Source organism: Aulonocara sp. 'chitande type north' Nkhata Bay, linkage group LG23, assembly GCF_057382095.1.
Source record: "Aulonocara sp. 'chitande type north' Nkhata Bay isolate Kocher_YH1m ecotype deep benthic linkage group LG23, A_spYH_male_GT1.1, whole genome shotgun sequence".
Classification (NCBI taxonomy): Eukaryota; Metazoa; Chordata; class Actinopteri; order Cichliformes; family Cichlidae; genus Aulonocara; species Aulonocara sp. 'chitande type north' Nkhata Bay.
The window spans coordinates 52,802,135-52,854,870 of NC_141365.1; the positions used below are offsets into that span (position 1 = coordinate 52,802,135).

Consider the following 52,736-nt stretch of genomic DNA (forward strand, 5'->3'; position numbering starts at 1 on the left):
TTTGAATTCATCTATACAGCCTCTCTGGATTTCCGGTTCGTGAACAGACTACACCCTCTCAAACTAGGCCACACACTGTGTTGCCATCAGGTGTTCGATTTTAATCTGAATATAACTGATGCCTGCTTATCAGACAGCTTCCCTGTCATTTGTATGCACTGCTCCATGTTTCCTGTACCTAACACTGAATTGGACACATTACGCTGATCAGGTTGTATTAATTCCTCTACTGCTAAGAATTTTGGTGAGGCCTTTGAAAGCACCTGCCTCCAGCTCCCTCGCCTTATCAACTTATTTAGCACCACTTGCGCCACAGTTATCGAAACCATTGCGCCGTATAAACTGAGTAAACCCAGGCCTAAAAAGTCACCCTGGATCAGTGACACTGCTGGAGCTCTCAGGACAGATTGTATAAAACCAGAGAGACAGTGAAGGAGGAGCAAGTTTCAAGCTCTGTTTTTAATTTTGTAAAATAACCCAGAAGAAATCTGTAAATCTGCTGTTGTAAATATTTCTTTTACAAAATCACAAAAACCTCCAATAATCCCATTATGAGGATTTTGTTCTCCACCACCAACTCTGTTATCTCCTCCAGTGCCTTTTTAGGATGCCTCTGCTAGTAAAGTTCAGAATATTAGGAGTAGTATTACTACCTCCCCTCACATTTTAACTGATTCTTTCTTCTGATCTGTTTTCAAACCACACTATCCCATCCTTCTTTCATTAAATCCACAACCCATCCACTAGACGCTGGTCCAAGCATTCTCTCAATCATCAACAGTTCTGTCTTTCAGTACTGGTTCAGCTCTCTTCAAGCAGGCAGTTGGACCTCTGATGAAGAACAATAACCTAGAACCCACCTTACCAAAAAACTACTGACCAACCTACAAACTTCCAATCCTCTCAAAAGTCTCAAAAGGTGAGTTTCGGATAGTGACGGCCAAATGACACTTTCTGAAGCACTGAAGCTTGTATTGAAAAAGGTTCATTGATCAAAGCTTTTCAATACAGTCTTTGGTGACATCTGGTGGCCAGAAATATGAAGAGCAGCTTGAATCTACAAATTAAAAGGAACTGCTTCATTATGATTGCCCACTCTACCAAGTTTCTGCCCACCAGCTTCAGTTTAACATCATGTGACATATCCATGCTGTGTTCTTCCTTTTCTTGTCACTTCTTTTTATGACACATGAAGCTTCAACTTCAAACAGACCATCATTAGTATCAAGGCAACCTGCAGCATAGAATAGAAACCACAACGGCCTTGTACAACGCCTGCACTTCAGTGCTGGTGTCAGCGGCACAGCACTACACTGGCTCACCTCATACCTCAACAACAGATTCGTCTCTGTCAGCAGTGCAAACTATTCTTCTTCGATAGCGGCACTGCCACCGTCACACTGCCACCACCATATTTTAATGTTGTTGTTGTTGGTGCTCAGTCTCTTTCTCATGAACACTGACCTTAATTGGCACAGATGAGGCCTGCGGTTCTTGGGATGTTGTTCTGGGGTCTTTTGTGACCTCTTGGAGGACTCGTCACTGCGGTCTTGGGGTAATTAGTCGGCCTGCCACTCCTGAGAAGGTTCACTAGTTCATGAATTACACGACTGTAATTCATTATTATCAGGAAGTCCTACAAACTCCCTGAAAGCCTTCAGCTAATCCAAAATGCTGCAGCAAGAGTCCTGACAGGGACTAGAACGAGAGAGCAGATTTCTCCTGTTTTGGCTTCCTGTTAAATCCAGAATTCAAAATCCTGCTCCTCACATACAAGGTCTTAAATAATCAGGCCCCATCTTATCTTAATGACCTTGTAGTACCATATCACCCTATTAGAGCACTTTGCTCTCACACTGCAGGCCTACTTGTTGTTCCTAGAGTATTTAAAAGTAGAATGGGAGGCAGAGCCTTCAGTTTCCAGGCCCCTCTTCTGTGGAACCAGCTTCCAGCTAAGATTCAGGCTCAATCAGGTGACGCTGAATCCCTGAGGCTGTTGGGGATTCCCATGATGCACTGGGTGTTTCTTCTTCACTCACGATGTGTTAATAGACCTCTCTGAATTGAATCATACCTGTTATTAACCTCTGTCTCTCTTCCACAGCATGTCTTTATCCTGTCTTCCTTCTCTCACACCAGCCAATCACAGCAGATGGCCCCGCCCCTCCCTGAGCCTGGTTCTGCTGGAGGTTTCTTCCTGTTAAAAGGGAGTTTTTCCTTCCCACTGTCACCAAAGTGCTGCTCATAGGGGGTCATATGATTGTTGGGTTTTTCTCTGTATGTATTATTGTAGGGTCGACCTTACAGTATAAAGCACCTTGAGGCGACTGTTGTTGTGATTTGGCATTTTATAAATAAAATTGAATTGAAAAGAACCAAATAGGGGCTGTGGCCCCCCCACACTCCCTAGCAGATCGTTACATGGAGAAACCTTTGGAATACAAGCGCGCTGATCCACACAGGTATGCACACGGGTGTTCACTGCTCGTAGACCCAAATTACACCTTTCTTGGCTGCTACTTCGAAGCACATCTGTCCTGCGTGCTGCACAACAACATTGAATATTTAGTATTTACTGCTGTTTACACTTAGCTAGATTAATGCGATGGTGTTGTGTTTAGTATGTTGCTTTGTTTTTTTTCTGCTTGTTTTCTATTCTTCTCTCAACAGGTGATCCAGGAGATTTTTATTTTTTTTCTCCCCCCCTTTCTCACTGTCCCTCTCCCCTTCTGTTTTTCCTTTCCTTCCTCTTTCTTTCTCCCTTTCCTATCTCTCACTCATGTCTGTCCCGTCTGTAACATCTGAAAATAAAATATAATAAACAATAAAAACAAAGATCGACCAAATGGAACAATATGGCAATGCCACGATGATCCATTTGGCAAAGTAAATCCATTGGGTATCCTTGTTGGTCTTCAGACAACAATTCTGATGGCTAAAGAACCAAATGGGACAGGCGAGAAAAAAAAAAAAAGAAAAAAAAAGAAAAAGAAAAAAGAACCAAATAGATGCCACTCATAAGAATGATTCCATTAGCATTTGTCACAAAAACGTTTCATCTATGGCGCTGTTCTACTGTACCTGAGCACTCACAGTGCTTTATACAACATTCCTCATTCACCCGTTCACACAAGCACTTTTAAAAAAATGCTTTTTCTATCTAACATTCACACACATTCATACTCTGATGTATGAATTGGGATTAGTATCTCGCACAAGGATATTTGAGATGCAGAATGGAGCATCCACAGATCGAAGCAATGACCTGCATTTGGTGAACTTTTGTCTGTTTTGTTTTAAATGCCTTTGTATTTTTGTGCGAAGACCTTTGTGATGTTTGTCTTGAAAGGTGCTATATAAATAAAATTTTAGTAATGTTACTGATCTACCACCTGAGCTAAAAAAGCCAAAGAGTTGATTCTGTTCATGTGGAAGTTTTCAGTGGGAGAAACGTTTCGTCACTCATCCAAGTGACGTCTTCAGTCTGAAGAAGTAAATAAGGGGAGACAGCTGGATCAAAGAAAGGCCTTTTAAAGGAATGGTTTAATAACGTCGAACGCATGCGGTGTCTGTTAGTAAAGAAAGCATTAATCAAAGCTAAAATGTCTTTGAGAAGTGTTGAACGAATGGAGTCTAGAAGGCTCATTAATGGTTTAGAGGAAGAGATCACTGAAGTTAACACAACAGAGTGAGGACACTTCTTTTTGTGATTCTAGTCTGTGGAAGGCTTTCGAACTGTGTTTATTTACACTGTCAAAACGTCCAGCCCACTGTGACCAAAATATTACAAAATTCACATACAGGAAAAACACAAACCTCATTCAAATGACTTCAACCAGGAGTCCTTAAAACAGTTCAGAAATATACTCAAACTTATGTGTGTAATACAGACATATACTCTTATATAGGACAATGACACAGATGGAATTAGATGGTGAAATATTTATTCACGGTAACTTATTACTTATTTCAAAAATAATAAAATTCTAGTAAAAAAGTAGCCAAACCACCACACTGTCCAATTGTGTCTAAATGAAAGGGAAACAAAATACCCGGACTAAAGGTGCAGTTACAGCCCGTTAAGATGCTCGACTGGCAAAGACAGACACGTTTTCATTTTTAGATTCTTTCAGTATCACAAAGTGTCACGTGGCCCTAAAGTTCCATTTACAGGTTGAAACAAACAAATGTGTTGTGATTCCATTTATACAGAGTTAAACTGGGATATATAGCATCAGTCCAGTTCTGAAATGTTCATGTAGAGGTGACAGTCCTGTGTTATGCATTAGCTACACAGATTTGAGACACAGCGTTCGAACATCTGCAGCTGAGCACTATATAGCAGAAAAAGCTAAGCTAGTCTTATAAAAACTTCAGAAAAGCAGACATATTAAAGATAGCCAGTGCTGCACCTCAGCCTCATAGTAGATACACTTATGGTATCAATGTGAAACAAGCCATCTTCGTTCAGTCAGTCAATACTTCGTTGTCCCCAACGTCTGCCAGCCCATACTGGCAGGGTGACAATGACGCCGCGTTCACGGCTGCAACATTTTGGAAATCAAACAACAATTAGTTGGAAATTGCTGTAATCCTACTGATGCAACAGCAACACAGCAGTTAGTACATCTTTGAAAGCACACAGTCAAACATGCACACAACAGGGCCCTGTACTACGAAGCAAGTCCAGTATATCCCATCCTTTATTCTCTTACTGGAATATCTGAAATCAGGATAAAACCTCCCATCGCTGGTCAACCCGGGATTTCTCTGCACTATCACATGAAAGGGATGGTGTTGCCTGGTCAAACATGGTACGTAAACAGCCAGCAGAGCAGCAGATTTTACAGTGCTACCCCTCAGCCTCCTATGGTATTAATTTCAAAAACCTATGTCGCCTCATTCTTGAGTTATCGCTTCACAAACTTGGGCCTGTCGGCAGGGTGACCACAGTCCCCATCAGTCTGATACGGCTGAGAGTTAAGAAGGAAGATAAAAATATGAGAAGTTAAACACATGCAGTAACAGAGGTGCTGTACACTGCTTTAGTATTAAAATTATATGAAGTTTAGCCGATTTGAAACCAGGAAGGAAAGCTGCCAAAACTGCTGACTGTGTAACTTATCAAACTTCTCAATATCACAACTCTATCATTAAGACATCAGAGGATCTGATGGACTATAATGTAATGAAATGTCTGTTTGAAAGAGTTTTTATTGTATCAGCTGCAGCCTGACAGTGAATAAATACAAGAGCAGAATTCATTTGATACAAACTGAGCAAGTACAACAAGGAGCTCTGTTTTGGGACCATACACTAATCCTCACAGAACTGAAACGGTTTAATTGCAGCGAACATGTAGACTTCACACACTAAAAATTATTTAGACCCTCCCAGTATCCACACACAGAGGTCTGAGGGACCGCACAGACTGGTACGTAGGTGGTGATCTGCGATCTCTATCATAACCTCTTTTTATAAGAGGTTAGTTACCATGGGTACATGAGTGATATATACCACGTCTTACTGCACCATCTAAGTAAAGAAAATCCAGGGTTAACCCTGAGATGACCTGGATAAGACCATTTTTATCTTGACCATCCTGCTTCATAGTAGAAGCCATAGGACATGAGCTGGATGTGCCACAAGTACAAAACAGGCCCCAAAATAACCGGCAGCGTGTTTGGGGCTTGAGTCACTGGTTGAACAGCAGCGCTCGCACACATTGGCAGAAAGACATTTTTCAGAACACTATTTAACCCCCACATGGCAGAAAGTGTCATCTGTTTTTTTAAAGCACGGCATGGTCAGGGACACGAACAGGTAAGTGTGGCGTTCTAAAGTAACAGATAAACATTGGTTGGACTTTAAGCCAAAGAGTAAACGGCCGTCCACGCAGGATGTGATCACGGTGTATCGCTGTGTTGTTGAGAGTCAGCGGCCTGCAGACATTCAGGTTCTCGAGGGTTAACTCCAAACTTCATGCCACCAGCAGCCATCTTGATAGTTGTTGCCTGAAGGTCTCCGTCACTACAAATCACTTCCTATGTGGGTGCCTTTAATAACAGCTGTTTGCTATGAGACAACCAAAACACACACAGAATGCAGCAAACTTCAAACACTACTTTGAAGAGAATTCCAGGAAAACTGCTTTTTTTGGGAAACTGAGTCGCAGCAAAGACAGCAGGAGGCCAGCTTTGTTTAGGCCAAGCAGATACATCAGACAACAGTGCAGAGCAATGGACACTGTCATGACTTCATGCTAGTGAGCACACAAGCCACTAAAATGTGAAAAAGCTGAAGCGGGTTGCTTCACACCTTAATAACAGACAAATGGAGCACCAGAGCAGATATCAACAGTCGTACACAGTAAGTCAATTTAAACCCTTTCCCGCTTCGGTCTGTCGAACACGACACAAATGCAGCATGCAATTCTAGTCATTTGCTTCAGCTGGATATTGCAGCACCCACAGACGCCTTCTCACAGTTTTATCCAAATCTCTGCGAGCGTGTTCAGCTGCTGATCGACGCTGACACAGTACAGATTCCCCTGTCAGCACCGCTCACTGCTCAACTCTAGGTGTGTAGTCAGGCCGTCGAGTCTGAATGATCTTTGGTCGTGGTGGGCGGGGCTTGTCATCCTGGTCGCTGTCATCGGGTGCGGAGCTGTCACCGCGTTCGTCGTCGCACACATGGACGACCACGCTGGGAGTGGTTGGTGTTGCTGTGTGAAGCTCGTACTTCCCCCCTAAGAATAAAACAAAAAAAGGTCAAATTGGAGGACGTTTCCCACAGGGCGTGCTACAATGTACCAAGTCACTGTGCAGCGATGAGGTTTCCCTCTTCAGCGATAGAGATAATGCAAAATGGAGAACAAAGCTGTCACGATCCTGACGACCTGATGATCTCAGTTTTAGATGTCAATGAGGTCTGACATTAGCTGGCAATTTCAAATGTATCAAAGAAACTATTTTAATCATTCAATTTTAGGAAACATTGCTTTTATACATCTGGAGGCAGAATCTAGATGCTTTAGCCACATCAGCCGACACCAACTCCTAACCCATACTACCTTTACTTCTTCTAACTTTGACATTGGTGGTGTGAACATAGCATCAGCATGTGGAGCTGCAACAGGTCTAAATAGTTTTAACAGTCAAATAGTCAAATTTAAAGTAATAGGGAACAGCTTTACTAAGTGACAAACGTGTTTCGGGGTGTGGCCTTCATCGGGGTCATTGAAGGCCACACGCCAAAGCGTGTTGGTCACTTAGTAAAGCCGCCCCTATCCAGTCTTTAAGTCTGACGTCATTAGCCGTTCCCGGGCCTAAACTCTGCTGCAGGTCCCAAAGTCACATGATCACTGCGGCATTACTGAGAGTTAAAAACTGTCTAAATTCTTTCATCTTTAATAAAATCATCAGCGTTGCTGCTTTACCAGGTGTAACAATTAAGTTTAACATCCAGGCATCCATGAAAACAGGATTTATTACATTTAACAGAGTTAGAAGTTAACAGGAAGTTAGCTCGCTAGCTTCCACCTAAACATGATGTAGCATGTTCTGACAGAGATTTCTGAAAAATTCAAACGTACAGCTCTGCTACCACTTCCAACATAAATGAAGACAAAACTAAACAGCAGTGACGTTTTTAGGGTTACTGAAGTTGGGCTAGCTGCTATATAATGATGTGCTACGTGATCGCTAGCGACACAGCTATGTTAGCATAGCATAAACACGGTGAAGCTGGAGGATGAACGCTAACTTTTTTGCTACTTGATAAAAGTTAACGTGAGGGTTCCTGATGGTTAGAGACAAATGCAGTCACATAGCAGGATGCTGTAAACGGACCAAGCTTCAGTCAGGAGAACAACTGAGATAATCCATCCACAATACCAGGTTAGTCACTAATATACTGCTGCATGCGCTGGGCTGTAGTTACATCGTAAGGTTTTAAAAACAGAGCTTTAACATGATTAGCGGTAATAAAAACCGAGAGGCCGACAGTGATCACTGACTGTTTGTAAGGGCTTGTAGATTACATAGAACAAGACACAAAGCATTAAAACAAGTTAAAAACACAACAGCCTTAGTGAACACAGCAGTTTGGAAGCAGGATTCGTCACGTCATCACTTAAAGACCGGATTACTTTAAGTGTTGCTGGAGTCTTCGGGTCATCAGATCTTTGTCTTCTCCATGCACCTTGGAAGAAGGTGAAGTTGTGCCAGAAACATTTGTTGGTTTCTAATCCTCACTGCTTTTAAATGTGCTGTGTGTCTATGCTAGCAGATGTGCATGAAGTGTGGGTTTCCCATCACTTCCCTGAGCTCAGTGTCACCCATGTCTCTCGAGGAGCCATTCGCCTGTACGGCTATACAAAGCTGTGTTGCCAGACTTTCACTAACACATCATCATAATCATAATAATAACAACAACAACAACAACAACAACAATAATAATGGATTGTGTGACATGCACAAGACTTGTAAGCATTAATTTATAGAACCTCCCCCACATTTCATGAAAGTTTGACCTTGAAGAAGAGGTCAGAGGTCAAAAGTAACGTGATATTTAGAATCCCTATATGTATTCAATAGAAACAAGAGCAGTAAGAAACATAATAAAGTTGTATAGTGCCATTTAAAACTGACTTTTACCTTCAGATCTTTCTATTGCCCATGAAAAAGAGGTCAGTGGTCAAATGTGACATATTTTAAATCTTTTAAATCTTATCTGCAATACCTTCTATATGTTCACAATACACTGTTTGTAATAATGATAGTTTCTAAGCCTTTTAGTCAATTATTGACCAATTATCATGAAACTGACCTTGAAGATCTCAGTGTGAATGGTTTGTATCATAATTCAGGGCTCAGCTTCCTGAGTATCTGGAATCTAGTATGCACTGTTGCTCTATTTACGTGATGTCATCTCGATCCCGGCCTGGGACATCTTTTCTCTAAGGAGATTGTTTTGTTGTACATGGTCCCTGTTAAATAAAGTGGAAATGAAAATGAAACACTGCAATGAGCACCTACCATAGCGCAGCTCCTTAAGTGCAATAGATGGTTCTTTTGTCCTTTTTAAATCTCATTTTATAGTTTTTCTCTTTATTATTTCTGTTCTTTTCAGTGCAGCAGGGACAGCACTTAATTTTGTTGTACTTGTTTCCGTGACAGTAACGACGCTCTGATCGCGGTGTTGGGTTTTCCCTCTAACCACCACACCTGTCTGCAGTTCTGCTGGCAGTCATTGCTACCTGGCTCCTGACTTTGAGTTGTAGGCGTTGATGTCAATATCAGTGTGGAGACAAGCTCACACACTTTGCACTTGTAATCAGTTGTGATGAATTTATTGAGAATTAAATGAAGGAAGACAAAAAGATTAAAAGAAGAGGAACAGCGTTTTAAATCATGTACCACTCAGCTTCGTTCCAAGCCTGTAAAGAGCCTTCAGTTTGCATTTGAGGCTGCAGGAAGTGTCGATTGTGTTTTACAAACCTGTCACACATTCACACACGGATGGAAAACACAAATCATAATGTGTTGTATACCTGGCCCCAGTTTAGAGATGGCACAAAGCAGGTCATAGTTGATGACCGGTGTGGCGTCCTGAGACTGTTCCCAGCCGACTGGAGGGGAAGCAGGAGGCGAGATCAGGAACTGCTTCTCTGGCTTGGGAGGCTCCAGCCGAGGACTCCCTATGTGCACAGACTACACAGTGCAAAGGCAGGGCAGCACTTTATAATAACCAGCAATATATCACAGGTTTACTGAGACTGTAGCATCATATAGAAAGAAATGGATTGATGATTATGTTTCTGTCACCTACCTACCCAGCTAACTAATGCACTGATATTTATACAGTGCTTCTATAGTCGTACCACTGAAGCCACACAGTCACATTAAACTGTAGATTCAGTGATTTATTGGATATTTTTTGCTGTGTATTTCACCAACTTTAACTACAGTGAGAAAATTATTTATTCAATCCTCCTCTGACTTTGTAAGTTTGCTTAAAAACAAATGAACAGTTTCTAATTTTTAGGGTAGTTTCATTCTAGTAGAAGAAGAAAAAACGTTGCAAAGGTTCTACGTTGATTTGCATGTAACTGTCATCGTCCCACTGCTCCAGTGAGAGTACCACCCAAAGTCCCCACAGCAAACATGGAGGTGGAAATCCTATGCTTCTGGGATCCGCCCTACTGTGAAGTGGAACGTCTAATCACTGCCCACTGCGTCATTCACCACAGGGCATTGTGCACCGGTCGCAGCAGATGGCCCCGCCCCTCCCTGAGCCTGGTTCTGCTGGAGGTTTCTTCCTGTTAAAAGGGAGTTTTTCCTTCCCACTGTCGCCAAAGTGCTGCTCATAGGGGGTCATATGATTGTTGGGTTTTTCTCTGTATGTGTTATTGTAGGGTCGACCTTACAGTATAAAGCACCTTGAGGCGACTGTTGTTGTGATTTGGCGCTGTGTACATAAAACTGAACTGAAATGTTTATTATTTTGTAGCATTAGAAAGGATGAATTAATCAGCTAGCTGACATAAAGCAAGCTAACAACATTGTTTAGGTAGACAGAATGTAACACTTATAAACTACACTAAGTTATTCTATTCTTATATACATATACAGAGCAGCAGCTCCATTCATATTAAACTGAAGCTAACATGTCAAATTTAGTCTGGAGGATGCTGACCGGTGTCACAATAAGTGAAAGTATGCACATCTCTATAAGAGAAGAACGAACACTGCTATAACACTCAAGCTAATGTTCTTCCACAATGTACAAGCTGTTTTTTAGTTATTATTTCAATTTTCATTTATTATTCCAAACTCTGGGACAACCATAGATGACATTCAGAAAGTGAATCAAGAGCTCCGCCTGGTTTAGCGCGTTGAAGGTCTGAACAAGTTACATTCATGTGTCTGATAGATCTCAGCCTACAGATATTACCTGAGCGAAGTAAAGTCTCATTTCTTTGCCGTTGAAGTCCGTCTTATGTAGTCGGAGTCTCGCCTCCGCTGCAGCCAGAGCATCTCTGAAACTGATCCTGATCCGCCGAAACGACTTGAAGTACTGGAACTGCACCTCCGAGTCGAATGAACGGAACAAGGCCTCAAAGCCAGCCTGGAAACACAGAGGAAGCAGACAGCAGGAGGAGACTGAAGTAATGACTGAGATCTCTGAACCATCTTACAGACTTCAACTCCGTTCAGCCCATTTAGCACTTTCTTCACTAAAAATATTGAGCAAGAGCCAGTTTGAAGATTCTATGAATAAAGGCACAGACATCTGATCATGCAGACACACTGAAATGATCGATATTACCTAAACGCCTACAGATTAGCACACATTAGTGCAGATGTAGGATTCATCTTTTTCTTAACACTGTTTTATTATCGAGTTGCACCAACAGCTTAAGGAAACTATGTTAAAAAGCACGGCCATGCTGCAAAATCCTCATTACTGTGTTTTACAGTCAGTCTTGGCTGTCATTACACCATCTAACAGTCGAGTTGCTGCATTACTACTGAAAGACCGTTTTTAGAGGGTAGTTGAGCTGGATGCTTGGGTTGATTCAGCTGTAAAATCACGTTTAAGCAGACCTCTCAATAGCTACATTACATGATGAACTGCACATAAAACCTATATACAGTCAACACAAAATGCAGTTGGAAGCTGCTGGTCGAGCCTGGAAGCCAGTAAAGATGTCTCAGGATGCACACAGGGTCAGCTGCAGTCAAATTCCAGGAAATCCTTTAGTGACACCGTACTGTTACCTGCACCTCAGAGTGGTGGAATAATTCCCGGCTGGTCACCGAGGCCACCAGGCAGAACCGGTTACATTTAGTGGTCTTAATGTGCATGACAGGCGACCCGCCGATCCGCAACCTTTTCCACCTGATAACTGAGTTCAGGGTGCGATGCAATGCTGTAACAGTCAATGAAGTTGAGGAAGAGGAGGGACGAGGTTGGAGGACTGTTGCTTTCCCCAGGGTGACGGACGAGCAGAGACAACGGGATGTTCCAAACAGGACCGTGGTCGGGTTCTTCCCCAGCACTGGCTTCACATGCGCAGCAGCAGTTTTTCTCCTTCGGTGCCCACAGTACATCAAGTCCACAACGTTAGAGAGGCAGTGCGGCACATTCCAAGATTATGAAACGAGAATCTAAAGTTAGAAATTGAAAACAACATCTAACATTTGCTAATCTGCGTTTTCTTCTGCTGCAGCTTGTTCCTGTCTCGCTCAGCAGCAGACTGAAAACTCAAGGAATTTTCCAGAGATTTGGGTGTGGAGAGCTGAAAATGTCACTCACACTTTAATCTCTCTCTCTCTCCCAGATCCAAAGCCACTTAAATGAGGCCCTGCCAGCCTATGACGCATTAGCCACAGTCCCCTCCTCTCTTTTTCCTGGTCTCATTCACTGCAGGCCAATCATCGGTGGAAGGAGGAGGGAAATCTATTTTCTTCTCTCTTCCTATTCCTCCACTGACAGATACAACACTGACTAATCATACATAATGAAGGGCAGTGACTGCGTCTGTGCGAGAGAGTGGGAGACAGAGCTGACATCACTGCCTCCTGATGCTGTTTCTTAGTGGAAACTATGACAGGGAGCCTCACTTTGGATTCCACACGCAGAACAAAAACATACATTCATATCTTTTCTTTGTATATATGACTGAAAGACAGAAATGACACAGGTAGCTGGGAGACTGACGCCCAAAGTAAAAAATAAAAGGGGTGAAGGAAGAGTAGAAAGACAGGACGAGTGAGAAGCATGAAGGGATCCAGAGGCAGGTTGATAACATGTTTCTGTGAGGCATTAATAGCAGAGAGCTTAAAGCTTCACACAATGACAGACAACACTGTGACTGCTCATACAGTCAACATCATCATCTTTATTGATAAAGCACTTTAAAACAACCAAAGTGCCGTACACTGGAACTGAATAATACAGTTACATAAGATATCAATTAAAGCCAAATAAAAGAAAAAGTATAATCTTTAATTAGTTAGATATTAACTAATTTAATTACAAGAAGAACTACGTCTCTCTGAGGCCGAAAGCCAAAGACTAAACATGACGGCTGACATATACAACATACATGACTTTTCATTTCATTGAGGGGGAAAAAAGTCACAATATTTACAAAGATCACCAAGAAGCACTTAGAGTGCAGATGTCTGCTAAATCAAATGACTGACCTTGAAGGAGAGGTCAGAGGTCGATGTTTTGAACAATGACCTTGGAGACTTTGGTAGATCTGAGCCAAATTTGAATGGATTGTTAAGACTCTGAAAAATCAAGTTTACAGACACCATGAAGCTACCAGCAGATTACTCCAACCTGGAAGTTCCAAGCTGAGTAAGCACACGTTTCATTTACGCTGTACAAAGCTAGTAACACACTGATAATATTCACGGGGAACTCAGTGGGACTGTAAAAACAACACTGGACGCCAACTGAATGTTCTTGCTGCTGTTAGACCTCAATCCCCTGATCATCACCGACATCTGTCACACATCTGTCACACTTGGGGTGGCTGCAGCTAGGTAGAGCAGGTCATCTACTGATCGGGCGGTTGGTGGTTCAATCCCTGGCTCCTCCAGTCTGCATGCCAAATATCCTTGAGCAAGACACTAACCCCAAGTTGTTCTCCGGTGCATCAGAGTATGAAAGTGTGTCAAGCTTAATTAGGTTACTTGGGTAAGTCTAAATTGCCCATAGGTGTGAACCTGAGTGTGAATGGTTGTCTGTTAGCCCTGCGACAGCCTGGAGACCTGTCCAGGGTGGACCCTGCCTCCTGCCCTATGGTAGCTGGGAAAGGCTCTAGCTGCCCTGCGACCCCGACAGAATGGATGGATGTTGTATAAAGCACTTTGAGAGTAGAAAAGCACTATAAGAATCAGTCCATTTACCATTTAACAGTGGACATGGCTACAAATTTTGCAGTGGAGCAACCATCAGCCAACTACTGTACATGGGTGACAAGCTATAAGCCAGGACACAGACTCACTGATCCACATCACCAGGATGTACAGTGAAGGCATCAGGATGTTATTCAGACTGGATAAGTACAGTCGAATGGCTGCAAAGACAGGCAAGCTCATCCGCACTGAAGGGGTGGAGGAACAACAGCAGATGTAGTACAAAAGCTACACGTACCTGGATATCCCACAGGCCAGTGGGAACATGATGACTATGCACAAAGGTCAGCCACAGTCAGGTACAGCCAGAAGGAAAAGCAGGTGCTGACAAGCCAGCTGAATGGTACGAATAAGCTCCAAGCTGTAAATGCATATGTCCAGTGTAGACGGTCAGAAAACGACTACAAGAAGACAGGACCAACTTCACCCCCGATCAGACCTGCACACTGTTAGACCTCTGCCTCACCACCACATACTTCAAATACAACGAAGGCTTTTACAGACAAAAACATGGCTGTGCCATGGACTCCCCCGTGTCACCTATTGTAGCCAACCTTTACATGGAGGAAGTGGAAAGGAAGGCTCTTGGCTCTTTCAAAGTAAGAGTACCCAGCCACTGGTACAGATATGTGGACGACACCTGGGTCAAAATCAAGACACAAGAAGTGGAATCCTTCACCGCGCACATTAACGCTGTGGATAAAAACATCAAGTTCACCAGGGAAGACACAAAGGACGACTGTTTGCCTTTCCTGGACTGCGCCGTGCACATTGAAGAGAACGGCAACCTCAACATCGAAGTTTACCGGAAGCCCACACACACGGACCAGTACCTCCTCTTTGACTCCCATCACCCTCTGGAACACAAACTTGGAGTAATCAGGACCCTACACCACCGGGCAGAACATGTTCCCTCTAAGCCTGAAGGAAAAAAGAAGGAACACACACATGTAAAGGAAGCACTCAAAACGTGTGGTTATCTTAGGGCTGTGCGATATGACCAAAACCTCATGTCCCGATATCAGACATCTATCGTCCGATAACGATATAAATCACAGAAATGTAACATTTTTGTAAATTCTGTGAATCTCGAGCAGCTCGACCTGCGTGAAGTGTTTCCTGCTGCGCGTCGTGTAGCTGGAGTCGAGTGTTTTAACTGATGCATGAAACGATACATTTTTAGACATAAGTTGTAACGGCGCCGTTTTCTTTGTGAGTATTTATTACACGGCGTGCTGCGGGGAAAAGCCTGTTCTAACGTTTGAGTCTAAGCTTTATTTTTTAGCACCTGGCGGCTCTTTTTTACTTCTCATCTGTAAATAATCTGCTCTGTCACGTGATTCAGTTTATTTTGAAAAGTCTCAACAGGATCTTGAGCTTTATTGTGAAAGATTTATGTGGAACATAAACAAGCGGACACGCGATGGTTTTACCGTCGTTGTTGCTAACGACGACGCATAAAAACAGGTGCTTGTCCGTCTGTAGTGTGGTTATATTAAATATAAGAGAAAGAGATAACTTTAAGAAATTAATATAGCCGCTACAGTGACCATCAGAACCATGAACAAATATTGCCGTAAACAGTTTATTTTGCGACACCACGAAACAAACGATAGCGTAAAATGAAACGATAGACGCTTTTATATCGTCATCCGATATATACGGTTATATCGAACAGCCCTAGGTTATCCTAACTGGGCGTTCTTAAAGTCAGCAAAGAGGCAGAGAAAAGAAGATCAGACACCAGCGAGGGAGGATAAGAAGGACAGATGCAACAACATTGTCATCCCCTATGTAGCCGGTGTATCAGAGAAACTCAGGAGGGTTTTCTCCAAGCACGACATCCCGGTGCATTTCAGACCCAGCAACATGCTCAGACAAAAACTGGTTCATCACAAAGACAAAACGCCAAAACACAGACTTAACAATGTGGTGTATGCTGTACAGTGCAGCGAGGAATGCCCAGACCTCTACATTGGAGAGACCAAACAGCCACTTCACAAGCGCATGGCACAACACAGAAGAGCCACCTCCACAGGACAAGACTCAGCAGTCCATCTGCATCTAAAGGTCAAAGGTCACTCTTTGAGGATGCCAATGTTCACATTTTGGACAGAGAGGACAGATGGTTTGAAAGAGGAGTGAAAGAAGCATCTATGTCCACTGTGAGCGACCATCTTTGAACAGAGGCGGGGTTTACGACACCAACTGTCTGCCATCTATAATCCAGTTTTGAGATCCTTCCCAGACGCCTTAACGCCCACTCACATCCTGGGCCATCTGACCTCAGGAAATCGCATGATAGGGTGGGGCCAGGTTTCACAATGAGCTCACCCGAAACTCTGGCTGATTGGGACCCACACCCAGTTTCACACCTTGGCTCAGGCGATTAGAGGATCATCAGGGGGTCCTTTGTCCCTCTGTGGGGGGAAACTCCCACTAGCTTTATATCTGGGACTCTCCACCATTTGACCTTAGAACTGAAGAAACTTCTCGGATGAGAGGTGAAACGTCTTCAAGCAACTTAAAGAAGTCCAGACGCTTTTCTTTGCAAGCTGCTTTGACTACGAGGACCTGGATGACTGAGAACCTTCACAGACACATGTCCTGTAACAATAAGCAGGCACAGAAAGAAACAGGGAAAACCCTCCACCCAAAGTCCATGACCACGACACTCTATGTCCCTATAAAAGAGGGAGGACAAGGATTAGCGAGTGTCAGAGCCACAATCCAGGACCTCAGCCCCAAACTATGCAAACCTGCCCCGGAGACTATCCAACACATCGCAGCAGGATGTAAGATGCAAGCTGTGACAGTGTTCACTGAGAGGCACGACCAAGTAGCTTAACTGATGTACAGGATCATCTGTGTGGCACGTGGACAACACAGTCCCAAGTCCTGGTGGGAGCCATCATCAAACGCTGTTGAGAACAATGAGGCTAAGGTCCTGTGGGACTCCAGATAAGCAGCTGTTGGACAACCAACCAGACACAGTGGTGGGCAGAAAACCATAGCTGTGATAGATCCTGTCCTAGCTTAGAACATCAGGAAGAACGAGCACGGGGAAATCGAGAGGTACCAGGGCTGAGGGAACAACTGAAGCAGATGTAGAAAGGTCTCTGAGGAGCTCTGATAATGGCTCTGCGTCAGTGCTCCCCATCCAACCGGTAGGAGCTTCAGAGGTGCTAGAAAGCAGAATGGGAGACACTGTCCAAAAACAGGTGCCAAGCTTTCAGCATCATACTCAGAAAGACCAAAGGCTTCAGCAACGTATTGTGCAAAGGCTGTGAATTCTTATATACATGCTAGAGCAGGGTGATATGACCAAAAATATTTATCACGATATACATTTGAAAATTTACAATAACGATATAACTGACGATATAAGTGACACTACACAAAATACTTTACAACTCCACAACTTTATTAGTGCAAAAAACCCATCAATGTATTTTCACTTTGTCAAGAGATTTTTGTTTTTATATAATTTGATCAGCTTCATGAAATGTGTTTTTCTGTTTTTTAAGCAATCTACATGTCTATGATTTTTCACCTTATAACTTTGTGATGAACTTATTCAGCTACTAAATCACTTCCTGTTTTTAGAGAACAGATGTAGAAAAGGGAAATAACCCGTTGCTTTGGGTCTGTGCAAACAAGCAGCTGTTTTTTATCTGCATTAAAGTTATATAAAAATATATCAGTGCAAATTCTTTGCTGACAGTTTAACCAAAAGGCATTTCCAGTGGAAACTGGCCAACATATCCTCAGCATAACCATGTATAATATCCACACTGTGTGTGTGTGAGAGACAGAAATGTGCAAACACAGTGCTGTAATATTAGTGAGCCTCCTGACAGTCTGCTGATGCTCAGTGTCCATCGAGTGTTGTGTATTGATGTTAAGCAACACTACAGAAACTACAGACATACTTGCACTAATCACCTGCAGGTCTCAGCCTCACCCTGCTGCAGCCACTGTGTGTGCAAGCCCAGCCCTGCATTTTTTTCCATCCCACTGTTTTTGTTTCATCTACACATTTGTTTCCATTGCCTCACCAGGCAGACACAAAACAAGCACACATTTTTATGGCACCGTGCTCTCCTTTCTAGCACAGAAATAAAACTTGCACAGCTCAGCAAACATTAGTATTTAAGTTCATACTGGGGTACAGTGATCATGTGGAGACAGGCCTCTACTGCCCTCCTGAGGCCAGTAGGTGCATAGCAAAACTATAACAGAAAATTTGGAAAATCATCATTTTGCTGATAATACTGACAAACCTTCAGGTCTTAGAGAAAAATGAAGTTAGTGTCCAGCTAACTAGGTTAGTAGAACCAAGAAAGTTTAGAAAACTCTAGCAGAACCTGACTGTGTCCACTAGTTAAAAACATTTGTTTGTTAAAAAGAGTTTTCAGTGTTTTGCACACCTTTGCAGGGCTGTGCAATATGACCAAAATCTCCTCAATCAAAATTTATTTATATAGCACATATTAAAACAACAGTGTTGATCATAGTGCTTCACAGTCAATAAAAACATGAGACAGTTAAAACAAACAATAAAAGAGGACAACAAACAATAGGTAACAACGCAACAAGCTAAAAACAGCCAACTAGACAGAATCAAAAGCCAAAGTAAAAAAATAAGTTTTAAGACGTAATTTAAAAGACTGGATAGACTCGGCAGTGCGAATATGAACGGGGAGGTTATTCCAGAGTCTGGGTGCCACGATCTTATCCTGATATAAGACATTTATCGTCCCGACAACGATATATATCACAAAAATTTAACATTTTCAGCTAATTCTGTGAATCTCGGGCAGCTCGACTTGCGTGAAGTGTTTTCAGCTGGGTGTTGTGTACCTGGAGTCCAGTATTAGATAAGTTGAAACAGGCGCATTTTTCTTTGTGAATATTTATTACACAGCATGCTGCGGGGAAAAGCCTGCTCTAAGGTTTATTTTTTAGCACCTGGCGGCTCCTTTTGGCCTCTCATTCATAAACACTCTGCATACTATTTCACATGATTCAGTTTATTTTGAAAAATCTCAACAGGCTCTTCAGCTTTATTGTGAAAGGTTTATGTGGAAATTAAACAAGCGGACGGCGGAGCCAGACGATCGTTGTTGCTAGCGATAACGCATAAAAACAGTCGCTTGTCTGTCCGTAGTGTGGTTATATTAAATATAAGAGAATGAGAGAACTTTAAGCAGTTGTACAGTGACCATCAAAACCATGAAAAATATTGCCGTAAACACTTTCATTTGCGACACCACAAATGGTAAAAATGGTAAATGGCCTGTACTTGTATAGCGCTTTTTCTAGTCCCTAAGGACCCCAAAGCGCTTTACACAATCATCCACACATTCACACACTGGTGATGGCAGCTACATTGTAGCCACAGCCACCCTGGGGCGCACTGACAGAGGCGAGGCTGAAGTGTGAAGTGAAGTGTCTTGCCCAAGGACACAACGACCGAGACTGTCGGAGCCGGGGCTCAAACCGGCAACCTTCCGATTACAAGACAAACTCCCAACTCTTGAGCCACGATCGCCCCACAAAACAAACGATAGATAGCGTAATATGAAACGATAGACGTTTTCATATCGTGAGCTGATATATATCGTTATACCGAACAGCCCTACACCTTTGGCTAAAATATATAAGGGGCTCTATTAAAAAACTGCTTCCTTGGTAAAACCTTCACAAACTCTGTTTGAGCCAATCTGCATTTTTCTGACGTGCATTTTAAAGATATTCAACTTGTTTCCAGTTTTTAAGCTTTTAAAACTCAATCACAGTATGTTATTTCTTCCTGCTGCTTCCTGCATCATTTATTTGTAGGCCAGAACTGCATGCAACTATGCTTTTTGCCATTTTACAAATTTAATAGTGCACTCTTAAAATACTTCCATGAAATACACATTGAACATGACCAACATCAGTATCACTATTAACAGCTGTGACTTATAGGTGAAAGGTTCCATTCATAGCAGCAATTTGGACATGCAAATATGTTTTTAGAAGGTAGAACAATGCAATGAACTTAGAATCTTTGTTTTAGGACTTCTTCAAATCCCAGTTCCAGTGTCAAGTCTTCATGGATCGGATTGTTTGTCCAGCACATCCCACTGATGTTGGACTGAGATCTGGAGAATTTGGAGGAACACTTAACACCTCAAACTCCTTGTTATGCTACTCAAACCATCACTGAACCTTGTTTGGCCCTTTATGGCAGGGAGCATTAACCCACTGAAAGACACTGCAGTCATCAGAGCACACAGTTTCCATGAAATGGTGCACATTTGTCTGCAACCATGCTTAGGTAGGTGTTACGTGTCCAAGTAGCATCAACATGGATGAGAGGAACCAAGGTTTCCTAGCAGAACATTGCCCAAATTGTGATTGAATATGAACCTGAGTGCGATTCCATTCTTAATCCATAGTGTTTAATATGAGGTTGGCCCACGCGGTGCAGGTATAACATCTTCAAGTCTAGAACCCGTGGATATCACCAAACGCTGTTCTTCCTCCTTTAAAACGCTCTGCTAGGTCCTTACTGCTGTCAGCGACTCTTCGTTTTTTGGGTGTTTCTGCATTCATTTTTGTATCTAATAGCTGAAACGTGTGCTCCATTGGGTTGAGCTTCTTGTCTTTGAAGAATACCCTAATTCTTTAGGTGGGGTGGTAGCACAGATCACCTACTGATCGGAAAGTTGATGGTTTGACCACTGTGTGCTCAAGTCTGCATGCCAAATATCCTTGGGCAAGATACTAACCCTGAATAGCTACGTGATGCAGTGTGGACGCACATGAATGTTAGATAGGAAGCACTTACGGACAAAGCATAGAAAGACATGATTGAGGCAAGTTGTGTAAAGCGCTGTATAAGAACCAGTGCAGAGAAACTTTAGGGCTGCTTTTGCAGTATCTTTTGATCTTCGACATATTTTGTCACATTTCTCTTGTTCCTGGTGAACTCCACAATGGGATTAGGGTGTCGCTCCCCTCCCTGTTCAGCCTGACGCAGTATATACTACAGTAGAAACAAAACTACAAAAGCAGCCTAGGTAGTGTTTGCCCTAGAAACATATTCAAATCCATTTAATGCTTCGTCTCCCCAAAATATGAAATGTACATGCATGCAGTAAGCTGCAGTAACACCAGAGATATGTTTTATTTCAAGGCAAAAGTGTTTAAACAGACGTTATTAACACATTTGCATGTACATACATATTAGCTGCCTAGCTTAATCTTTTCTAAGGAATATGAACCCTAGAATGCTCTTCATACTTGCTCACTACTGACTTCCTGGCTTTAAATATATTATCTCCCCCTGCTGGTAATGCAATTATTGCATGCAGTAATGCAACTTCTGCATGCATGTCTATTTCACGTTTTGGAGAGGCAAAGCATGAAATGTAGAGAATATGAGTTTTGAAAAAGTGAATGACTTCTTTACATTACATTAACAACAGCATGATGGAGAGAGGGCATGACGAGCTGACCAAAGTACAGGCTCAGCAGCACTTTCAGATTAGCATCTATAAGAATGTCTGAATAGAATAAGTTTAATCAGCGCTATATCAAATTTCAGTGCTATATAAAACATATGAAGTCCTATATAAGAAGTCATTTTATTAAAAATGGCTAGAATGCTTAAAACCCCTAAAACCTAACGGTATAAGCTCAGATTAGGGGCCTGTTGGAGGTATTTTCCCGCTTTGTAGTGATCAGTGTTGAGGTCACAACCAAGGCCAAGTGGGACTACCAGGACAAAGTCCACAGGAGTCCACTTACCGCTCTTCTGCGCTCCTCTGACCCCAAGCGATTACGACTACGCTGTATCACTGACTAATAAAAGAAAAACCAGGTCAGTGTTCAGTCCGTCACATCTCTCCCAGACAAGCTAAACACCCTCTATGCTCACTCAAACACAGTTTCATGTCCTCCAGTGGGGAGTGAGGCTGCCACAATGGCCTTCAAAAAGGTCAAGCTATATAAAGCTCCAGGACCAGAAAGCATTCCTGGTCATGTTCTCAGAGCACGTGTGACCAGCTGGCAAAGGTGATTGCCAATATCTTCAACATCTCCCTTCAGGGCGTCCACCACCATTCCCATCGCCAAGAAACAAGTGGTCTGTCTAAATGACTACTGCCCTGTTGCACTAACATCAGTCATCACAAAGCCAGCAGACAGTCAGACTACACATCCAGTCTACCTCCCTTACACGCTGGTCCAATTAGCCTACAGAAGAAACCGAGCCACAGACGTTGCCATTGCATTGGCCACACACACACTGCCCTGCCCACCTGGAAAAAGGGAACATATATGTGTGAAAGCCCTTAGCTGACTACAGCTCAGCATTCAACATGACAGTGAGAGTTGGAAAACACACTTCCTCCTCGCTCATCACAAACACGGTACAGTACAGATGATATGACCATCACGGGCGACGATGACAGTCTACAGAGTGGACATGAAGGGACCAAACAACTGGTGCTAGGACAACAACCTCTCTCAACATCAGCGAAACAAAGGAGGCGACAGTGGACTACAGGAAACAACAAAAACGAGTTGACCTTGGTGGCTGTCAGCCAAATCTGATTGGACTGGTAACATAACCCCGCACTACACTACTTCAGTTTTATCAGAATTCATTCAAAACTTTTGAGCTGTCACGTATAAGACAAAAGAAAGAAAGAAAGAAAAAGAAACGGATGTCGTGTGAGGAAATGCCACAAACAAGTCACGTAGGTTCATCTCGAGTTCAGCCACTATCAAACTGAAGCCACCGGTTATTGTTTACGAACCGTTGTTGAAAACGTTATGCTTAAGCTAGTTACCGTGAGGATGTCTCATTACTGAAATCACAATAGCAACTAATTAGATGAGCATCAAACATCAAAAGAGAAGTTTTTGATGTTTGTGTTGTTACTCAACTGAGTCTCTCACCAGCTGCTGCACATTGCTGCACCCAGCATCCACAGGAGAAACTGCTCCAAAGGTGAAAGTGACGTAACTGCACAAATTATTAGTATCACACAGTCCTGGCTTCACCGGCACAAATCTGTTTTTCCACACAGCACATGTCCACTGGGACTGAATACTCCCTGCCTGCCTCAGAATGATTCTGCTGGTTTTATTTTCATCAAATATTAATGCAGTGACATTTCTGATTTACAGGATGGGGAGTCCACGAAAATGCTCACCGATTTGGGATTCGCCTTGGTGACAGAACCACCTGTTAACCTGCTCACCTCCTTCCCCCAAGAAGCTGCAGGAGATGTAGGAGACCATCCATTATGCATTTCATTTAAGCCATGTTCCCCTGTGTGACATCAACGAACACCCTGACTATTCGGTTTAATCCAGGAGCATTTTGGGTCTGAACCCAACTGGACCTTCTTTTCTGATTAAAGCTAGCAAACAGACTCCAAACCAGAGGAAAGTCGAACCTCAGGAATGAACTAAAGAAATTCCAAAGTCCCAGAGACGGTTTCCAGCAGAATCAGTTTGGGGCGTGACTATAGCTACTACTATACTAGTCTTTAATGGAGCTAATTCATTGATTTTCATGGATGGATGCCAGTAATCCCCCTGCCACCAGATGGAGCGATGAAACCACATAAACCTGTGGCTCTCCTGCACACACATCTTTCTCATTTAAGGCTACTGTGCTCCATAGATACACGTTTATTCCTGTCATACTATCAGATAATTTCATATTTTGGTTTAAAAACAAAGAACAGTCTCTAATGAACTACACAAAAGCGCCAAAGCTATTGGTTCATGTTTCACGTTCATATGTAAGCACTGTTTAGCTGCGCCGCACACAGGCCAGTGCCTGACAGCTTACCTTAAGCCTTTCCTCGTTGAATAAATCCTCCGCCACTTTGCAGGCCACCAGGGCGTCCGGTAAATCCGTGAACTGAACATCTACCGGGGCCGCCTCCTCCTCGCCGCCATTATCCGCCTGCTGCATCACCCAAATATCTGGAAACATCGACAGCCTTCCGTCAGCACCGACACATACTGCTTACTGCCTGACTCTACACCTACCAACACCTTTGATATGCCGCGTACCAAAACCAGGACATGAAGCTATTTTTGTGGATAAACATATTATTATGACAAAGGCGTCGCTGCGCTGTTTACCCGCCGGTGTTAGCAGCGATGTCCTTTCTGTGTGTGCTTTCAGGCGGCCGCTGGCTCCTCACTGTGCTCTCAAACCCGAGCTACTGTCTGACATCAGCTGCACTTACAGCTACCTGTAGCTACACGGAACAGCGGAAGCACTTCCGGGTTTTCTTCTTCGCCGGGCCTTCGCGGCAGTTTACATCCGTTCACGGTGCGTTACTGCCGTCTCACGTTCCTCAGCGGTCCGATGACTTACCTCCACACAGGGGCTGTATCCCAGTTCAGGGTCTGCAGCCTTTTTTTTTAAACTTTATTTATCACATTTTAGACATACAGTTAACTCATTCACTGCCAGCCATTGGCAGTGAATGAGTTAAACCCATTGACTCATTCACTGCAATTGACGGCTATAGCAGTGAATGAGTTAAGTAAAACAGGAATCACATAAAAGATGACATTGTGGTGTTACAGTGAGGAACAACGAGAGTGACAGGGACAGTGAAACAAAAGTGAGTAGAAAAATAAAATAAATTAAGGGGAACGTAAATAAACAAAAGTTTGCAAGAGCCAAAATCAAGTTAGTTGTTTCAAACGGTTACAGATGTTAACAGTCTTGAGAGCCTTAGTGTTTTTTGATGAGGAGATTGTCCTATATATTGAGTTCCATTTTTAATACAAGAAGTTCAGGCTTTCTGCCGAGGACTTTGCTTTTGTGTATGTGAAATTTTCCCAAAATTAAAGCCATATTTATAAAGAAGAAAGCATCACTGTCCTTGTCTTTAAAATTATAATAGCCAAAGACAACATCCTTGTAGTATAGTTGAAAAGTAGGTAGAACAGAGTCAGTAATAAACTTGTGGAAGTCCTTCCAGAATTTACATGTAAATTTACATGACCAAAACAAATGAGTAACTGTTTCAGGTTGGGGTCTGCAGCCTTAAAGGCCGCATTTTAAGGCCGATTACGTCACAGCGACGTGACGAAGGCTGTCCCATTTCAAAGGCTTCTCAAAATGCGGCCCTCAAATGCGCCCTTCATTTCCCTGAATTTTAAGGACGTGGTGGTGTAGACTGCATAGCCCAACATATCCCAGAATGCATAGCGCGGCGGTGCGTGTGGACAATTTTGCCAAAAAAACGGTGGACGGCTGAAGTGGGGCAACCGAAGAGTAAACTTTTAAAAGTAAGTTAGTGATGTTGCCACAACCATACATGCCAACCCTCCCGATTTTTCCGGGAGAATACCGAATTTCAGTGCCCCTCCCGAAAATCTCCCGGAGCCACCATTCTCCCGAATTTCTCCCGATTTTCCACAACAAAATTGAAAAACCATATCGCAGAATTCATAGCGCGGCCCAGACAATTCCAGTCTCCAACAATGACGGGTCCTCAGGTGGAAGCAGCCTCTGAATTTGGACACCCCGCTGTTTCCGGGCTGGCCAATAATAACAGTGACATTTAACGTATTTTATCCAATAAATAAACACTGTAAAATGTATTTAAACCCCCCCCCCAACAGCCCTTTTGAACGTCTCCCTAGTATGGCCACAACACCTCACTCTTGGAGCACTTTTTTGCCACATGTATCGCAAACCACGTCTCAGCTGTTTGTGGAGGTAATATACGTCCGCACATGACTCCGATTACGCTCAGCCATTGTTGTGAGTGCGCACGCCAAAGGGCTGCGAGACATTTATACAGCCGTATTTCATACATGACTATGAAAGGCGGAAGAGGAAGTAGTTCCTTTGAATGTAGACAATCCGAATGTTATAGTTTCTTTCCACTGTGTTCCTGTTAATGATAAACTACAAATTTACTCTAAATTACTAAAATATCGATATTTTAATGTGAGAATCGATTCTAGAACATAAATGATTGGTATCGGAGGAATCAATATTTCAGGATCGATCCGCACATCACTAGTAAAATTGTTGGGCTTCATTTCTGTACTGAACAGTCATTTAAGATTAGTTACTTAGTTGTAGCTACTTAGTTGTAATATTACTCTTTCTGGGTCACAAAATAAACTTTTATACAGAGCCCCGCAAGGGACATGGGAGGAAAAAAAATTAAGATGAACTTTTGCGAGATCTCGCAAAACAAACTCGGGATCTCGCAAAACTTTTGCAAGATCTCGCAAAGGTAACTCGGGATCTCACAAAAGTTGAATTCAAACAATGGTGGCAGCTACTCAGTTGTAATATTAATCTTTCTGGGTCACAAAATACACTTTTAAGATATTTTGAGGCGTGAATGTAGCTGTGTAAACGTCAAATATCTGCTCGGTTTACAAGACATCACATATTTGCAAAAGTGCTCCGACGTTTTCGTAGATCTGACACCCACCATCTCGAAGCTAACAGGAGGTCCTACTACAGCCGGGAGGAACACCGCTCTCCCGGCACAGAGATCTCGCAAAAGTTCATTGTAATTTTTTTTCCTCCCATGTCCCTTGCGGGGCTCTGTAATAATCAGACCATGTCATAACTGCTTTAAGTCACACAGAATAGATATCAGAGCCTCAAACAGGCTGACTTCTGCTAAATGGGTCAAACTGGGCAGAAAGTCTACAAACACATAACATCCTTGTAGAATATGATGTAACACTATAGATCAACTTAGCTCAGAATATATAAAGCATATAAACAGTTACAGCAATATGATGCAACACACAGCAGCTACTGATCCAAAATACTCAAAGCTTCATAGAACTGAAACCAACATTTATTTTAGCTCCATTCTGCTGCTGATACATACTTTAGGTTTCTGAACATTGAACTTGTTGCTGCCTTTCATAGTGTGTAACTTGAAGGCCCTGAGTACTTTCTCTCACACTGGAAACACTGGGATGATAACATTATTTGAACATTACCTAATAAGACTGATTCAGCACAGACAGTTATGTTAAACTTTCCTAGCAGTCCTTCACAAACAGGGAACAGTCTGTCTGTTCTCTCCATCTGTCAGCTGCTGCTGGCTCTTCCTCCTCCTCTTCCTCACACACTGCTGAGTTTGTCCTGGTGGATCATCAGGGGTGCAAAGCCTCACAGATGATGTGCAGCAGTGGGTCCCTCAGTCTGTCCTCACTCTGGACACTTGCAGTCGTCACACATGGAAATCAATTGTGTGATAAGCTGCAGGATTCAAACACAAGTGTGACTTATAAACACATGTTCATACTTTTATTCCACAATCAGAGAGAAAGAAACAGAGAGAGAGTGCAGGACAGACAGACAGGTGACAGTCTCAGGTGTACACACTGCTACAAACAGGAGGATTTAGTGTTTGTGTTATTACGAGTGTAAACAAGAAGAGTTCCAGATGGTGCAGTGGACACATGTGTGACTGCTGTGATTAAAGCATCTTTCTTTCAGCTTAACGAGTGAACCGTCAGCTCGTTCAAACACACGTTAAAGTGCGTTTGGCTCGACACCACCGAACAGAGGCAGCAATGTAACATAGCTAACATTAACAGTGCAGTGGATCCTGCTTGTGCCGCGATGTTCAGGACTGCAAACCGAGCAGCATCACTGACTTTCAGCTTGTTGTGTTTGTGGATATATGACTGACTTTAATTATCCACAAAATCATCACAATCTCTGTAAGATTAAGGTCGACTATTGAACGGCGTATATTTGAAAGTAAAGGCTTTAAAACCAAGTTAGTACAAACATCACTGATGTCACATAACTTTGCCGACAGCCACAGGCTGATTGCCTCAATGCCACGGCGCATTGAAGCAGCGATTAAGGCAAAGTGTTTCCCAACCAAGTATTGAAGATTGACGTATCATTTTGAAAGTACCACATTTTGATTGATTTGTTGTAATCCTAATTTCTTTCTTTTTTCCTGCAAAAACTGAGAACTAAACAGTGATGTCTTGACCAGTGGCGGAGCATGGGGGTGGCTTACTGGGCTTAAGCCCGGGTTGTTTTGTCAGAGGCCCGGGGTCTTTTGGGGTGTAATTTTTTCACAGTTAGATGTCTGGCTGACAACTGTATAAAACAAAAAGTACACACAATAGTCGAAGCACATAGTGCACACTGTGGGAATTTACGACTGTGCGTGAATCCCCCCTGATATTGGTATGATCCGAGCTCAGGCACTAAACGACTGAGCGAGGGGGCGGGGCAGCTGCCGCCTGTGAGTGCGCTGTTGGAGAAACGGAGCCAGCCATACTAAGGAGAGCTTAAGTTTGACCAGGTACCAAAGCAAATCATTCGTACCGTACAAATAATGTAAATATGACGGTGCATCACGAAAGATTGATATCAAACTGATCACTTGACCAATATTACGTTATTGCTCTTCAAGTGAATCAACAAATGGCGAAATGAAAAGCCGAACAACAACAATGCTGTTTCTTTAGAGAGTCTTAGCTTACATGTGTGTTTATTTCATATTTTCAGTTGTTTCCCTCCACAGCTAAATAAATCGGTTTCAGTAATGCACTGATATACAAGAATGGACATAAGGGGCTTCTTTCAAAGAAAAAACTCTGGTAGTATTTTATATATTATGCTTTGTATGTTGTTCAGTATATTCCTATGCAAAACAAGAGGAACTTCAATACACAGCAGTATATTCACAGTTGAAACCAGATATTTACACTTTATGGAAAACACAAGAACATTTTTTTTACTGTACAACATCAATTTAGAGTAAACTTTTGTTTTAGATAAATATTGAAACATCTTTTGAATTAGTTAAATGTCAGAATAAAGAGAGACAGAGCTTCCTATTTTTTATCACTTTCATCAAATGTAGGAGTACATGTACACTAAGTTTATTGTTAATTAATAAGAAACTCCAGACGATTCCATTCTGAGCTGAAGAAGCTTCGTAGAGTCCATGTGAGTAAACTGGTGGCACAGCTGTGGATGCATATAAGGCAAAACACAGAGCCTGTTTCTGTGACATGGGAACATCAAGAGATATCAACCAAAACACCAGGAACAGAACTGTGGAGCTCCATAAGTGTGGCTCAGTTTGAATACAATTTGGTGCCAAACAAATATGTTATTGATAAGTAATAGTCAAAGGAGCTTGCAAAGAAAAGCAGACTTAACAATGTGGTGTATGCTGTACAGTGCAGCGAGGAATGCCCAGACCTCTACATTGGAGAGACCAAACAGCCACTTCACAAGCGCATGGCACAACACAGAAGAGCCACCTCCACAGGACAAGACTCAGCTGTCCATCTGCATCTTAAGGTCAAAGGTCACTCTTTGAGGATGCCAACGTTCACATTTTGGACAGAGAGGACAGATGGTTTGAAAGAGGAGTGAAAGAACCCATACAGAAAAGAAATAGTAAAAACTTATATGTGATTATTCATGAAAGTGGCCACTCTCACATTACTTTCATACATTGTTTTAGTAAGTATCCAAAACATACAAGTTTCATTATATAATTTTTCAAGGGATCTTATATCTGTTTTCACACTTATATGCTTTTCATACAAGTTTCACACAAGACAGATACAAACTTTATAAGATTTATATATATCTTTTCCATATGGGAAGCCATCTATGTGCACTGTGAGCGACCATCTTTGAACAGAGGCGGGGTTTACGACACCAACTCTCTGCCATCTATAATCCAGTTTTGAGATAATGATAATAATAATAATAATAATAATGGATACTTTATTGATCCCCATGGGGAAATTACTTGTTTTTCTCTGCATTTGACCCATTCACTGAGTGAAGCAGTGGGCAGCCCACTAAGCAGGCGCCCGGGGAGCAGTGTGTAGGGACGGTACCTTGCTCAGGGGTACCTCAGGGTAGCCGTTAAGTGGATTCGAACCGCCGACCTTCCGATCATGGGGCGACCACTTTACCTACTGAGCTATCCCTGCCCAGACGCCTTAACGCCCACTCACATCCTGGGCCATCTGACCTCAGGAATTCGCATGATAAGGTGGGGCCAGGTTTCACAATGAACTCACCCGAAACGCTGGCTGATTGGGACCCACACCCAGTTTCACACCTTGGCTCAGGCGATTAGAGGATCATCAGGGGGTCCTTTTGTCCCTCTGTGGGGGGAAACTCCCACTAGGTTTAAATCTGGGACTCTCCACCATTTGACCTTAGAACTGAAGAAGCTTCTCGGATGAGAGGTGAAACGTCTTCAAGCAACTTAAAGAAGTCCAGACGCTTTTCTTTGCAAGCTCCTTTGACTACGATGACCTGGTTGACTGAAAACCTTCACCGACACATTGATAAATAATTTATTTATCAATCTAAAAAAAAATAAGCATTTAGTCTGATTTGATGTTACAATTAAAAAAGTGTTTGTGTTTTGATCTGAAGAGTGTGTAAATATCTGGTTTCAACTGTATATTTGATGATTGTCAGCACAAAGAGAGAGAGAGGAACAGAGAGGGAGATGGAGAATGAGGACAGAACAGATGAACAAGAGCAGGTGAGACTCATATGTTAGTCAAATGGTTGTTTACCAAAAGTATCACCGTATCACAGGTCCTCATGTATCTCGTGTTTCTTTTTAGGTTTGCTATTTTTCAAATTCTATATTTATTAAGTTCTGCAGGCTTGTTTGCACAACAAGGATAAATAATTATATAAACTTTTCTCAATCTAAACAGAGTTCTTTGGTAGAATTTAAAAAATAAGTGTAGTGCAGGTCTATGATGATTTTTAGTGCTACTATCATCTAGCTTTCTGGTTCTGTCTTGGTTAAGTCCTCAGTAGTCCTGATTTTGAACTGTTGTAGTCCTGTTTTAATTCTGGATCAGTTCTGGGTCTGGTTGAATTGGGGATTAGTCCTCGTGTCTTGATACAGCCCTGACTTTGTTCTGCCTCGCTGCTTAATTAAAAAACTAGTTTAAGGTGTCCTGCATATGATATATATTTTTTCCCTCTATGAAGTCATTCTTTTTTGAACAAAACTCAAAACAGAGCCAATTAATCTTTCAGTCATTTCTTACCCCCCCCCCCCCCCCCCCCCCCCCAAAAAAAAAAAAAAAAAAATCCCACATGCATACTACCCTTTAGGGCTAAGCCCCGGGTGTTTCAAATGTCTGGCTCCGCCTCTGGTCTTGACAGTATTCTCATTTTTTGAAATCCTGTTTTTGAGTTTTTTATGAGCTGGAAGCCCAAATTATGTAATTAAATAAACAACTAAGTACTTGAAACCCTGAATCTATAATATATGAAAGTTTAACGTTTTGAATGGAATTAAGGAAATAAATGAACTTTTCCATGATATTCATATTTTTTGGAAAGGGTCTGTAGGCTCTTCCTTCTCTAACCTTCTTACTCAAAAACAACACACTTTTTCTTTTATTGGTTTCAGCTGAATTAAAACAAAAACATTTTTCTGTTTCACGTGTCTGTGAAGCTTCTCAGTCATCCAGGTCGTCGTAGTCTAAGGAGCTTGGAAAGAAAAGCGTCTGGACTTATTCAAGTTTCTTTCATATCTTAATATCATCTATTAAAGATACTAAATGACTGATAGTATGACAAAATGAAGACAGCATTTAAACACGTTCATGTAGTAAACTGGGCTGAGAGTGCTTCAATAAAATAGTTCTGGTGAACCTGCACTGTACAAATAAAACTGAAGTTCACTAGATGTTGTATATATGGCTTTGTCTATCTACTGGAGGGTAGGTTTCGTAGATGTAGCTGTGATGTGTGGTTGAATGTGTTAAGAAACTCCAGATCAAATGGCGCTGGCCTCTGGGTGGCAGAGTTTAAGCTTGTGATCATGTGGGATCAGCCTTGGTTTAATCCCTTAGTGAGAGAGAGAGAGAAGAAAGCGAGGAGGCGAAACGTACTTATTGACGTGGAGCGGTGCCTGAGGCACAGTACTGATGAGAGAGCCCCATAACCATCTTACAGGGGAAATCTGGATTTTTCTTCTTGCTTTACTTTGGAACTTTGGAACCTCGTGTCACTCCTAGAGCTGTTACAGATGTCAAACTTTGGTAACCATCCATCTTTACTTTTTAGAATCTGGACTCGTCAGAAATCCTGTGAGACTGTATTCATTTGTTTTCTATCAGCGCTTTGATTTCCTCTGGGATTCAAGCTTAAAACTGGGAGTGTAAGTTTTACTCTTCATACCCATCTTTGAACTCTTCTAGAACGCCGGATCATTTTCACTAATTTTACATGTTATAAAGCTGCACATTCATCCTGCAAACTTGGACACTATCATTTCTTTCTAAATAAGTTGTGTTATTTTCCTAATGGCTCAATTAAGTTGTAGCCAAAGTCCAGACCTGCCAAATGGAGCCGTTGCCCACAGCCCACAAGGTATGTTTTCAGACCTGGATACCCACAGAATCAAAGACGACGCTGAGGAAGAAGAAGAAGATGATGATGATGATGAGGTGGAACTGGCAGAGGAGGTTGGGGAAGATGTTTTGATGGTTGCTGAAGCAGAACAAACTGAAGATGAAAGTAAAGAAGACAATGATTGGCAGAAAGGAGAGATTACACATGTGACCCTGTTATCAGATGGAGAAATAGGAGAGGGGGAGGATGAATGTGAAGTACTGGAAGAAGAGGTGAATGGAGAAATGGGAGCGGGAGATGGACATCAAGAAATAACCACCACACTGACAACAGACAAAGAATCTGAAGATACAAAGATGGCTGAAAATCTCTCTCTTTCCCCTCTATTGGTTGTGGTTGAACCAGGGAAACGGCAAATATTAAACAGCAATGGAGATGATGAAAAAGAGGAGGAAAGTGAAGAAAACAAACAAGGGGGAGAAACAGCAAGCGCAGGAACAGATGTAAGGCAGGAAAACATGGACGAAGGCACCGACGATCACGTGTCCTGTCTTCAGGACGGAGGTACTTCTGTGTGGGAGTCAAGAATCGGTTCCAACACATGTACTGGTGACCGAGGCGAAACAGAAACTGCTACTTTGCCCACTGCTGGCAACATAACAGAGGTTAATCTGAACATAGAAGTGGCTCCTTTTTCTTCTGGAATAAATGAACAGGCCAGCATCCAAGCTTCAGCTCTGGGCACTGATCACACACCAGTCGATAGAAGTGTTACAGCTGAAGAGGTGGCCAATCAAACCTACCAATTAGATAATGAGAGTCAAAATGAAATAAAAAACAATGATGGAGAAGATCCCTCAGAATCCATAAAACAGGAGGTTGTTATTGATAATCTTACATGGCAATGCCAGGGAGTCCAGGAGTGTGTAAATCATGGCTCTGAGATCCCCGTGAGAGCAGGAACCAATCAAACGGCACAAGAACCAGAGCTGACGGCCCTAACCTCTGAAGAACAGCCACAGTCAGATGGAGACACTAAAGCTAAAAGGACTGAAGACGTCACCCAGAAGGAGCAAGCAGAAGAGCAAGTTAACAACTTGGCAGAGATGGATGGGGGAGGAAAGAGTTCAGAAATGGAGGAAACGATAGCCAATAATGTTGCTGGAGAGTTAATGGGCCAAGAAGAGCACAGAGCAAGAAATGATCTAGAAATGCAAGAAGAAAAAGCTGCTAAGCTTGAAATACAAGCTATAACAGTTCCTCCAGAACCAGTGGGCCAGACTGGAGAAGAGGTACATACAGACACAAAGGACCAGGTGGAGGAAGCTTCTCTATCTGAGAAAGGCATCGAGGTGAAGCTCGACGGGACAGAAGGAGAGGACAAATCTGAGAAAAATGAATCCACAACAGAAGGAAGTGCTTTACAAGAGCATCCTTTGCAGCTCCTGAAAGAAGCAGACACAATTTGGAGAAACAACACAAAAGAACATCCACAGACAGAGATGCTTGTAGAATTTGAGACTGGAGGAGGAGCAGTAGAAGAGTCAATGGAAGGAGAAGTGGAGATGGCAGAAGAGCCAGTCACCGTTCTTGATGATGAGACTGAAACGATGGAGGAGAAGCCCAGTGAAAAATCAGAAGAAGTACATCCTTTCACCATTATGAGCGGTTCTGATGATGCCACAGACAAGATAAAAGATGAAGATCACCAAGTGCTGCCAGGAGACGAGGCCATACTGGGTAAAGAGGACATGGAGACACAGGACATAAAGCTAAAAGTGCACAACAGTGAGGCAGAGGCAGATCTAAATGAGAGCATTAAAACACTGAAGCAAACAATGGAGAATGGGTTCTTGTGTCCTGAGCCACAAGGTCTTAGGAAAGACGAACTGGGGAAAGTAAAAGTGCTGTCACCCAGGAGAAAAGATAGAGACTGGATTAAAACAGATCAGCCAGAAGAAGAGACGACTGCTGCTGAAAGGAAGGACTGGAGTAAAGAGCTGAGGCACATCAAAAAAGAGTTCTGGGAGAATGAGTGGGGAAGGAAAGAATGGGTGGATAAAGAAACGTCAGCAGAAAAGATCAGTTCACCGAGGAAGGCGGATTGGATAAATGAGCTGAAGTCAGTTATCAAAGATGAATCGCTGCCCAAAAAGAAAGACGAGCAGGTGAAGAAAAAGAGAGTGGTGCTGCTGGAACATGGTTGCTCATATGTCCCTCAGCGGGAGGCGATGACTGCAGAGACGAGGGAAGAGATCAAGGTGACCTCCGACAGGAGAGCGGACAGTCCTGTGGTGGACAGTAAAACACTGGAGAACCAACCCTATGAAATCTCCCTGTATGTCAAGGTAATCAACTCTTCCATGGTTCCTTTGGCCTGTGATGAATGCCAGACGGATAGTTATTACTATTATCATAGTGGGAATTTACAAAGAGCATTTTGTCATAATGAATAATGAATTAGTCTCTATGGAGAAGCTCATGATACAGCAAAGTGAAAGTGCACAGAAAATAAGCAGAGAAATATAAAGTTCTTGTGAGAACAGGGAGGACATTAGTACAAGAGAAAATCTGAAAATGAAAGGAAATATGATATGAATACACAAAAGAATTAGGAACAAGAAACACAGATAAAACTAATAAAGACTGATAAAACGTTATGAAATGTTAGCTTCATATATCAAAGACTTTTTCCATCCCACTCGCCATCAGGCCTCCGTCTGTGTTTGAACCTGATACAAACCTGAAGACGACTTCCTGAACATCAAGATCAGAGTATTGGCTCCATAAAATGTGACGAAAAAAACTTCAAGCTGTCCTGACTTAGAAAATAATTTTGATAAATATGAGACCTACGTTATAAAAATAAATTATTTGATTGTTTTTTTTTTAATTATTGTAAAATATTCGATGCTTCTAAATACTTGTGCAAAAAAAAGTGAAAAATACCACATTCTTTGTAAGAGTCCCAGAATCTGCGACGGTAAATACCTCAGTCATAAAGAATATGCATTTATCTTCTTATTTGTTCTTATTATGTTTTTGGTAACCAATTTTATAAGATACTAAGCCATCAGTGAAATTAGCACAATTATAGCTTTTAATAATTTTCCATGTTACACCATTGTTAGTGAAAACTTCCTTAATTACACAAAAATATCAGTTAATAACAAATAAATCTACACAGAGACTAAACGACCTTTATTGTTAATATTTCACTGCCACATATGTTATAAATGCATTTGTCGTATTAAGTAGAATTTATGCTTAGATGTGTTTTTACAGTCTTTTTATGTGGTACAAAAAGGATCCTGATTTTTCCATGGCATTCTACTTTAGCATTAAACATACTGATTCACTGTCAGTGTAATTTATTGATATTTCATGTACTTCCAAAAATACAGTCAATTTGTCTACCCCAATCCAAGTTTATTTATAAAGCATTTTAAAATAGCCAGCACACGATCAAAGTGCTGTGCAGTAAATAAGTTAATAACAATAGAATAAAATAAACACATAATACATAAAGATTTGACTTAAAACAGCCTTATATTTTTTTAAAAAACCCAACAACATAAAACAACGTAGAATTAACTAAATAAAATAAAATAAAATAAAATAAAATAAAATAAACCAACACTGGATCTGCTACAGCAAAAGCACAATCAGGGGCAGCTGATCAGCTGACCTGAGAGAGCGGGTGGGTGTATAAGGCTGTAGCAGCTCAGAGAGATAGGATGGGGCGAGGCCATGGAGAGCTTTAAAAGCAAATAAAAGAATTTTAGAAATGAATCCTGAAAGAAATGGGCAGCCAGTGAAATGAAGCTAAAATAGAGGAAATGTGCTCAAACTTCAGACGAGCTGCAGCATTTTGCACCCTCGGTAAATGACTTCAGATCACAGTCCACTTTGACCCCCAGGTTTGTGACAGCTGGCTTAACATATTGGGTCAAGGTATCTAAATACACATTGGGGGTCTCAGTGGGGCTACCAAACACCATCACCTCAGTCTCTTTATCACTGAATTTTAAAAAGTTAAGAGACATCCAAGCCTTAATTGAGACACTGAAGTAATGGCTGTGTGGAACATGAGCCTTTGTTCTGCAGAGGGACATAGATCTGACAGTCAGCACCATAGAAGTGAAACGCAATGCTGTGTTCTCTCATCAAACCAAGAGGAAGCAGATACAAAGAAAAGAGGCTGAGAGCTGAGCACAAACAAACACAACACTGGCAGTGACAGACGGCAGACACACACAATGTATAGAACCGATGTTTGCAGTGCAGCAGAGAGGGTTATAGAGCCCACGAAGGCTGTGACAGCAGCTCAGGTGATACCTGCTCAGTAAAGTGTGTGGAGATGTCACTGGTGTCTATAACTTGTTACCCACATGTAGTGTCACTGGTGCCTGAAACTTTGAGGCTGTAGCAGCTTCATCAGTATGTTAATCAAACTCTGACTTTAAACTGAGACGCTGAGAGTTTCCTGTTCCAGAGTAGCTGAATTAGTTCAATAAGCTCAACTTTGTGTGAGGACGCAAAGAGAGCCATGACCGGTGGAGCTCCACCACATTTCACCATAGGAAGAGCAGTGACTCCACTTTAACACAACATGCTGAATTAAATAAAAACTCTTTGAATAATTATTCAGTAACACTGAGAGAATGTAATTTTTCTATATATAGAATAAGATTATTTCTGGTTGTACTGGATAAAAATCTGTAATAAATATAGAGAAAAGTGCTTAAATGTTTCCCATTTCTAATCTCTTCTAATATTCAGCCTTCACTGACAGACGGTGCGTGTGACTGCTAGTGCTCATAGTTCCCTGAAAACAAATGCAGGGGGACTTTCCAAGTCTTTCGTTTTATCAGTAAATGTGCTGTAAGAAGTGCCTTTTACAGAGGTTAAATATTTCAATATAGTTTTGGGAGGTCGAGCCTGGTCTTGGCCCAGCACATTGCACACACTGTTTCAGTATTCACAGTGTTTGTTCACACAGTTGCCTGTTCAGGCCAGTGTTGCCCATTAGCTCAGCTGTCAGCTACCAGCTCATCTCCCTTCTCCTCCACGTCCCAGCATCCATGTTTGCTGTCACACTGGCCCGATCTAGACAGGATGAGCTGGGAAATGACCAGAGCCAAACTGAATCTGGTCTGAATTTGTGACCCATCCATGCCATGCAAGTGGAATCTGATTTAGATGAATTTCAGTGGATTTCCATGTTCAGACTCTGAATTTCAGACACAGAAGCCTTCAAAATGTTCTTTGATATCATGATTTACAACCTCAATCTGTGAACACATTTTAACCCGAGAACCTAACATCACGAGAGTTAGAAGGATGGAGACTACGTATTCTGAGCTTGCTGCTTCATTGTAGGGTTGTTATCTTACTATATAAAGTGCCTGGAAGCAACTGAACTCAGGGGATGATTAATCCATGACTGCTGATCACTGCACACAAAATAGAAAACTAATATCTAATTGGAATTTTTGTAAAAATGTAAAATGTGAGTTTGGCAGAAATGTATGAATAAGCACAGATGTCTGTCAGCTGGTTCTCTCACACAAACTTGTTAGCTAAGCTTGCTTCCTGGAATAGAGCAATAAACTTAAACGGCTGCCTGTAAGAGTCACTGTTATTATTAATGTGGCAGAACCACAGCCACAGTTGGGTGTCAGACACTGGACAGGAAAAACAAACTGAACAAGAGCTGAGCTCTCTCACAGTGAACATCAACAATCTGCAAAAATGAACAACAAGAGTGACCAAACTGGAGCACCACCCCAGGACCGTGACAGACAAACAGCAAGTGAAAAAGCTAATCTTGATCTGCTTATCTCATCCCATTAAGACAGTGCTGTTCTAATCCATCGCCATGGTAACCCACATTACTTAATGCATGTAGTTTTAAATGAGATTTGAAAAAGATTCAAAGTACATGAAGCTTGCACTTCTGTGACCATTGTGTGCTCTGTGCTCTGGTTCAACAGCATCCTGAGAATAACTTTCATTACCTGAGAGATTTAGCACAAATACCCGAGCGTCGGCCGCGTCCACGTAACAAGCTTGTTCAAACAAAGCCTTCCTTTGTCACGGGCCCTGTGGGCAGCACAGATGGAGGTAGATACAAATATTATGTAGAAGTTCAGGTTTCCTTCTCTGTGGTCTAGAAAAGCTGTAAATCCTCACATCTGAGGATTTCTTTAAAACAGCACGATCATGAAAATCTTAAAATAAGCATTTTACTTTCAACTTATGCTGAAACACAGTTTCTGCTTTTGTTTGTAAAAGAGTACAGAATGAAATAGTCTGAATAGTGCTGGTGTGCTATGTTAATCTCAGCAGTCTCGCTGGGTAAGCTGATTATCCTCCTGTTTGTTACTGAGAGCTCAGAGCTGTTGCAGCAACATTCAGTATGAATTCTTTACTCACAGGAAAACTGTTTTACACAACACTCATAGCGCAAAGATGAGGCACGTTGCTTATAAAAGTTATTGATCACGTTACTCTTTACATTACTCCTCTGCGAGATCATTTTTTTAGAATTTCTTTCCAGTATTGGATCTCTAACAGTGACCATACTGAGATATTTATCCCAATTCAGCTAATAATAGGACACAGACACATTTTAGTTGTGTTAGATTCACCTGAACTTCAACAGATAGCTGATGTGCTTGTGTATTCACATGGGAGAGAAACAGGAATTATCATGCAGAGGATATTCTCCTGTACATCTCTGTTAAACACAGAGTCCAGATTTATTCAGTCAAATTAATTATAATATGAGAAAAGAGATGTAAGATCTACACTCACACCGTATCGTTCTTTTGGGGTTTTATTTCTTTATTTCCTTCATCCACCCATTTGTTCTGCTGTTCATAAGTGAAGCACTACAGTTTTTATCCATAGATCACCTGCAGGACACGTGATGACTGGTCTTTGTGTGTGTAGGCAGGAAGTGATGGACAGAGCATCGGAAACTGTCCTTTCTCTCAGAGACTCTTTATGATCCTGTGGCTAAAAGGAGTCATTTTTAATGTCACCACAGTCGACCTCAAGCGGTAACATGGTGCAGACGCATACACGTATTCATACAGTGACTATGATACACATGAGAGTGACCACATGCGCCTGACTTTTGGGTTATCAGGAAGCCGGCTGACCTCCACAACCTTGCTCCAGGAACCAACCCTCCTTTTGTGACCTTTAATGGTGAAGTCAAGGTTGATGTCAACAAGATAGAAGAATTCTTGGAGGAGAAACTGACTCCACCCCGGTATGCAAGCACACATTGAAAGACATGTGTTTGCGATGGGAAGCCGTGTTGAGGTTAATTTCAAATTTCTCCATTTTGTCTCCAGATATCCCAGACTGGCTCCCAAACATCCAGAAGCTAACACAGCTGGCATCGACATCTTTGCCAAATTCTCAGCGTACATCAAAAACTCAAGAAAAGACACAACAGATGGTAAGAAGGGACACAGTTAGGTTGGAAACATGTATTCAAGAAAGTTAGTAAGGTGTGTGTGTGGTTTGTTTGTGACTGCAGCATAAAAAAACGCCTTGGCTGCATTTTTAGGTAAACAGCTGCAAAAAGCTTTGTTTGCATAACTCAGTTACTTTTTTGAAGAAGTAACTATATAATTAACTGCCCAACATTGGTCATTGTTTACTGTATTTTACAGACAGAGTTACAGACTCTCTCCCAGACCACAGACTCAGAATACAAGTCAGAGCTTTATATAAAAAAAAAGAAGAAAGTTGGAGTTGAAGTTATTTTTCCTTCCAACAGTGTTAACATGCTACAGGTCAGGAACAAGATTTTTTTAAGTTTTCATTGTAAGTGGGCTAAAGCAGTTCATTAAAAGTCGTCTAACATAAATGCTGTAATTTGATTACTTTAATAAACATGTGACTTGGATGGACTGGATGCTGGCGTGACCACAGTGCACACGTCTGCTGTTGCTCACAGTGGTCCAAGGGACGCTCAGGGAGTTTGTGTGAGGGAACATTGGTCATGGCCATGCAGTGTTATACAGATGTTAAACTATATTAAACTATAGAAGATGGAATACGCAGACTTTTCCTCGTTTTATATTGGAAAATTGAAACTATTTAAACTAAAGCTGTTTTCCCATGCCGTACCTCTGTGGGGAAACCCTCACCATAACTTACTCTTTTTCTTCTTGAATAATCAGGCTCAATCTCAGGTGACAGAGCTCATGGTATCACCTGAACAGAAAGCTCTCAGATTGTTGACTCACTTGTGCTTCTCAGGATATTTAAGAGTAGAATGGGAGGCAGAGGCTGTTTTGTGGAATCAGCTCCCACAGTTTCTTAGCACTCAAAAGTCAGGCAGAAGATACAGAAGAGGATGGAGGCTGAATAAAAAATGGAGACGCATACTTGGGTAGATGGAAGGATGAGCGAAAGGAAGAAGATGAGACACAAAAGTGAGCCGCGGCTGGAAAGCTGTCATTTCTGAGAGCAATACTTCCAGAAACACACTGTGGAAGAAGCAAAGAAGGAACACGTGGTTATAAATCAGTCTGAAGACATGCTGGTGAAAAAGCTGTGACAACACCTCAAAGAGCAATGATAAATTCATGCACACTAAAAATTGCACACATAATTATGCACTCCAGTCCCCAAGAACTGCCGCTCTGCAAATGTGCTGCATTAATCAAAGCTGAATGAGAGCAGCTTGGCTTAATACATAAATAGGTTTGACCTGTTTATTATTATGGTCTGTCAACCAAATACACCACCTGTCAGAAGATATATACTAACTTTGCTCACCTCTTTTGTTGGTCTTCTTGGTCTGTGGTGGGAAGGACTTCCTAAAGTTTCGACCAGTCAGGCTTGGGATGACGTCTGCACTGGCTTTGGATGCAGTGCTGTCAAGTAACACTGTCTGTCCTGTAAAATAGTCAGATGTCTATTCATATTAATGTACAGAATTCACCTGCTTGCTGCTACTACTGCACATTCACCCAATGTACATACTATATGTATATATATATATATAATGTTTTTCCTCTACACCCCCCCCCCCCCCCCCCAATTTTTTTTTTGCACATGTTGAGGAGCGTGTCAGGCTACATTTCACTGTGTGTTATACTTGTATAACTATGCATGTGACAAATAAAGAACCTTGAACTTGAACTTGAACTTGAACTTCTCTCCCTCTGACTTTGTAGCCTTACAGAAAGCTTTGTTGAAGTCTCTTCAGCGCCTTGATGACTTCCTAAGGACTCCCCTGTCTGCAGAGATTGATGCTGATGTCTTAGGAGATGTGCCAGAGTCAACTAGGAGCTTCCTAGATGGGCCAGAGCTCACCTTGGCTGACTGCAACCTGCTGCCCAAACTCCACATTCTAAAGGTCTGCAGCTTATTCAGGTTGCTAGAACGTTTACATGAGCTCGATCAGAAGGACCCATTGTTGGTTATTTTCTATGCCTTTTTTCTCAGGTTGTAGCAAAGAAATATCGTGGCTTTGAGATTCCTCGGGAGATGACCTGCGTGTGGCGGTATTTGAACCGTGCCTACCAGAGAGAGGAGTTCACCGGCACCTGTCCTGCTGAGAGTGAGATTGAGTTTGCCTATTTGCATGTTGCAAAATGAATTAAACAAAATGTAGGGCAGCGTATAAATCAAGGAAATCAAGAAATATGTAAAGAACATAAGGAAAACTAGTAAAGAGGAAAGCACTAACACACGGGTCTGTGTGTGTGTGTGTGTGTCATCTCTATCTTGACCATTTTAAAAATGATGACAACACAACTACTTCACTTTTCAGATAATGGCAGGACCGTGTCACTGCAACACTGACTCTGACCGTTGTATACACACACACACACACACACACACACACACACACACACACACACACACACACACACACACGGACACACGGACACACACACACACGGACACACACACACACAGCGAGAGAGTGAGAGACGCAGTCTCAAAGACAACAATTATCGCAGCCTTGACTTTGTGATCAATAACAACACTCAGTTTATAGGAAATCAAAATGATTTTTTCATCTTTTATTCTATTTAAAGTGAAAATGTTAATGATGTTCATTTCACACACCATTAAAATCCCAACATGGAAAGATCTTATTTTTCCAGTGTGATGTGTTTACTCCTTAGCTAGTGATTCAGTTCTATCACTGCTGATTTATAATCACTGCTCATGATCTACTTCGTGATAATAGAAAATGAAAACATAAAGCATTTGTTAGGTAGTAAAGAGCACAGTGTGTCTCAACAAAACAGATCAATAACACACTGATGTGTGCTCATGCAGTGGGACTGTTTAGTGTAATAATCTTGGAAATACTTTGAATCTTACGCTTGTCACTAGCTGTGTGTGGCCGTGCTTTGATTCTGGATTTGTCTACTGTAAATGTGTTTTTGATGGATGCAGATCACAGTTCACTCTGATCCCAGTATTAGAATCACTTTGTTCTTCATGTACATGCTCAGTGCTAGAATTAAACTGATTGGATCACTTTGTGGACTTTCTTTGCCTTTGCTGTCTGTGTTGCAGCCCTTCTATGTAAGGTATACATGAATGTAATTAAAGTGAAAACATTTCCTGAAGGCAGATCTGACGGTGCATTGTTAGAATGGTGAGGAGACTAAAAGCAGTCAGCATTCAGAATAGTATTATGGTCTGTACAAGGGCAGAATCTCCAGGGGGGTCAGGGGGGTTATGACACCCCCCCCCCCCCCCCGCCCCCCAATAATCAGACCCAACCAATATAACCCCCCCAATAAAATTATGAATATTCTTGCATAAATAGGCTGTTGCTTTTCTTTATTCATTTCAGGTATTACCAGCAAAATAGTCCCATGTTTACCATCTGGGAATTTACCCAGATTTATTTATTTATTTAAACGGAGATCCAGAGACCCCCTAACCTCCTAACCCCTAACCCCCCAATGTTCAGCACAAAGTTACTCTAAAGTTATCTTTCTAGTAGTATGTCGATTTTTGTTGTATTATGACATCCAGAAAGTATCGCAAATAATTTTATTTTATGACATCAAACTGTATGCCAAGAGTGAACAAGACATCAGTGCACTGATCTACACCACCAAGATCTACTGCAATAACACTGGAATGCTATTCGGACTAGAGAAATGTAGTCGGATAACAACAAAGGACAGCTCGAGGAAATCCAAGACAGGAACTTGGGAACAACAGGCAAATAGAAACCATGAAGAGACTGCTGGGAAAGCTGCAAGCTGCAGAGGGTCAGGCAAGTCCTGAGGAGTCAGATGAACGGTGGGATGTCACGGTTCTGGGTCAGTTCTGACGCAGCATTTTGAGTTGTCATTGTTTATTTTTTTGCATTATGGATTATTTTCTTATTCTCTGGTGCTTTATTATTATAAATATATATGTCTTATTCTTGGTGAGGGATTAGTTCTTCGGTTGTGTCTTATGTTTAGTATAGTTTGAGTTCCATGTCTTATATTCTTTCTGTCTGCCTCTCAGTGTCAAGTCTGCGTCTTTGTGATTTGTGTGTTGTTTCCTGTTTTATTTTGAAGGATTGTGTCTTATGTCAGTGTGTCCAGCTTCGCTCCCCCTGTCTCGTTAGTCTAATTTCTCCCAGCTGTGTCTCCCTCCTGTTGCCCATTCCCTGATTACCGCCATGTGTATATAAGCCCTGTGTTTTCCTGTGCTTTCCTCTGCTCTCTGTTGCATTGTACCCTCAGATCCTGCCTGTGTGTTCCAGTTTGTGTTTTCACGGTTTGGTTTCTTTTTTTGTTTGGTGCCAGCAATAAAACTGAGGTTCTCAGTTACATTTACGTCTCCAAGTCCTGCATTTGGATGCTCATCTCCGCCTGCCCGCACACAGAGCCCTGACAGAACGACGAGACCAGGATGGATCCAGCGGACTCACTTTTAGCTTCAGTGGGGGAGTATCACCGGCGTGGAAACCAAAAATAGAGAGGGCATAGCCTAATGAAACAGGAAAAGACTGCCGTGTAATGCCTTTATTTCAACAAAGTAACTGTATTCTGAATACCACCTTTTTAAACGGTAACTGTAACGGAATAGTTACTCATATTTTGTATTTTAAATGCGTAACGGCGGTACGTGTACTCCGTTACTCCCCAACACTGCATATATACAGTTTAGTGCCCAGCAACATGGTTCATAAAATAAATCACGTTTGTAGTTGCTGTCCTGTGAGGACCACTTATCTCTGAAAAACTAGTGAGCTCAGAAATACAGGCCTTCATTTAGATTTTTTAAAGCACATTAAGTAAGTTAATAATTAAAAAAATCAGCTGAATTAAAGGCTTGAGCAAACGCTTTAACTGTAAATATCTACAGGGGATTAAAAATATGAATGAAAATGAATTTGGAGCTGCTGGTTAAAGACAGCACATTCAGATAATCTCATAGATGTTAATAAGTACTGCTGAGCCTGCATTTTATTAGATCAGATATGATTAGAGCTGCCATCCCCTCTCTATCGTAATCAGAGCTTTCCTTGTTAATGTACTAAAATTTATTAACGGCTTTTTTATTCTCCATCTTCTCTTCATCCCACATGTTAGCCAAAGTAGGTACAAAGAGGAGACTCGTATTACGCTGACAAACCACTGAGGCTCTTTTACTTGCTAATGCTAGCTGTATATGAAGCGCAGATAGTAAGTGATCTCAGAACAGTGAAAGGTCAGTCAGTGGTCGCTTGTGCCACATGCTGGTCTCTAATCAGTTTATAGTCAAAGGCCAGTGGTTTATCCACAATGCTTACGCACAAACCATCAGAAAAACCTCCTGGCCTCTCATCTTGCCCACTAAAGTAATTGACTGACACACCTTCAAAACAGCAAGGGTTGCATTCCCTTATGAAATTTAAGCAAGGGCAGCAGACTGTAGCTAACTGTGGCCACAAGAAGGCAGCAGTGTAAAGGCTGGATGCACAAATTATTGCCATGCGAGGATAGACTATTTTTAGATATTTTCCTGCTACATCACTGCTACAGTCCACAACCTAACCACTGTCCATGTCCATCATGTGCTCAAACAGTGGTGTGATGTTTGATATAATAGCCTGCTCTTGGTCCTGTGCTAGACTTTTGACTTTCCAAAGCAGTGTATGCTTGAATCATTGTGGTAAATAAAAATAGACAAAATGATTGTGATTGCAAGGTCAAGCACATTTAACACAGAGACTTGTATATAATCACCAGCTGGATGACAATGACGCTGACTTCTGCAGAAACCCTTTGAATGAAGTGACCCAGAATTTACATACCCGGACACCAAATACTCACAGTCCAGTTTCCCCAGAAACGCCCGGTTGAAGAATTCACTGCTGGTCTGGACATAGGCTCGTTTGACTACTGAGGCTAGCTGGTGTCACTCATCAAATACTATTAACTCTGATGATGATTTAGTGTCAGATTGCAACATACTGCTGCTGAAGCTGTATCTAAATAAAGTACTGTATTTGATCTCAGCTCAACAACCAGTGTTACAAAATCCTTTAAATACAAACTGTGTAATCAAAGAAAAACCACAAAGTGAAGTTACTGTTTCAGATCTCTGACTGTAGGAAATAAAATGGCAGCCTTTGTCATCACAGTCAGTATTTGCTATGCAAATGATAAACTTTATTTAAAATATGGCACACACATTGAAAAACTGACGCGTGTCTGTCTTATAAAGGAGCGTAAGGGTTAACAAGTGTGTGTGTCTTGACCAAGGGTGCACAAGGTTTGTTTTGACTGGTCTGTCTTGTTAGTTGATGCATGAATGAAAAGGTCCAAGGCTGGCGCCGGCCTGGTTCGGCACGAAGATCTTTCTGTTGTCATAGCCACAGTTTCTTAGCACTCAAAAGTCAGGCAGAAGATACAGAAGAGGATGGAGGCTGAATAAAAAATGGAGACGCATACTTGGGTAGATGGAAGGATGAGCGAAAGGAAGAAGATGAGACACAAAAGTGAGCCGCGGCTGGAAAGCTGTCATTTCTGAGAGCAATACTTCCAGAAACACACTGTGGAAGAAGCAAAGAAGGAACACGTGGTTATAAATCAGTCTGAAGACATGCTGGTGAAAAAGCTGTGACAACACCTCAAAGAGCAATGATAAATTCATGCACACTAAAAATTGCACACATAATTATGCACTCCAGTCCCCAAGAACTGCCGCTCTGCAAATGTGCTGCATTAATCAAAGCTGAATGAGAGCAGCTTGGCTTAATACATAAATAGGTTTGACCTGTTTATTATTATGGTCTGTCAACCAAATACACCACCTGTCAGAAGATATATACTAACTTTGCTCACCTCTTTTGTTGGTCTTCTTGGTCTGTGGTGGGAAGGACTTCCTAAAGTTTCGACCAGTCAGGCTTGGGATGACGTCTGCACTGGCTTTGGATGCAGTGCTGTCAAGTAACACTGGGCACGCAGTGGTGGGATTCACCGCTCCTTCAGCAGCAGTGAGCTTCCATCACAACGGTAACAAAAAGATTAAACTGGCTGTCAGCAATCAAAGCACGAGTCCTCAACGAGATACTTTCCTTCTCCCCCCTTTTAAGAATGCAACCACACAAACATCATTGGCTGTTTTACACTCCTATACGTGGAAATTGTTACATAGTGGCTTTGCTTGGATTTCAAGACATCCTCGTTTCTGCACCCTGTCACACTCTGGTTCATTTAATCCTTTGGTCAAAGTTCTTTATTGCTGGATTTAAGAAGTCATGTTCAAAATGCAACCAGCACTTCATTAGAACTGCCCACCTTTGGGACAAAGACCAGTGTTTTGAATAAAACTAAACAACAAGCCAGTTTTCTCTTCAGATAGACTATTAACCTGCAAGCAACCAAAGACTACTCAAGCAAGTGAATAATGCAGGGAGCACAAAATTCTCATTTCTTGTCAGCCAATTCACGTATCTGTTTTCTTTATGTCTAATTTGAATGCAGTTATTTTGCATGTTTCTAATCTGACTGACCACTTGAACCGCTTCAGACTGCGGGCCCTACTAAGTGACATTTGTTCATACATTCATGCAGCACTCAGATCTTTAGACTTTGGGTCTAACTTACCACTTTCTCTTTCCCCCCGGCATTTCTGCTGCTTACTGAAATGAAAAACAAAACAAAAATGTCAGGAAAGCAGAGGTCACTTCTTGGTTTAGGCCAAGCCTGTAAATACTGTGCAGTCCTGAGTCTCTCCAGACATTACCTAAGGAGCTGCATGTTTGAGTTAGTCTGATGTTAAATAGTCTTTAATGCAGCAACTCGTAAGTACAAAGTGTTTTGAAATGAACTAATATTTTTCTAGTCTAGTCAGAGTACTCAAAGAACTTTAAAAAACATATTCACAAAGGCATATTCATTCATTCTGGTGGAGACATCGAGGTACATGGGGAGGGGCAGGTGATTGACTGATGCTCTGATTATCTGATCTCCTCCTTTGTGCTGTGATAAAGGCCAATGGTAGAAAATATCCCAGATACAGTGTCTTAATGTGGGAGAGATATTCTTTATGTTGAGACCTTTCTCTTGGCGTTTTCTTTCTGCTAATGCTGGAACCTTAAAGAGTAATACATTTTATAATACAATGAAGAAGGAAATGCATAAAAAAGTTAAAAGAAGAGTGGTATTACCTCGTGGCATGATGGTAAGCTGTGAGCTCCGGGTTCTGTTAAATGCCCGGTGAAATTCCTCCAGGGCTGAGATCATCTTCTGCAGCTTGGCTTGTGTACCAGGACCAGCTGTGTTGCTGTTGACCACTGGTTGCTTGGACTTGGTGTCTGCAATAGTTCTTGTGGCAGTTCGGTCAGTGGTTTGTGCTGTACCATCATGTTGAGCTGCTGTGCTTTTGAGGAGCCAGTGCTTCAGGTATTGGTTTGAATTGAATGCTAAGGTCTTCTGTGGAACAGCTGAGACATGAAAAAGACTACGAAGGGAACGTGGTTGTTTCACAAAGCCTACAAAACAAATAACAATAAAGCGATTAGGCTGGCTTTTCCATGAAGAGCGTGCACAGAAACACAAGAAGCTGCTATTCGGTTCCAGCCATCATACACCTTCTTTTGAAACGATTGATGCAAAGACCGAGGCTGAAGACTGAATGACTTTTTTAAAAACTGTGACGTGCTTTAAATGAAAGCACAGTTTTTTTAAACACAAACAAACCTTTAACCAGTAACTCTTCAAGAATAAGGAAATGCCGGCTATGAGAATTAGGCGGTCTTGTATTATTAACATTTTTTTACCTCTTTCATCAGCTGCTGCTTCCACTTGCATCCCTAGAATCATCAGAACGTGCAGGATGAACGCCATCCCCATCAAAGCTGTTGCTCTGTTTAGCATTGTGGCTTTAGTTGAAAAAGAAGAAAAGATGATGCTCAGGCCTGAAGTCTATATGAATTTACTTTTTCTGAAAGTTTCAAACTTGGACTAAGAATCTTTTTCCCACAGTGTTTTTGTTCTACAAGTTCTCAGTCTGTATTGTTTCTCCTGATGCTCAAATTATCCATCCAAAAAATGAGCTCTGGAGATTTTCTGGGTTCTTTTAGTGACTTGTCTATGGAGAGTCTGTCGTTTCCAGTTTACTCAAAGAGATAATCAGCGTTATCTTCAGGTGTGATACTACACCTAAATTGGTATTTGTCAATTAAATCTCTGCAGCTTCTCTAAAAAACCTACAGTTCAGCATCAGTTTCATCTGTGAAACAGAGAAAGTTTTTCTTTTCATAATCCATGGATGCACCTCTCAAAGAAGGCTTGTCAAGAGTGTGTTGCTTTTTCGGACACAGTCAGCGTACCTCGCTTTTATAATCCTTGGTTTGTCCCAGAGCGTCAGACTGATTTCTCAGCATCAACCAATGAGACCTGAAAGGCCACGTAGCCCAGCCCTTCCTCCTCGATGGGTCGGTGACATTTGGAGAGTGTGGCGGCAAGCTTTGTGTGTTTGGTGTCAGCTGTATTGTTTTGTGAATCTGGTGTCTGTGTGTGTGTGCTTAGGCTTGTGTTTAATATGTGTGTCTTGTGTATGTGGACATGGCTGTATAAGCAGTGATAAGGTAGTTCTTAATATGTTTGCTCAGGGGCCACAGAAAAAGAAAAGCATTCTGACGCATGAGGGCTTGGAGCCTCCGACTGCACACACACACACACACACACACACACACACACACACACACACACACACACACACACACACACACACATGAATACACTAGAAACTCACATACACATACAAATGAACTTGGAAGAATAGTGAAAACCACACACAGACTCTGAAAACAAGCGGGATGCACATCAAAGTGCACATGAAGGCTGGGAATTCATGTCCAAAAAGGGCTTTTCAGTTGTTGCTCATTGGAATGACTAAACCTTCAGACAGAAAGCTGACACCTTAGTGATAGCTACAAATATACACCCGTGAACCACATTAATCCGTGCGATGGTGGAAGGACACGATGGGGGGAAATATTGAACTTTGCAAAGAGATAGAATATAAGAAGGGTGAGAGAGACCAGGAGAGTTGCTGGGTGAAAAGAATTTAGTTTAAAAACATTCCCTCATTGTCTCAATCTTTCTGACTAGCTTTGACGTTAACACGCTGTGTGTGTCCACGGAGACAAAAAGTGACTGAGTTTGAAAGTTTAAGGGAAATACAAACGGAATGTTTTCTTCTTCCAGTTTCTGTAGAAGCCTTTAGCTTCTCCTCTTATAGACACTTACAGGATGTGTGTTTGCACATTTCTTTCATTCATTTCATTCTTTAAAAATCAAAACAAAAACAGGAATATCAGAATCTGACTAGATTATTTTCTAGTAAGTTTTCATGCAGTTTTTCAGCTGGTGAAAGTCTCTGTCTATTAATAACCATGACATAGTTGAAGATAGTAGCAGCTTGATTTTTTCCCTTTTGTGTCTTTCTCTCTTGCTGTCGCTGTTTTGCGATTTCAGGTACTCTGAGACAGGCTCACATAGGTGCTATAGATGAGATATAAAAATGGAGCCCTGATGTTAAGATGTGAAAGTCAACACATATGACCCACTGCAATTTGAAGCATCCAATGAAACAAAAATACGTTACACTGGATAGGTAGAGGTGAGATTCAAACCTACTACTAATTATGACTAGTTACTGATACCCAGGATGCTACCAAAACTCAACCAATAGGCTTCAGTGTAATTTTGATACCCGGTTTTGAATAGTATACAACATCCAGTGTGTGAATGTGTGCGTGACTGGGTGGATGACTGGATATGTAAAGCGCTTTGGGGTCCTTAGGGACTAGTAAAGCATTATATAAATACAGACCATTTACCATTTATCCAACTGTGCAGAGAAACCACCCACCCTTTCTCCATTTACAGTGGGGCAAAAAAGTATTTAGTCAGCCACCGATTGTGCAAGTTCCCCCACCTAAAATGATGACAGAGGTCAGTAATTTGCACCAGAGGTACACTTCAACTGTGAGAGACAGAATGTGAAAAAAAATCCATGAATCCACATGGTAGGATTTGTAAAGAATTTATTCGTAAATCAGGGTGGAAAATAAGTATTTGGTCAATAACAAAAATACAACTCAATACTTTGTAACATAACCTTTGTTGGCAATAACAGAGGTCAAACGTTTACTATAGGTCTTTAGCAGGTTTGCACACACAGTAGCTGGTATTTTGGCCCATTCCTCCATGCAGATCTTCTCGAGAGCAGTGATGTTTTGGGGCTGTCGCCGAGCAACACGGACTTTCAACTCCCGCCACAGATTTTCTATGGGGTTGAGGTCTGGAGACTGGCTAGGCCACTCCAGGACTTTCAAATTCTTCTTACGGAGCCACTCCTTTGTTGCCCGGGCGGTGTGTTTTGGATCATTGTCATGTTGGAAGACCCAGCCTCGTTTCATCTTCAAAGTTCTCAGTGATGGAAGGAGGTTTTGGCTCAAAATCTCACGATACATGGCCCCATTCATTCTGTCCTTAACACGGATCAGTCGTCCTGTCCCCTTGGCAGAAAAACAGCCCCATAGCATGATGTTTCCACCCCCATGCTTCACAGTAGGTATGGTGTTCTTGGGATGCAACTCAGTATTCTTCTTCCTCCAAACACGACGAGTTGAGTTTATACCAAAAAGTTCTACTTTGGTTTCATCTGACCACATGACATTCTCCCAATCCTCTGCTGTATCATCCATGTGCTCTCTGGCAAACTTCAGACGGGCCTGGACATGCACTGGCTTCAGCAGCGGAACACGTCTGGCACTGCGGGATTTGATTCCCTGCCGTTGTAGTGTGTTACTGATGGTGACCTTTGTTACTTTGGTCCCAGCTCTCTGCAGGTCATTCACCAGGTCCCCCCATGTGGTTCTGGGATCTTTGCTCACCGTTCTCATGATCATTTTGACCCCACGGGATGAGATCTTGCGTGGAGCCCCAGATCGAGGGAGATTATCAGTGGTCTTGTATGTCTTCCATTTTTTGATGATTGCTCCCACAGTTGATTTTTTCACACCAAGCTGCTTGCCTATTGCCATCGAATTTCCCAGAGGAACCCACCCGAGGGATTAATAAAGTTCTATCTAATCTAATCTATTGTAGATTCACTCTTCCCAGTCTGGTGCAGGTCTAGAATACTTTTCCGTAAGGTGTGAGTGTGCGAGTGAATGTGAGTGTGAATGGTTGTCTGTCCCTCTGTGTGTTGGCCCTGCGACAGACTGGCGACCTGTCCAGGGTGTACCCTGCCTCCCGCCCAATGACAGCTGAGATAGGCTCCAGCGCCCCCCGCGACCCTGAAAAGGATAAGCGGAAGCGAATGGATGGATGGAACTTGCACAATCGGTGGCTGACTAAATACTTTTTTGCCCCACTGTAAAGAGAAGGAGAGAGAGAAAAAATGCGTGGTGAGATGCTCCCTGAGTCTGATTATGTGTGTGCATATTTACTAATATGAGTAGGCTTGGCTTAAGTAAGAGGGGCCGTACAAGCCAAAATTCATACTTTGACTCTCACATACATATATTCTTCTTTCATGCACATATATTGTCACTCTCACATACATATATTCTTCTTTCATGCACATGTATTGTCACTCTCACATACATATATTCTTCTTTCACACACATATATTTTCACTCTCACATACATATATTCTTCTTTCATGCACATGTATTGTCACTCTCACATACATACATATATTTTCACTCTCACATACATATATTGTCATCTCGCACACCTTTATTCTTAATTCATATCCATGTATATTCACTCTCACATAAATCCATTAATCTTCCTTTCACACACATGTATTCTATTTTTCTTAATGCTACATATTTTTATGTTGACATATATTTATTCTCCTTGCAGGTGCAGCCCTTTCTAGTC

The 52,736-nt window shown here is 41.9% G+C and overlaps 3 protein-coding genes across 6 annotated transcripts; 1 reads left to right on the top strand and 2 right to left on the bottom strand.

The window, feature by feature from the left end:
- Window positions 1–3,716: 3,716 nt before the first annotated feature.
- Window positions 3,717–24,253, bottom strand: rcan1b (regulator of calcineurin 1b). 4 transcript variants are annotated; one of them, XM_086281855.1, is made up of 5 exons: window positions 24,096–24,253; window positions 23,797–23,933; window positions 10,957–11,130; window positions 9,554–9,713; window positions 3,717–6,748 (listed from the first exon to the last, which is right to left on the bottom strand). In XM_086281855.1, exons 2-5 carry the CDS (start codon window positions 23,920–23,922, stop codon window positions 6,564–6,566), a joined length of 645 nt encoding a protein of 214 aa, XP_086137981.1. In that variant the 5' UTR covers window positions 23,923–23,933; window positions 24,096–24,253; the 3' UTR covers window positions 3,717–6,563. The 4 variants fall into 4 exon arrangements, 3 of the variants coding, with proteins under 3 accessions (XP_086137981.1, XP_086137982.1, XP_086137980.1); XR_015127086.1 differs by lacking the exons at window positions 23,797–23,933; window positions 24,096–24,253 and adding exons at window positions 8,830–8,989; window positions 11,784–23,142 and having other exon boundaries at window positions 6,612–6,748; XM_086281856.1 differs by lacking the exons at window positions 23,797–23,933; window positions 24,096–24,253 and adding an exon at window positions 23,150–23,777.
- A 7,663-nt stretch (window positions 24,254–31,916) lies between these two features.
- LOC147303051 (uncharacterized) lies at window positions 31,917–42,981 on the top strand. The gene is made up of 6 exons (XM_086282830.1): window positions 31,917–34,691; window positions 39,301–39,410; window positions 39,500–39,625; window positions 39,711–39,817; window positions 41,550–41,731; window positions 41,821–42,981. Exons 1-6 carry the CDS (start codon window positions 32,295–32,297, stop codon window positions 41,971–41,973), a joined length of 3,075 nt encoding a protein of 1,024 aa, XP_086138956.1. The 5' UTR covers window positions 31,917–32,294; the 3' UTR covers window positions 41,974–42,981.
- Window positions 42,982–46,349: 3,368 nt separating this feature from the next.
- urp2 (urotensin II-related peptide) lies at window positions 46,350–48,810 on the bottom strand. Its single transcript, XM_086284301.1, has 5 exons — window positions 48,614–48,810; window positions 48,002–48,325; window positions 47,439–47,473; window positions 46,674–46,830; window positions 46,350–46,381 (listed from the first exon to the last, which is right to left on the bottom strand). The coding sequence occupies exons 1-5, from the start codon at window positions 48,708–48,710 to the stop codon at window positions 46,350–46,352; spliced, it is 645 nt and encodes a 214-aa protein (XP_086140427.1). The 5' UTR covers window positions 48,711–48,810.
- Between the last annotated feature and the right edge of the window lie 3,926 nt (window positions 48,811–52,736).

Bases quoted from the DNA above. Each gene is read 5' to 3' on its own strand.
- urp2 (XM_086284301.1), bottom strand. From the start codon at position 48,710: ATGCTAAACAGAGCAACAGCTTTGATGGGGATGGCGTTCATCCTGCAC. The intron at 48,326-48,613 runs GTAAAAAAATGT...TTTGTTTTGTAG, and splicing joins AGCAGCAGCTGATGAAAGAG to GCTTTGTGAAACAACCACGT. The intron at 46,831-47,438 runs GTAAGTTAGACC...TTGTGATGGAAG, and splicing joins CCGGGGGGAAAGAGAAAGTG to CTCACTGCTGCTGAAGGAGC.
- rcan1b (XM_086281854.1), bottom strand. From the start codon at position 12,116: ATGTACTGTGGGCACCGAAGGAGAAAAACTGCTGCTGCGCATGTGAAG. The intron at 11,131-11,783 runs GTAACAGTACGG...CTGTGTTTCCAG, and splicing joins TCCACCACTCTGAGGTGCAG to GCTGGCTTTGAGGCCTTGTT. The intron at 6,749-9,553 runs GTATACAACACA...TTTTATTCTTAG, and splicing joins CATCTCTAAACTGGGGCCAG to GGGGGAAGTACGAGCTTCAC.
- LOC147303051 (XM_086282830.1), top strand. From the start codon at position 32,295: ATGGCTCAATTAAGTTGTAGCCAAAGTCCAGACCTGCCAAATGGAGCC. The intron at 39,626-39,710 runs GTATGCAAGCAC...TTTTGTCTCCAG, and splicing joins GAGAAACTGACTCCACCCCG to ATATCCCAGACTGGCTCCCA. The intron at 39,818-41,549 runs GTAAGAAGGGAC...CTGACTTTGTAG, and splicing joins AAGAAAAGACACAACAGATG to CCTTACAGAAAGCTTTGTTG.